At 38.6% G+C, this 53,285-nt stretch overlaps 3 protein-coding genes across 4 annotated transcripts; all 3 read right to left on the bottom strand.

Annotated features, from left to right (window-relative positions):
• Nucleotides 1–870: 870 nt before the first annotated feature.
• LOC306879756 (serine/threonine-protein phosphatase 2A 56 kDa regulatory subunit epsilon isoform-like) lies at nucleotides 871–14,881 on the bottom strand. Of its 2 annotated transcripts, none has more exons than XM_079432933.1 (14): nucleotides 14,303–14,881; nucleotides 9,189–9,349; nucleotides 7,799–7,995; nucleotides 7,585–7,686; nucleotides 7,286–7,378; nucleotides 6,806–6,936; nucleotides 6,643–6,702; nucleotides 6,294–6,402; nucleotides 6,075–6,128; nucleotides 5,929–5,979; nucleotides 5,580–5,699; nucleotides 5,028–5,155; nucleotides 2,581–2,682; nucleotides 871–2,499 (listed from the first exon to the last, which is right to left on the bottom strand). In XM_079432933.1, exons 2-14 carry the CDS (start codon nucleotides 9,343–9,345, stop codon nucleotides 2,397–2,399), a joined length of 1,407 nt encoding a protein of 468 aa, XP_079289059.1. In that variant the 5' UTR covers nucleotides 9,346–9,349; nucleotides 14,303–14,881; the 3' UTR covers nucleotides 871–2,396. The 2 variants fall into 2 exon arrangements, with proteins under 2 accessions (XP_079289059.1, XP_079289060.1); XM_079432934.1 differs by having other exon boundaries at nucleotides 14,637–14,767.
• A 1,404-nt stretch (nucleotides 14,882–16,285) lies between these two features.
• LOC306879757 (sphingosine-1-phosphate phosphatase 1-like) lies at nucleotides 16,286–30,418 on the bottom strand. The gene is made up of 3 exons (XM_079432935.1): nucleotides 28,089–30,418; nucleotides 23,247–23,336; nucleotides 16,286–19,129 (listed from the first exon to the last, which is right to left on the bottom strand). Exons 1-3 carry the CDS (start codon nucleotides 28,752–28,754, stop codon nucleotides 18,578–18,580), a joined length of 1,308 nt encoding a protein of 435 aa, XP_079289061.1. The 5' UTR covers nucleotides 28,755–30,418; the 3' UTR covers nucleotides 16,286–18,577.
• Nucleotides 30,419–32,590: 2,172 nt separating this feature from the next.
• LOC306880099 (hypoxia-inducible factor 1-alpha-like) lies at nucleotides 32,591–47,570 on the bottom strand. The gene is made up of 15 exons (XM_079433404.1): nucleotides 47,226–47,570; nucleotides 41,993–42,183; nucleotides 40,701–40,846; nucleotides 40,529–40,613; nucleotides 40,323–40,432; nucleotides 39,781–39,983; nucleotides 37,616–37,722; nucleotides 37,351–37,498; nucleotides 36,965–37,221; nucleotides 35,735–35,961; nucleotides 35,474–35,596; nucleotides 35,071–35,390; nucleotides 34,769–34,859; nucleotides 34,265–34,382; nucleotides 32,591–33,985 (listed from the first exon to the last, which is right to left on the bottom strand). The coding sequence occupies exons 1-15, from the start codon at nucleotides 47,255–47,257 to the stop codon at nucleotides 33,831–33,833; spliced, it is 2,313 nt and encodes a 770-aa protein (XP_079289530.1). The 5' UTR covers nucleotides 47,258–47,570; the 3' UTR covers nucleotides 32,591–33,830.
• Between the last annotated feature and the right edge of the window lie 5,715 nt (nucleotides 47,571–53,285).

Genomic DNA, 53,285 nt, shown 5'->3' on the forward strand with positions numbered 1-53,285 from the left:
TAGACTGAGCTTAGCCGCAAGTGCAGATGAAAGCATTAAAATTATAAATGGGTCCCCTCACATCTGACAAATCGAGGCCTATTAAGATTTTTTTTTTTTTTTTACGTATGCATTGTGTGCAGTTTCTGTAGTCAAGCTTGATTTTGTCTTTAACACCTAAAAATGAAAATTCGGTCATCGTTTACTCACCCTAAAATGTCGTTCCAAACCTGTATGAATTTCTTCTGTTTAACACGAAATAAGATGTTTTGGGTAATCAAAGAGTTGTTGGTAGCCATTGACTTTCATAGTATTTTTTTTCCCACACTATGGAAACCCGTGACTACCGTCAACTGTTTGATTACCCCAAAAATCTTCTTTTGTGTTCCAACAGAAAAAAGACATTTGGAATGACATGAGGGTGAGTAAATGACAACAGAAAATACATATTTTTAAGACCAATTATTACCCAGACTACCAACTACCATACTCTTATTTATTCACCATATTAAATAGATGAAATATGAATATATCAAGCCACTTTTTTGCAATAGAGTGAAACCTTATTTTGTATCATTTTCTTAAAACACTGTCCCTCTCATTGCTTTAATAAATTCATTCCCTTGTATCACACTCATCTGGGCAGTTGGAATGAGCCTTCTGCCACCTACTGGATCTAAACTGCACATTAATGCTCTTATTAAATCAACAGTTTCTCCGATCAAAATGTATTTTTTTATACTCTAATAATAATAATAGACGATGACTCAGGCTCATGGGTTAATCAGATCAAACTGATACATGTGTAGTTTTGAGAAAAAAAAAAAAAAAAAAAGATATTACACAAACTTACAAAAGCAATTAAGAAAAACAAAGCAGGCAAGCAAGTTTATCACAAAAAACAGGTTTATTTAATATCTCTTTCTTTTTAAAATAATTAGATTTATTCTATTCATCAAACCCTTTCTTTTGAATTTTTTTACATATCAAACTTGGGCAATCATAAAACACACAATGAGCTTGGGAGAGTTAAAACAAGGAAGAGAGAGAAAGAGAGACACGTGATTAAGCCAAAAAAATAAAATATCATAAAATACATCCTCCTCACATGAAAAATCCACAACCACGATTGTTGGGACTTCAAATAAAAGAAGAGAAGGGGCTGAAGTCCCACGAGAACAACTAATGAGCTATAACTCGAAGTGCTTTTTAGTTCTAACCTGCCCTGGTGGCTGGTATTTCAGAAGAGAGATTATGACCTACTGGATCAGAGTTTACCTACATAGGCCCTAAAAACCCCACCATAAGCAGGATTTCATTTCAAACACTCCATGAAAAGAAAGGAAAACCTCGTCTCGCTCAGCTCGGTGATGCAGATGACATTCACCCACCCTGAAATCAAAACGAACAAAGCAGAGCAGTGGAAATCTGGGTGGCCCATGAGAAGCTGTCCAGAATATTCTTCACGAAATATATATGTCACTGAACGGTTTTAAAAACACTGGATGAGCTCTGAACACTGTGTGCCACTGAAATTCCACGAGTCCTTGCTAGTGTCGGGAGAAACCGAGCTTGATGTACTCTTGGTAACTACTGAATTTCCACATTGGAATTCCCAAGAGTCTCCACAGCAGACAGCATGAAACTATGACCAGATCATTACCTGGTTCACAAGTTAAAAAAATAAAGGTCCTCAGAGAGGTTTCTCTTCTTTATTGAGCGAAGGTAACCACTGTAGCCGACTGCGGCCCATCTTACACATTAAGTTATGGACACCTGTCCATACTGTACAGTAAAGGACTGGGCCGATCATCCTGTAAAAGAAAAAAAAAAAAAAAAGCACACCACAGAGAGAATGTTCAATGTTTTTTTTTTCCTCTCCACTCCCGTTTTCCTTATATTCATGTCATGGGTTTCTGGTTTGTGTCTTGAGTCACATTATGTCTAGATGGAAAAGTCTCTCTTCATACGGGACAAAAAAAAAGATATGTGGTGGCGAAGGGATCCTCACATAAGACATCTTTAATCGCAGGGTGAGCACAGTTCCCAAAGTCCCAGGGCACCTCCTTGAGAATAATATACTGACAAGGAGACGCTGAACAATTTCTGAACTGAAAAGGTTTTTTAAAATATATCCTTTGACCATAGTTGATTATCATTTTACCATATTTTTTTACAACAAGGAGTGCACATTAAGTCTCTCTTCAAATTTTCATTTTTTTCTTCTTCCTTTCAGTGTAGTAGTATGATACAGGAAAGAGGGAGAGGATTATTTACAGTGCTGTTGAAAGGAAGGAAATGAACGAGGGAGTGTGCGGTAAAGTACGCAGCATGAGAAGCAAATAGGGGACGGTCCCTGTGGCAGAGTAAAAAGGGATTGGTTGAGGCCACACAGAAGGGCGGAGACAAGGTCCGTGTTAGGTGGGAATGACGCCATCACTGTTCTGGATGCCCCGTCTGAGCTCCAGCTCCTCCAGCTTCCTCCATAGGTCCTCTCGATCCTTGTCCTTCTTCCTTTCCCTAAAGGAAAGAGAGGTAGAGGTTATCTGAGCCGCTGTGTAAACTGCAGGAGTTTACAACAATACATTGTTTGTTTCTTACCTTTGCCTGTCTGATTTGTAATTGGCGGCAAGTTCGTCAAACAAGGCGCTGTTCATCTCCATGAATGCTTTGAGCACATTGTAGATCAAAGCTGATATTGCCCTGATGGTGGAGAAAAGACATGATGAACATCAAACCACTGTGTCAAAAATGCAGGAATGAGTGCAAAGCGTCAATACCAGTTAGATCATGCTTAGTATTGATCAGACCTTCTGATAAAAAGGTTAATAACAATATGCACTTTAAAAGTGATTTTTTTTCCAGTAGGGCTATATTCTATATATAAATTATCAAAAATGACAGTAAATACATTTATGTCTCAGAAGATTTCTATTTCAAATAATTGCTTTTCATTTGAACTTTCTATTCAAGGTATCCTGAAAAAAAAAAAAATCTATGGTTTCCATAAACTATACACAACTGTTTTAATTAGGGATGCATCGATCCGATACTCAGTATCGGCTCCGATACGGTCATTTTCTGCGGATCGGGTATCGGTCAGACGAGACCGGTCCAAATCCGATATTGTGCGTATATTATTCTGTGTTATTGTTAAGCCCCACGAAAGGCACAAAAACATTAGAAAGCACCATAAAGTTTTTGTGCACTATATTTCAAGTGTTCTGAAGCGGTTCCATAGTTTAATCTGAGGTACAGATGAATATTTAAATCTTTAAATTCAAGTTCAGGTAAACCCTTCTCTCCGCCTCGGCTGTCTGTCATCCTCCATTCAGCAATCAAACTGAGTGTCGCGTTCGGTTACTACAGTCAAACTCTCTTCAAGAGCACACAGTTACTGAGATTTAAAACGGTTAAAAGAAAAGTTTCTTTGAACGTTTCTATGCGGACTCAGAGGGCTGCGCGCTGTGACTCCGTGTCGCTTCAAGCGCATCATTCTGCGCACGGGATGCGCATAAGCGCTTTCTGCTGCTCTATATTGGAGCATTACATATTATAATACTTTTGCGTAATGAATGATTATTAACAGTCTTGTTCTGTCCTATCTATCATATGTTACTGCCTTCATTACTGTGCTATAGATTTAAAAGAAATGTCTTTTAATTTTATAGTAGCCTATATATTTATATATAAATGTATTTGCTTGTTTTTTCATGAATGTATTTTACAACAATTCAAAGAGCAATGTGTATAATTTCACCAGATTTAGTCCTACACTTATTCACTTTTATTTGTAAATAAAAATGTTTCACTAGGTTTTATAAAATTATTGTGCACCCATGATTTTTCTAGAGTATCTTTTTCTTTATTATAAACCAAGTTTATAATAGTATTTTTGTCAGATTATGATTATATATTTTTTCATTTGTTATTTTTCATTAAAATTAAGTTATCTATATGTAGTAGATTGTGTTTAACACACAAAAGAGTAACACACACCGACACACAGAAGTATAGAAATTCTACATCGATTTAAAAAAAACTGTGCTGGTATCGGATTGGCGGATACTCGGGATCGGATCGTTCTGAAAAAATGGTATCGTTGCATCCCTAGTTTTAATCATTGATAATGCTTTAACTTTTGTGTATGTGTGTATTGGTGAATTGTATGTGTATAATAATGATATATATGAAATAATTTTCTGCCAGGCTGACTTGCCTGGTTAAAGGTTAAATAGAAGAAACGCTGATCAAATCAGCATATTAGTATGATTTATTGAAGGACCATGTGACTGGAGTAATGATGCTGAAATTTCAGCACTGCATCACAGAAATAAAACACGCCGCTGTGATGTGACCCTGATCCCCTTACACACACACACACGACATGATACGTGCAAAACTCGGCATTTGAACAGTCAATAGCAAATACTTAAAATAATAACGCTGATTCAGAAGCACCAGATTGTCATAGCAAAGTCGGAATTGACCCTTTTTTCTTTTCTTTTTTTTTTAAATAGCCTTCGTGCATAGCCAGCCTTGTACTCTACTAGGTTCACAAAACTGTCGTCCATAAACTGCGTTGCACAAATTCAAACATTTGGGTTGTGCTGTTGTGTTGTAAACAAATCTTAACCAATGATTCCTAATTGCATCTACTTTCGGAAGGCCAAATAAAGTGCTATTGCTTTCGCATAAAAACACACAGCGTCTCCCTGACATGGCTGAATCAACACTACTGCAGTTACTGAAACCACACCTTCTTTCTTTGCATGAACATGTGGGCGGCATTACGCAAATATTTCCACATCGTGACGTAGACATGTGGGGGCATGTTTGAATGAGCCATTTTAGGGGGGCGTGGACGAGTCTTAACTTTTATAAAGAATATCTCTTTAGGTTTGAGACTTCAGTCTTTGCAACTTTAGGGATCTCATCTATGCACAAACAGCTTGTAACACTCCAAAGAGAAAGGAAAACTGGAAATCGCATCATATGACCTCCTTAAAATAAAAAAACACATAAATAAATGACAATATAAAACTCACGGGTTCCAGTGCTCTTTGGAGATCCTGTAGAGACTGGCAAACATGATAGGCAGGATGACACTAGAGTTCTCCTCAATCAGACTCATGATATACTCATTGTTCCAGTAGTACAAGGCTCGTTCTGCCACCTGAAATACATTATACAAGCTTCATTTTAAACCATTTAAAATATTGTAATATCAGTAGTGTTCTATATTGGGATTTTAGGCTGCAGAACCTGAAGCATTCTTTTGCACTGAAAATTGACCCTAAAACTTGCTAGTGGAAGCAGAGTTGATTTTGTTTGAGCAAAGTATGTCTTGTTTTAGATTTAATAGATCGTATGCCCAACATTTCGTGATATTAACGATCAAACATGCTTACTAATCTTTACAATAGACTAGCATATGTGAGCAAATACAGAGCACGGTTTCTCTCACTAGTAAACAGAAAATGGAGAAGCTATGACGCTGCAGAGAAGGGAACTTGCTTTCGAAAATCTTTGTTTAAGTTTCTGGCTATTACAAGACATTGCAAGGTTTGTGAGGAAGACTTAGGGTGGGGTGCGTTTACCTGAAAATGGGGGCTGGACACACATCTAGAAATCTGTTTGAAGAGAGGCTCTTGGATCTTAACAAACTGAGTGGGCTCAATCACATCTAAAATCTCCTCCAACTCTCCAAGAAACATAACCTACAAAAGAAAACAATGCAGTCAAGGGTACAAAAACATTTAGGAAAAGCATGTAAAGCATTTCTCTTGGGGAAAAAAAAGAAAGTAATTTAGTGGAAGAAATCATAGTATTTCTCACTTGCTACGATATATTATGTTTTGGTAGAAGTTGCTGAAGAGTTTAATTCTGAGATCAAGTCAAAAAATGGACAATGGATTAACTTAACTTTCCATAAAATTAAGACATTACCTCTTTTTGACTGCATGTTTTTGGCCAAAACTTCAACAAGCCTCTGATAACCTACAAAAAACCCAATGAAGCCAACCAGTGAAAATCCTTTAGAAACAAGATGGAACTTGATTAAGAATGAGGAAGATAATGGTGACAAGACTTACAGGTTCTGTCAACGTGGGATCTTTCTCTAGGAACTGTACAATACAATAGGCCAGCTAGAAGAAGAGATGACTTCAGATTAACAAATGCATTTCAAATGTTTAGATTCATAAACTGTCATAAACAAGCATGGAAACAAGGAATCTGTTTCTTCTGCCCTGAAATGTAAGCGAGCAAGCACAGACATGTGTACAAGTTATCAAAAAGCTGATTGTCTGTACCTGGGCATGGAAGAGAGACAAGCTCCTCACTGTGTGCAGAGGCAGCAGCACTTTCACCAGGAACTGTTTGTGCTCAGCTTTGAGAGGAAGCGCAAAACCATTGATGATGCTGTAAAACCAGAGACGTGTGAGACTTCTGATCTGACATTGATAACCATGAAAGAAACCGATCATACGCAGGAGACACAAACTTCTATATGCCTCAGAACTGAGGACAGGGTGGAGTAAAATAAAACAGAAATGTGACCTCTGTGGGTCACCCTTCATGTCTTTCCAAACTCTCTATTTCCTGATTTAAATTTCTCCACATCACTGCCAACCAAAGGAGGAGTCCTAAAATATGACACACCTTCCCAAAATCTCCAGCAGTTCAGCTACGCCATTGAAGTGCTCTGTCTCAAATACAAAACTGTCAGAGCAGGAGAGAGAAAAAAAAATAAATAAATAAAAATATCAGCATAACTTAATATTTCATCTAGTATATTCGCAACAAAAACACTTGAGTTACTTACCAAAGAAAAATGTTGTTGATTTGTTTGCGGATGAAGGCCCTGAGGCCGAGGAACTTTCCGTAGATTCTGTGCAGAACTGTCTTCAGGCAGTCCCTCTCTCGTGGGTCCTCACTATCAAACAGCTCCAAGAGCTAGAAGTTCGCAAGAGGAGTTTTATTGACTATATGAGCAATGTGTACGACTCATTAAAAAAAAAAAAAAAAAAAAAAAAGCATATTACCTTTCTTAATACACAGCTACTAAAAAAAATTAAAAATACAAATAAAAACTATTTGGAACTGGTTATCATTGACAAAAGTCAACTGTATAGTTTAGTGGTAAAAATGCAAAAAATATTTTGACAGAAAAATGCCACTAATGACCAATCAGAATCAAGTATTCAGGCAGCTATATCTGTGCTGTTTTACTGGCAATAATGGCTTCACTTGATTTAGACTAGGATGAGAAGTCAAAGTACATTTCACAGTCACAATCACTCACCTGTAATACAAATTTCTGGTCGATATATTTTTTGGCAACGCTGGGCTGAAATTCCTGACTTTCCAAGAAGCGAATGAAGAACTCGTAAACGAGCTTAAGCGAAAAAAGGAAGAGAGAGATCAGAAAACTTGTCCTTGAAATGAAACCTTGCAATTATTTCAACCTTAAGACTTTTTAAAGCCCATATTTTTAGATTTTTTTAAAAACATATTTGACGTTTGTCTGTTTTTAAATGCATTACTTTTTTTAAAAAAAGGTGATTATTTCCTGTTTATTTGATACTGGCTGTGGCTCTCTACCTGTAAGTGCGGCCATGAGGCCTCCAGCGTGGGCTCGTCTTCTTCTGGGTCAAACTCATTACTGTCACTAGGCGGAAGAGTACGAAAAATATTGTAGGACACCTGTGACAAATGAAAAAAAAATGGAACACTTGAAGTATCTCTGAATTATATAGGCATATAAATTAGACAACCACGGAAACTTTTCAGTCACATAGTGTGCTCTTAATCTCACCATTTTGACCACCTCGGGGTAGGTCTGCTCAGTCAGGTAGCCCCGGCTGAGGGTGACGTAGTCCACCAGCTCATTGAGGGTGGACCGCTTATACTCTTTCATTTTGAGGTCAGACAGTGTATCCATGAAGTCAAACAGAGTACAGCACTGCTGCAGTTTCTTGAGGAATAGCTCTGGTTGCTCCTGCGCAGAAACATCTAAACCGACAGAAAGAAAGACTTCATACAAAATAATCCATGGAGTACTAAAATTCCACAAATGGTTTACATCAACCGCCTTGACTTTCCTACTGTAATCTGCCTCACGTTTCAGGACTGTTGGTAGGAAGCCTAAAATACTTCACATATTAGCTTGGAGGTCCATCTGGCATTTGACCTCTAAATATTCAAGCTGATAGGGGCTTGATTTTGAAAAGCCATTCAAGACAGTAATATATGTGCCATAACCAACCACTTACAGTGGCAATGTTCATGTAGTATGTGGCTTTACTGACAATATTTAAACACTTCACAAAGACAGCATATGCTCACTTTTACAGCAAAACCTTAAAGAAGTTTGTTAAGTTTTACATGTTAAAACAACTGTTTCACTGTTCATAAATGTATACTGTTTGTAAAGTGTATACTGTGTGTGGATTTCAAAAGTTAGCGTAATATGAATATGTTCATCATTAATGTGATGAAACCTACTTTAGGATAGCTGACTTTTTAAAAATTAAAACAGTTAAAGTTATATAAATTTAAGAAATTGCTGTATAAAAGTAGTAAAGATGCATTAAATTGACCAAAAGTGATAATGATTATTACAATGTTTTCTATTACTCAAAGAATCCTGATGAAATGCATCACTGTTTCCACAAAATTATTAAGCAGCACAACTTTCATCACTGATAATCAACAAATCAGCATATTAGAATGATTTCTGATGGATCATGTGACACTGAAGACTTAAGAAATAATGCTGAAAAAGAACTATCACAATAATTCAATTGAATAATATATTCAGAATAAAATAAAGACTTTTATGTATAAATAGAAAACAGATTATATAAAAATAAAATAGATTTATTTAAAATGTTAATAATATTTCACAATATTACTGTTTTTACTGTGGTTATCTTCAAGTAAATAACAGCCTTGGTAAGCATGAGAGACATAAAAATGGGACAACATGACACAGACTTAACAGAACAATCCCATCTTGAAAATTTAAACATTTCTTCCACTTGGTCACACAGCGACAGCTTGTCTGCATTCAGTGTGTCGCTTTCCTTTTTTTCGTTATTAGAGTACAACCAACCTTATCAGCTCTATCAGACCAATAAAACTAGCTCAAAGCACTCTGACATCACCAACCATTATCTTCATCTGACCACGTAAACACAGCTTACCTTTCAGCAGAGGCAGTTGCACCAGCTCTATGGGCTTGTCCTGAGATCTGAACTGGGACGAGCTCTGCGATCGCTTCTGCCTGGCTTTCCTGACAGACTTCCTGGAGAAGCCGTCCACCTTATCCACCGACGGAGCTGTGGTGGCTGCTGAAGACATAGCCCTGTGCCAGAGAGAGTTTATGGGCAACAAAGAAAGGAAAACAGAACAGTCAGGGATAATGTGCAGAAAACCACTGAGATTTTGAAGTGTGCATCCAATGGACACTTTACTATCCCATGAGGCCACAGGAGAGGAGTTGTGAATGGCAGTGAAGACCTATTCAGATGCTTGGCTTTACTGAGCAGCAGAATATTCAATCTAAATGACAAAAGCAAATGAGCTTCCTATGGAGGAGGCATTTTAAGGCAGCATAGACACGCTCTAGATGAAAAGTCTGTTACGAATTAAAATCCTAACTCAGTCATGATCAGGACAGACATGCACTCGAGCTCTCAAACTCTACCTGCTCTGGCCTTTCAAATTCAATGTTAGTCAACAGCGGTGGGCCATTACAGGTTAAATTGAACTTAGGCTGGTGTCCCTGAGGCTTCTCAGCCTTACGTAAGGGCTCAAAACACACCCACAGGAATGCCATGCACTGGGATTACCTTGGGACGGATGGGACAGGAAGTGATCAAGCTTTAGTACTCCTCCCAGGCAGAGCAGGAAGTGGAGGAGTGGCAGAAGGAGGTGGGGACTTCACATTGTACACGTGTTTATAAAAGGCCATATCTCCACTAAAATGAGGAGTAGCAGTGTGTAACGTTGAACAAAATGAGCGGCAAAAATTAAAACAAACCCCCAACAAAACCAAACAACAACAACAACAACACACAAAATATGAAACCAAACAATGAAAAAATAAAAATAAAAAACACTAAATAAATATTAAAATAAATATCAAAAACAAAACAAAAAAGCAAAACAAAAAAAAAAAAACTCAAAACAAACAAATCATAAACGATAACAAAAATAAAACAAAAACAAGAATAAAATCCAAATCATAAAACAAGCAAAAATAACAAAAACACTAAATAAAACATTAAATAAAAAATAAATTTAAAACAAAAGAAAAAAACATAAAAAGAGGGGGGGGGGGGGGGGGGGGGATACCAAACTAAACTAAACAAAAACCAAAACAAAATGAATTGGATTACACTGGTTCTACCATGCCATGTTTTTAAATACTTAAAAAGATTGCAATGAAGAATGTAATGAAAATCATGCATCCTAAATAATAACGAGTTCTTGGTTCCCAACCCACCATCTTTTCAGCTAAAATGTTAACATCCTGACACTTTGCTATGGTAGGAGCCGGATGAGAGTAACAGACAGCTGATTAATTTCACAGCAGGCGCAGACACTTTGTTCTCCATAGAGTATCTTCAGGGGGTCTATGGATGTGACCTTCTGTTCTGCCCTGTGTCCTACATTTGGACACACATCAATTTCAGATCCAGCTTACCAAAAAAAGAAATCTAACTGGAGACCAGTAAAAAGGGGGGCCATTACTGTATCATCAGTTTATAAATACTCATAATGTATTAGATATTAAAACACGCATTCATTAATTAACATTAATAAGATTAAAATTAGCAACCAGTATAACACTTTTTTTAATCCACACTACAATGCAAACATATGCATTACAATGTAAAGGCTTTTCACTTATTTAAATGACTGTACAATATATTACTGTATTACTGACCCGAACCTTTACTGGCTCAAAGTTAATGATCTAGGGCCTTTCGCTTTCTTCTGGATTCCTGCAAGGGGTGTTGGCTAACAGAGAGACCTCACAGTTACAGTTACCCATGCAAACCCAAGTGCTGTCATTATGACAACTCGCATCATTATCACCAGAGTCCTCCAACAATGAGAAGCAAACATCATTTACCAATTAAAAACCTCTTATCTGCTGACAAGGAAGAAGTGGACTCGTCTGAAAGTTAGTGTAATGAAGACATAAAATATTCCCTTAAGTCTACTTATCTGGTAGGTTGAAAGTTCGCATTATTACATCTGCTCTGCCCTGGCCTGATATCGTTTGTGTTTCTTACCTACCTGAGTTGAATCTCCAGATTTGCCTTCTTTAAAAGTCAAAATAAAAGGACTAATTTGCACAAAAACATGTGTGTTGCATATCAAGTGGCTATGATAAGCAATTGCCACTGGGTATACATCGAATTTTTTGTTTTCATGGGTTTAATAGAACAATTGGTAGGGAATTAGATAAAGTGTACCTCAGTGAAAAATGTCCACTTAAAAACTATTAAATTTTTTTATGTACAATAACACGACAATACATTCATTTTATGTAGTCAAACACTATTCTCATGCGAGCCCAATATAGACTAAAGTCATTTTAAATAAAGCCAGAGACACCGCATGATTTTCAGCTGTCCCAGACGAAAGACTGGCATCGTGAAATAATCGCGGCGATTTCTGATTCGCCATGACTGCTTCACGATGCCAATCTTTCGTCTGGGACAGCCGAAAATCGTGCGGTGTGCCTCGAGCTTAAGACAAATGCCCTTGGCATCAAAAAATTATGGCTAATTGTGTAACATACAAAGCAAAAGGGAACAGCCAAACGATAGGCCATGACATACATTTAAGCAAGATCTTATGCCTAATAAACACTCTTTGCTAATAAATTTCAAAACTGAGTGTGTAACTGTCAGTTATCAGGCTGATAAATGTGACGCTGTCATAACACCAGTCATAAACCAAAAGGACTTTGGAGGCAAAGCCACGCAGGGAAGTGTTTCTGCCATCCTTATTGCTTGTGAATTGAAAAACAAGAGCAAGTCGTTTTAAGAAAAGTAAGTTACATTTAATATTGTCAACCCAAACTATAATATAGAAGGTCACCAATCTGAAATTATTCATAACATCAACTGAACTTTAGATACTGACAAGTTTTCAGTGATCTGTTTTTTCATATGGATGCCTTACCAAAACAGAGATGAACTTAAGATCACGAGACCCTTACGTAAAAGTGAGCTTTGAAGAACAGCCGAATGCTTTTCCATTCTGCAGATGTGTTTACATTATGGTGGCTCTAATATGGCCCTAGACGGCCTGCCAGTACGAGCCTAGGATTTGAAGTGCTGAGAAACAAAGCACTGCACACTTAACCACGGTCCAGGATTTATTCCCCATTCATCTAACAGTATTATAAATCAACGCTCAAGATACCAAGTTGTTTATTGGACGTTCAAGGTTTCATACACAAGGCCTTAGCATACATCAGTAAGAGAAGGACTGTGATAATGTTTAAGTCCATTAAATGAACATAAAATGTAAGCTCACCTTCTTCATAGACTGAACTATAAAACTTCTCACGCGAGGAAATAGAACCTGGACAGTCAGGACCTGGACTTGGCCGTTCTAAAGCGTGAAATGTCATCTGCTGAAGCGGTTTGGTTATACATTTACTTAAGAGCGTAGGATCATTGTTGTACAACATGACCCACATTCAGTTAAGCTTCGGCTCACAAACGGATACCTTGACTTCCTCACAACCTCCAGTAAAATACCCTAGCAAAATACAGAATTTGTTTTGTTGCGACTGTGCAAAGTTGTTTTCTTTCAATTGTATTGGGAATTTTAATGGATATATTCATGCAATGGTGAATAACCAGAGAGCAACAGTTGCTTTAAGAATAATTGAGAGCTCTGTGTAACTCTCTGTGAAGACAAAAACAATCACATGTGAAAGTCAGAGAAAGTGGAAAAGCAGCTTAAAACATGAGTTTTATAGCTCTCACTGGACTGATCAAATTTTGACATGCAAATTAACGATTAGCAATGTTTGACTTTTTTTTTTTTAAATCTAATAATCATGCAATTTCCTTATCCAAGATAGCCTATTTCGTTTCAAAATCAAACGGTTCAAAAATCTGCTGCCTGCGACACACCTGACTGTATCGTAATGCTTTTCCAACGCTTTCGTGAGTAGCAAAAATGTTTTTACCCCAAAGAAACCACTTTTAATAATACATCTCAAACTTCACAAGCTTCGAATTTAAAGAACATACTGGGAGACAACAGCTTGAATCTGTGTTTGTTTTATAAGGAAGGGCCCTGTAACATAAAATTGACTGCTCTCATTGATTTGAACGCCTGACTCAAATTACAACCATTATACTGATGGTTGTCCTTTACATTGACACAATGTTTTTGACAAAGCAAAATCTGATCGGAGTTTATAAAGACGGCAAATTTTCCTTCTACATACTCCAATATGCTTTATCCAAAACATTTTTATGCATAAGAGACGTTGCCCAAGGTTTAACTACATTTTTGTTTCCACACACAAAGTGGCTGGTATGATCTTGGTATGATCTTGCTTTCTGATGAAATGCATGTCCTTGACAGATAAAAGTATGTCCTGTCTCCATATAAACACTACCAGACAGAAAACCAGGAGATCGGAAGAGTTCGAATCAGTGTGCCTGAAAAGCCTCAATTGCCAGTCCGTGAAACGCATGACTGCAGCTGTGGAACAAAAACAGGTGGAGTATATTGCATTCCCAAGAGCCTGAAAGTCAAGGCCAATAAACAAGACTGTTGACTTGTTAAAGCCGGCAAAAGCCAAAGAAAACCTGAAGGTGACAAACTCAACACTAATTATTTGCTTTTGCTCAAATTTGGAAAGTAAGTTGATGTTCTCATCCCATCAAAGGCTGATTAGACTGTCTACACAGGTGAATATACCTCAACATTTATGAAGAAAATATAATAAACATCACTGCAGAGTGAACAACCGGTGTTCATTTCACAGCATTATCCCATACCGACATGAAGGCGGCCTTTCTGAATAACGTTACCTCAAATGAGCAAATATGTCAGAAACCGAATGACAAGATTGTAACTTAATCAAAGCACGATCGAGTTTAACTGCCTATAAACACAAACCGACCTAAGTGGTTTTGATCTTTTAGAGTGCATAGATCTCTAGTTTTAAATAAATGGCTGGTCAGTCTGCTTTAAATGACCGGACGCTTGTTAAATATCACTCTAAAATCACTATTAACTTAGTAACGCAGTGTTTAACTGTGTTTCTTACCTCTTTCGATGGTTCACGGGTCCAGGTAGCTCGTTTTAAGCAGCTAACCTTGCACTTGCAGGCTACCCAGCTAGCCAGCTAACGCAAACGCTTCACTATCGGACTATTTAAACCGGTCTTGGCTTTGGAATACAGTCCGCGTATGAATGGTGATGATGTTTCCGACTGAAGTCACACCAAAATCCCCGTCTATGAGATAATTAGCAAGCCGTCTGAAGGTATGTCAGCATTGCACTGCTAGCAGGAGCTCCCCGTACAGCTAATCCCTGTGTAGCTGCCGTCCCAGCCTGCACCAAAAGCCACATTCATACACATACACTGACCGACTACATACCCAGATATTGGTCACTAAGGTAAGAATGTCCTTCTTCTTACTGCTAAACTCACTCAAATGGCGTGTTATCACAAGTATATGTTAGCAGGCTGTGCTAGTGCTCTGTGCCAATTTTTTCCTGGCTCAAAACAGACCGTTAAACGGAGCGTGCTGAAACGTTGGTTTATGCTGTTAAGGCCAATGATTGGCTACTCGCTGCAAAACGAACGCGTGGATTGTTCGGCGGACTGTCAATCAAAAACTGTATAGGCACGCCTCGAAAGTCAAGCGTCATTGATGTCGAGGAGCTATGGAGGTAGGTTGCGGCGTAAATGTCTGAGATGCAGATTGGATGAAGACAAGGACCAGAAATGCCCGCACGGCGAGAAATGTCACCCGAGGCTCTTTCTACCTTGAATGAGTCGCATTACAACAAACTAATCACGTTTATAACGCCGTAGACTACTAGAAGAACGATTCCACAAACGTTTCCTATTTTTAGAAAAGGATTTGGGGGATTTTCCCCCCTCTTCAATTACTGAGTCCTGTCCTCACTTGGCGTTACATAACTTAAATGACACTGACCAGTGATGATGTTTCTCCTCGTTCATTTATTAATTCATCCTTACATCTATTCGTTCTCGTTTCTCTCAGCTGAGACCATTTAATGTTTCCGTTGCAATTACATGTTTTACTAACACGATTATATAGTTGGTTATACGGTTATATAATGGTTATATAGTTATAGTCTCTCGACCATTGAACATTTTGAGTTGCGCTGACTCTGAACTATTTGTAACTGGAGCATAAATAAATCCCAGCAGGTTTAGACATGGGAAGACAGTTTTAAGGATACAACTCTTGACTGTTCAGTGGCCTTCAGTGTTTAGTGATGATAGTGTTGTTGTTAGTAGTGTTTGGTATGAATGGGTGCTTTTGAATGAATCTTTTTTTAAGTGAAGGAAGGATTCCAGTTCCCTCATTAAACTCGCTTAAATCTTTCTTTTCACTTTTCTATTTTTTAAATTTGTAGATGGGCATTTTCTTCCTAAAGTATGTACAACCACAGGATGGCGATAGAGTACCTTAACTGTGTATCTGCCATTCTCAGTGAAGATTCTTTCTCAGTACAAGACGATCAAATATCAGTTCAAAACAGTTCAACATTATTCACAGGGAAATGACTAATAAAATGTTCATTATCTTTTATTCAGGTAGGCCTACTGGTTTAAAAGTATAAATGTTCCATTGTAGTCCATAAATTATTGTGAGGTCATAAAAGTGGATTCATTTTTTTACATTTGGGGAAAAAGTCATTTTAAAGTAGTATATACTGCAGTATACTGCAGTACATATAGCCTAAACATGTGTAATGTACAATTAGCTATAGTGTGGAAATATACGTGTGGTACGAAATAAGCAAGGTTCTCTAGCAGTTACACAGTGGGTTAAAATCAGTACATCGTGCAGAAAGTAGACCTTTGTCCAAAGAGCTGACAAATTGAGAAATGAGTATGTGTGCCTCTGAACCTTTCTAGAGAACACAAGCACACACACTTAACACTGATAAGAGGAAACACTGCACGTCAAGCATTTAGTTGGTTATAATCAAAAAGTAATTTTCACAAACATAATGCTGTAATACAAAATGTTCATACTCCCCAGTGACTGCTTTGTAATGGAATTTTTTAATTTAAAAAACTCATTTCAGATGACAAGAACACAACTACAGAGGTAATTCATACTGTTTTTTTTATTTACGGTAATAATAAGAACAGAAAAAAGGCAAGAACATTCCAGACGAGGAGCCATATTACAGATACAGTACGTCTGTGAGTTTAGATGACCATGAACGGCTCAAAGTTCAGCACAGGCAAGGTGTACAAGCTTCATTCATAATGTTTTTCCTTGCAGGAAACCCTAAAACACCATCCAGCCATCTGTGATGTGATTATATCCACTTCAGCTCAGTGCACTGTAAAATAAAACGGCTTATTCAGTTATGGTACATTTACTATATGCACAGCTGATCACAATTTAATATATGCACAACTGTTTCTTTTATTTATACTGGTGCACGGATAAATTTGTTACCTTCAAAATGTTACGAGAAACCCAGTAATAAATTCCACATACAGCACGGTAAACAAATCTGTAGATACACATATGTAAGAAAAGAAAAAAGTGAAAAGAAAAGCCTTCAATTACATAACCAACAATGAGTTTAGCAAATAAACATTATGGATGCGTGACAATATTTGCACCATCAAAACTGTTTACAGAAAGACAGCTGTGGTGTCTTGTGCCTAGTTGGAGGATAAAGTTGCCCTGAAAAATAAGGATGCAAGGCACTGGGGTTTCTGAGCAATGAATGTTTATCGTCTTCTATGACTGGCTTTACAACATTTCCTTTTGAAACTGAACAAAATATACTGCAAGAATAGAGTACTAGTTCAAAGACAGACAACATATCAACTATCTAGGTTAATACTGACAATCAGAAAATACATGTCGGATTTACTTTAGCCATGTTGTCATGCCCATAATCATATTTAAATAGTTAAAACTGCAGTGAATTCAGACAAGTGGACAAAGCAAGGAAGTCCAGTCATTCCACTAAATAAAGTCACACTGAGCGTATTCCTGGAGAAAGATGATTTCAGTGCATCTCCTCCAAACTAATGACGTATGGATGTCGAATGGAAACATGCAGAATACCTACAGCACTCGACTACTCTGAATTTTAGTATCTCAATTTGGCCAAAAAGTGATAGTAAACAAAAAAAAAAACTAAAACAATGTATTCACCCTCATGTCATTTTATTAGACAAACAGGTTTGAAACACAAAGGTAAATAAATTATGAATTTTGATTTTGAACTGTCCCTTTAAAAAAAAACTGCAAGGGAATGAGAAACACTAACAGAAATATTACAAAAATCCACTTGTAATAATTTGTTTAAATTAAAACTTTCCATTTTGCTCAGAGTACTGAGCTATTCACTCATTGCATAAATCTTACTCTCTGTAATCATTTTTAAAAACATATCTGACAAGTATAAATACATTGACAAAGACAATGCTAAAGATATGCCGCATTCATATTCAGAACGGCCTTTTCCTTAGCTTGGGTTTCAGAGTAACACATCCACAGGAAGTTAATGTATACAGCATTCATACCGACAGGAAGTTCCCTCCCCTCATTCTCTCAATGCATTACCGCTTATTGTGAGACGTGAACTCAACCAGTTTTTAGAGAAGAACAACTTTCTACACTTCTCAGATTTAGGAGCGTCTTTCCTGAACCACTGAATGAACCATTAGGGCCACAGCACTGATCTGGAAACGGACCCACTGAGAAGAAACAAGCCCTAGGAAGAACAGACAATTACAAAATGTTATGAGAACGAGCCCTTGAGAGAAAACCATGGCAAGGATACAAATGTCTGACAAGGGTGTTCATTCAGGTTAGTTTGCTTCAGAAGGATGAAAACAGAAAGGAAGGACCACAGACTGAGCCAAAATATGTACAGCGAGAAACAATCCAGCGTATTGAGTAAGAGCAAGCACAAGGGTCCAGGATGGGTGGGTGTCAGTCTGCTGAAGACAAATGCAGTAAACATTTGAAACCTTTTTGAGAATGGCTATAAACATTACTGTTCAAGAGTCAGAAGCTTTGAACAGGACCTCTGAAGATCATTACATCACACACACTCACTTTCAAGAAAAACAGCCCACCGATGGCATCAAATGCCAAAAATCCTTTTCAAATTTATCAGTTCGACAAAAACTGTAAACAAAACAAGTGAAATAATGGTGAAATGATCAAAATTATAAACATCATATGTGTTTGCAACCAAATGTTTGTTGGTTTTGACTACAACTGTGGACCTTCACAAGTCCAGGTCATGTATAGCTTGGATAAAAACCGGATAATAACAAGGTTAAACAGAGGGATTTTCTTCAGGATAAGCCAAGGACGGCAAAGAGAAGTGGCACCAGGAGAAAACAGCAGTAGGCCACTGTGCCGTAGACCATAAACCGGTACGCCAGTTCAACATTCGCATGTTGTCTAGCTTTCCGCACATCATCCGATGGCACGCCAAAGATCCTGCAGGCCAGCGGGATCGCCACTGCCTTCATGGCAGCCCTGACGGCTAGAAGCACAGCCACTCCAACCAGGAGCCGCATGACAGAGCGGGTCAGTAATGCCCCGTCGATCAGGGGCAGGGTGAGCGGGAGAGCTTCTTCGGAGGGATCTGGCTGCAGACCTAGTTGGTGGTTCAGGCGGGATGCTAACGCGGCTCCGGCAGCTGTGGCCAACGCTTGGGCGGTGTCACCACGGGAGGTGCTCCATGAGTCCAGCGAGAAGGCCACCAAGCTGAAGCCAACATGCACAAGCAGGACAACCAGAGGGGCGTAGCTGTGGGACAGGTAGAACGTGTCAATGTCATGCAGCATGGGGTGAAGGACCGCCAGGATGAGCACACTGTAGAGGAAGCCTGTGATCACCTCCTGTGAAGATCAAGGAACAAACTTATTAGATTGAAAAAGTTGGAATTCTGTCATCAGTCACCTTCGTGTCATTCCAAACCCATAAGACCTTCGAAACACAAATTAAGATATTTTTAATGACAGCTGGGAGGTTTCTGTCATGTAACTTCTTGTTTCACATTAATTTTAGAACACCTTCATAACCTTTGTGTTTCGTTTTTGGTTACATGGACTTTCAATGAACGGAAGGGAGAGAAACGTCTCAGGCTTCTTTAAAAATATCCTAATTTGTGTTTCAAGGATTAACTTTAAGGATTAAGTCTTAAAGGTTTGGAATGACATGAGAGTGAGCAGTTTTTAGACAAATTGCCATTTAAATTCTCATTGTTTATTCACTACTGGCCAGGCAAATAAGTGAAGGTTAGTGAAAACAGGTCCTGCGTGGCACGAGAAAGGTGGTGTTCAAGCATCAGTGATCTGTATAAAAAGTGTATGAGTCGTTATGGAAACAGGACCCAGTTGTGTATAGAATTAACAAAAACATTCACCCTGAAATAAAACGTTGCAATGTATTTATTAACTATACATTGAGTCCACTAATGTAAGGCCATGGTTACCATAACATGTCAAAACAGACCTGAGAACAGCCTGGAAGAATATGTAGATCTGATAAAGTGGTGTCATTTATGCAGGTTTTACATACACTTCAGCTGCCTTATTTTGTGCATGGCACAAAAATATTGTTTAGGGCATCTCTCCATTTTATGTGGGATTTCACAGACAGCAGATGTTCACTGAACTGAGCTTCCAGCTCACCTTTTCTGCAGCCTTAATGAACATTACCAACTGGTTTTGTAACATTCTTCCTTCAGACTTATTTATTTTACATTTTATGTTGATTTTGATGTCTTAATTTGTTAGCGAAGAATTTTGTGTAATAAATGTTTTCAAAAATTAAAAATGTAATTATTTATTTGCCCTCATGACCATTACCAACCCATATAATGTCCTTTTTTCAATGGAACACAGGTGAATTTTTTTTCAGCTCACTCTTTTCAATAAAAGTGAATGGTTTACAATCTTCAAACAGAACGCATTAAAAGCGGTCTATGTAGCTCATCTGTTGTATTCCAGGCTATTGTATCTTAAGTCATATGATAGCTTTGTGTGAGAAACAGACTGATCGTTCATTCATTATTTACAGAAAATCTTTAGATCTGCCCTAGCTTTCTGCATCACAATTAAGCAGCACAACTGTTTTCATTCAATACTGATAAAAATAAGAAATGTTTAAGGATCATGTGACACTGGAGAATTGAGTAATGTCTGCTAAAAATTCAGCTTAGCTATCACAGAAATTAATTTCATTTTAAAATACATTAAAATATATATATTTTTTTAACTAATATAACCTTTAGAGTGCTTTTACCTAATATTTGCTCGACAGCCTCAGTTTCATTATACGGAAATGATATCGAGTGGCTAGAATATTCTTCACATTTTTTTTGTTATTGTTCCACAGAAGAAAGTCAGTCACAAGCGTCTGGAGAGGCATGAGGCAGTTCAGTAAATGATCCATTTGCCTCTTGTCGTCTAATCTGACGTGAGGCACATTCAAGGTCAACAGAAGATTAGAGCCTGACTTTGGACACCTCTCGAGAACTCTACAATCTGATTGTCTGTATATGATACACTCATGCTGTTATGTACTTTAAAATGGGTAAAAGGTCAATGGGTATCCACAGTCACGACAAGAAGCTTCTCTCTTAGATCTGACAGACATGTAGCCTGTGCAACCTGTCCTTGTCTATTTTATACACACACACACGCTGCTCCATATACTGCAAGCCAAAGGTCTCTGATTCTTTCCAGCAGTGTCTCATTTACACATTCCCACTGCACTCCTGGTCTAGTCCTTCCCTCTATATATCAGTCTTTTTAAGTTAGAGGGTTGAATGGATGCTGGAAAGATCTAAGCCCTCCTTGAGACTTTTTTCATAATCTTCTCTACTAAAGCACTCTGATCACAAGCACTTCAGCCCTAAGCTGTCAAACAATAAGGATTTTTTGTATACTGGATTGGTTGGTCCACTAATTCAGATTTTTATTTGCCTTGCCAACATTTCACACAAATAAGAAATATTTTTAGTAACATTATGACAACTATTTTAGTTTTTTAGGTCCACTAGTTCCGCTTTTTACATGCCTTGCCAACATTTTCACACAAATAAGTAATATTTTTAGGACCATAAATTTCATGTTTCTAAAATACTAATGGTTTAGTATGTTAATAATAAAATATTTAATTGTTTAGGGTTAATTCAGGATAACAGGATAATTTTTTCCCAGTGTGTCCAAATTCACCTGTATTTGTAACATTTTAACCATAGACATAAAAAGGGATGGTTTAATAAACCTCTTGGTTCTCACGTATCAGGCAAACATATTTTTTAGCTTCCACAAGTACAGTTGAGCTTATCATATTTAATGAGTTCTATGAACCTTTTGAACTTATCAAAGTTCTGGTTGCACAGACTTTCAACAGAAGGACAGAAATCTCTCAGGTTTCATTAAAAATATCTCAATTTGTATTTTGAAGATTAACAAAAGTATTATTGGTTTGGAATGATATGAAAACAAGATGCTGAAAAAAAGTGAGATATAATGCAACCACCAAAGACTGCAACCTCATGCATGAGTACAACCAACAACTAAAAAAAGCTTTAAATACGTGATTAATTCTTATTGTGTTTATATATGTGATTATTGGAATTATTATTATGGTATTATTTAGGTATGCCAAGATAAAGTTATCCATCTAACTAAAATTAAAGAGAATGTCAAAATTGAGAGAGTAACTTGGAAACAGTACATCAACAGATCAGTCATTTTTACACCATTGTTTTTCAGCAAAAGTATGTTTATAAATTAAATTGATTTTTTTTAATTGACAGCTGTTTTTAAACATTTAGACATGAGCTATAATATAATTTTATGACAGCTTTTTATAAACATACTTTTTCTGAAAAATAATGGTGCAAAAATGACTGATTTGTTGATAATGTAGCTACTGTTTCCAAGTTAATCTCTCAATTTTGACTAATTCTCTTTCATTTTTGTTAAGCTAGATAACTTTACCTTGGCATACTTACAGAAGCACAGTTTGCAATAACATCCATTTAAATAAATATACATAAAATAAAAAATAAAATAGCATGTGGTCAATGAACCACATAAGATATAATGGCGAGAGCGGACTGGCCCGATAGGCCAAGTGACCATACAATTTTGAGCCCTGGTCCACAGACTCCCACAATATTCACACAGTGCACGATCTAGACTTCCTAAATTATTGGGTGTGCAGATTTCCACAAAGATGATTCAGCCACCTTCATCGAGAGCACAGCATTAAAATAACAAGGTTCCCATCACCTAGGCAACCAGCATCTGCTTTCTAAATCTGTCCGCTCCCACCAACAGCTTTTAAACAGATAAAGACACACTGCCTTTGCAACAAAAATAACAGGTGTAAGAAGTCAATGGTAATTGTTACTACATGTGCAACCTTCAGCACTGATGACTAACACACCACATGTCAATCTTGATGACTAATGCAAAGCTTGTTTCAAACCGTCTGTAGGCATCTGTCTGCTCAACACATAAAAATGTAAATGATCACCACTGGCTCATACAAGCCCAGGGGAAGCAATTATCCAATCAGAGATCTTCGGTGAGGAAAAGCAAAACAGATGAGCATTAGAAGATCAGAGGATACTGAGTCAGCCGTGATGACTCACTGATTTGTTTCGTTACTGACAGGAGAGGGAGCAGCATATAATAGGCTTCTTCTTGAACTGCTTCCAAAACCTTAGTCACGAAGCTGCAGAAATGTTTCTCAACTTTGAAAGCTGAAGATGCCTGAACTGCATAAAACATATTAATATGCTCTGAATAACCATTATACACAGCAACTAGTACAACGGACTGAAACAGGCATGGTTATTAAAGAGTTCATTCATCCAAAAATGAAAACTATCATTTATTTACTCACCTCACGTTAATCCAAAAACTTTGTTGATGATCCATTGGTTTAAGGCAATAAGAAATAATGATTAAATGTGATGAAAATGTTACTCACCAGGACAGAGTGCATGCCCATATAAATCCTGCTGATGCACACAAGGACACTCCAGAACAGAGCGATGCTCAGTCCAAACATGAACGGGTACTGTTGAACACAGAGAGGAAAGACTTGTGAGGAACTGCAGTTCAATAGGCAGTAAAGTCAAATCTTAAAATCAGTAAAAAAAAAAAAAAGAAAAAAAAAGGGGTTATAAACTAAAACCAACTCCAAAAAATAATAAAAAAATAAACTGTTGGTGAAATAAACCTTAACTGAAATAATATATATATATATACACACACACATACAAAAATATAGTAAATGTTTTTTTTTTATGCCTTATGTACTAAAATAACTGAAATACAATTAAATAAAATTATTAAATTCTATACAGACATATAGAAAAAAAACACTAAATGATACTAAATTAACGCTAGTTAAAACACATGATTTACATTTTTACAGACTACAAACCCAAAATATTATTTTAGAAATAAAATAAAAATAAATTATCCTATTCAAATCTCAAACAATGTACACTACCGTTTAAAACCTTGGGTCATTAAGTTTTTTTTAAAGACAGATACTTTAATTCAGCAAAGATGAAAGAGAAAATATTACGCAGCACATCTGTTCAATATGTTTAATATTTAATATTAGCATTTAATAGAAATATTTGAAAATATTACTGTTTCTAAACAAATAAATGCAGCCTTGGTGAGCATAAGAGAAATGTCAAAATCTTACTGAACCAAAACTTTTGAATGGTAGTGTATGTATATCATAATCCAATATTTAGTCAAGTGGTATCCAAGAATTTAATGTTTTTCATACCAAAGAGAAGGCTGAACCTCCTGCTTACTGCAGGACTAAAAACCGTAGAATATAACTTACGATACACAATGATCAACCACAAATTAAGAGTGGGCCAGAGTGCCTTACGAGTCCATCAAGGATTGAGACCACCAGGCACACTGTTAATGTAAGTTCATGTGTTTGATGAATTCCTGAACATACTCTAATCATTTAGAGGCACACCAAGTGCAGTTGCAGGAGACGTGGATCGAAGTAGCTGCTGATCTGCAGAAATGCCTCTGGATTTCTCATCATTCAGACAACACATCTATTCGTTTTTGGCATTCAGCTGAACTTTCCTTCTGTGCTCATGCATTTATTCACTCCAGTAGTCTGGGCAATATACCAGTACCTCCCACAATCCCATCAACATTGACTTCTCTGAGCTTACTTGACCTCACTGGTTCTCCAGCAACTTCCAAAATAAAGCGTCAATGCAAATTTTCAGTTTCCCTGAAAAATCTTCATATATGAATACAAAGCTGATAATTCTTCGTTCTCCAATCTGTAAACTTGTTTGAATAAATCATCTACAGAAAATCAAGAGGCCAGGACAATGGCGAAAGAAGAGGAAACATGATTGAGGCTATTGTTCCTAGTTTCCTGCTAAATTTAAGAGGATATGAAAGCAAGAAAATAAACTATAGGGACTGAGTTCCGTTTTTCTACATAAACAGCTGGATAAGACTTTCAATCTTCAGCAGGTACACAGCGCATTATCAGTCTGTTTCTGCTGACTTCAGAAAAACTGCCAGGGAAAAAATAAGAACGGATTATTCATTTTTCCCCAGCAGTTTTTCATGAGTATCTGTCAAAAGCTTTCTACAGAACTAGATCAGATCCCTGTCGTATATTATATCAAAAAGAGTTATCATAAGCAATAGCACAACTTCTTCTGACTAAATGGCAATTGTTGTTAAAAGTAATGATTTCTTTGATACCAACAAGCATATGAGTTGGATAACCCAGCAGAGAAATTCATATTTATGAATAATACAGTGCACTAGACATACCTTTAGTGGTTAAGTAACAAAGCCTGCATATTTTGCACACAAAAAAACCAAAAAAACTTGAGATTAATGTTCTGTCTGGAAATGCATTCACTGGGAACCTTGATTTCCAGATGAGTTAGTTCTACAATAATATGGAAAAGTACAACTATTTGCCAATGGATGCAACAGACTTAGGACAGATGACTTTTGAGATCTGAAAATCAATATTTGAGCACCAGTGGAATAATGCCCTTTTAAAGGAAGGGCAATCATTCTAGCATGTCAACATTGAACTGGATGGACTTCACTCAGAACTGGCAAATGAAGTGAATTAGTATAGAAACTAAAAACATATCACTTCCCCTCAAGAGAAACAGCTTATTAGGACTGCAAGTCCTAGTCATCCTTCAAGTAAGTTTGAGAACAAAGCATTAGGAATAAGCCTCAAATTTTATGCTTGATTATGACGCATACAAGTAGTCAGTGCTTCATAACTAAATAGCTAAATTAACTAACATATGTATACAGAGAATACAAAACCTTTACATTCTTGCCTGTTAAATGTTAGGGGTGTTTGCAGTCAATGAGATCCTGACTCAGACAAAGTATTCTGTTGTTTCTTTGGCAACAGAACTTTCGTCATTAGGACATTAAAACAAAGATAAACTAATTAAACAACAACAATTAATGAAAGCAGGAAATCTTTTGGAATGAGATCATTGCGCATATCTGATGGTATGAGCAGGTGAAGCATGATGCCAGAACACATCCTTATCCAAACCCCTGTACTGAAACTGACAGGCTCACAACTGAACTAATTAACACACAACATAATTAGTTAACCATCAGTGCATTTTGGAACATTTCATTATTTAATAACACTTTGAAAAGGAATTTGTTTTAGATAAATGACACATCTAGGTAAACAATGAAATCTTCTAAGGCTGGGCAGTTAGATATTATTAGCTTGCTTATGAATGAATGAATGAATGATGCATTTATATAGCGCTTTATTGTGTATTGCTGTACACCCAAAGCACTTTACAATCATGTGGGGGGGGGGGGGGTCTCTCCTCAACCACCACCAGTGTGCAGCATCCACTTGGATGATGTGACAGCAGCCACAGCACAACGGCGCCAGTGCACTCACCACACACCAGCTACAGGTGGAGAGGAGAGAGAGTCATAGAGCCAATCAAGTGGATGGGGATTATTAGGAGGCCATGATAGACAAGGGCCAGTAGAGGGAATTTGGCCAGGACACCGGGGTTACACCCCTACTCTTTACGAGAAGTGCCATGGAATTTTTAATGACCACAGAGAGTCAGGACCTCGGTTTAACATCTCATCATAATAACCCTTATGCATAATAACCAAAATGCTAAAGGTAGGTTGTTTTGGAAATGAGGACAGATGTTCAGAATGAATACAGCACACCTTAACATGTTAAACCTAACTTGTATCTTTTTATACAATACTAGCACTTATTTTATTATTAATACTGCAAAATTGAAAGCATCCAGTAGCCCTTTCCACTACTAACCATTCAGTTAGTTACTGGCACTGCTTCTTTTGCTACTACTTGTTGTCCCAATAGTGACAAGTAAGCATTGTTACTGGTAACAAAAAATGCTGACGTTTGCCTGACGAAGTTCTTGGACTGAAACTTTGCTACTTAAAAAAAAAATGAATAAAGGGAATATAACAGTGTGCAGATCTTTTTTCCATTTTTTGATGATACCCCTTGATCTTGAACCTGGCCAAGATATTTTCGGATGTGCGTACTTTTACCCTTATTTTATCAGGTATCATGTATTACAATTTTTGCTGTTATATTGCGACACCCCTGCACTATATCCAAAATCCTATAATTAGCAGGTTGTTACATACAATTATATTTTACATGTCATACGTAAAGACTAGTCAGAATGGCTATTTCAAAGGTCTTGTGGGTATGAATCCTGGCTCAAACACCTTTCCTGATCCTGTCCCCCTCTCTCTCTCTCCCACTTCGCTTCCTGTCTCATCTACACTGTCCTATAACAATAAAGGCAAAAAAAAATAACAGCTACTTCAGAATTTAATTAAATCATACTAGTTTGCTTACAAATATTACATTTGAATTTAACTATATACTAGTCTCTAATAAAGTGTCTATTCAGTTGCCACTGGAAAAACTGGAATAGATCTTATATCTAGAAGAAGTAGTACTACTACCTAAATGTAAAATTACTCGAACAGGAATAGGTAATAGCACTTGGAATACAGCTAGTGCATATCTACAGATCCACACAATTTAATAGCCAAGTTTGGTAACATTTTATAATAAGGTTCCACTTGTTAACTACATTAGTTAGCATGAACAACAATGGAATAATTTCTTTATTAATACATTATTAGTAGTTGTATTTGTTAATATAACCCTAATCCTAACCATAGTAAGTATATGTAGTTAATTAATATTACTCAGTACTTATATGTATAATTGCACTGTAACAAGGACATCTTAAAATAAACTGTAACCCAATAATTTTTTTTTTCTCCTTTTTTTCCTCATGTTGTGCTGTATTATTTTTCTCTATTGCATTTCGTTGCCTTGTACCTACATGTGCAATGACAATACATTGAATCCAGTCCATAAACAGTTGTATTCTTATTAAACAATTTTAAACAAATTTAACAAAGATTAATAAACACTGCAACAAATGTACATTTTAGGTCATGTAAGTTAATGCATCAACTAACGTTGTTACTTTCACTCTTTGGACAGTGGCTAATAGTTAAGGAATAAGTACTAGTATTTAATGACTTGAGTGCTACTGGCTAATTGAAGATACTAATCACTCTAGGAATAAGTGCTAATGCATAGCTTCTAATATAAAAATAATTGCTAGTTAGTTCAAGGGGGGGGGGGCGATTTCTAAGAATAGACCAATGGAATACTGTCAACTTGCCACACGTGGGTACGATTATCGATTGGTTCTGTGTGAAACAGCTGAAGAGTGCATACCTGCCACCGGCTGCACGTGAGCAGGAACAGACAGAAGGGCAGCGCGGTGCCGGTCATGGCGTGTGTGGAGGGCATGCTGTACTCCGTGTTGTAGAAAACCTCCACTTTGACCACAGGAGGAGAGGCGGGACGGGTCCAGCGGATCACATCTTTCGTGGACTGACCGAGGAACAGCACCCAGGCCCACACCACGATCAGCTGCCGGCTCACATAGGGGTCGACGTTCCACATCAAGAAGGGGAAGAACACGATGAAGAACATCTCGTTGCCCAGCTCGGTACCGACGGTGAAGAGATAGAAGAGAAGCCTGTTCTCGATGATGAACTCCTGGCCAACATCACCGGTCAATGAGTTCCTGCGTAACGGCTTCACTGTGCCTTTGGAGTCCCTCTCCGCGTCTTGCCCCGAGGGTGCATTAGTGGAACATTCGTCCTGTTCAACATTTTCAACAGCATTTAAACTTTTTCTCAACCTTTGGCCCGGAAGTTCGTGTGCTGAGTCTCCAGCCGCGCAAGCACCGTTGACCCCAAGCGTCTCGCCAGCCTCGGCCGATTTTTTAGGAAACGTCCCGCGGACGCCGCAGAGCTGCTGAAATCTGGCGACATGGCAGGGATCCTGTAGGTATCGACAAAGGCAAACGAATCTGTGGAGCGCGTCTCTTGCCATGGTGAAAGCGAAAGGGCTGGATCAGTATCCCAGGCGCTGCTCGCGAGAGGCTGCGTGCAAAGCTGCACTCAACAATGGCTGGTTATATTGTACAGCGCATAACTATACAATCCTCGAGTCTTCAAAGCACAGGAGACGGAGGTAAAATAGACTGGCTATTTGACTGGGAGCTAGGAAGTACCCTTCCGTTATTAAGCAGGGAGGGCGACAGATGAGCCATATACGTAGCTGAAGGCGGGGACACGCACTGGCAGTGACGCACAGTAGGTCCCGGTCTTTCTGTTATGGTCTGCAGGGGATTTGTTTTTTTTATATTCACTAATGAAATACAGTAACTAGCATGAAACAGGAGGATCCGAAACTAGGCGGCGTTTAGCGCTTTATCAAGAATGAGGAGTTCGAAAAATAAATCTTCCTCAGTTATTCACTATAGTAAATTCAATGGCTATTACCGTTTTTGTTTCATTTTCAAGCGTAAATGATCACACAGGACGCTTCTGAAGCAGCTCGTTGACCTGTAACTTTTCTCCGCGCTGGTGAGGCTTCACCAATCACAGTCATTTGTAAGTAGTGGATGAGATGTTATATAAAAAAAAGAATTGCTTTGTATTTCTGTTCGTGCGAATGCACAAATACTCGGAAATAACTCGGAGTTAAGTCATGCGTTTGATAATGTCTCCCAAGACAAAACCTCACGAGATGTATGCGTGTTTTCAGTGGAGTTAGCAGTCGAGCGCCACCTAAAGGTAAACTAAATATAATTTTAAAAAGAAAACGATTCATAAACGTGAGTAGATGGGATCCTTTGTCTCAAAATACACCTCATGACAAGATTGTTATATTCTTTTAACGTGTGTAGCAGCATAAAATTGAAATTTCACAACTACCTTAAAGCAAGAAACTGATGTATGGACAGAAAAGCAATATAAAGGGAAAATGACTTAAACCTGACAGTAAATTAGTTAAATGGGTTTATTCGGCTCATGAAATACCTCATTATGAAGACAAAAAAGGGACAGGAATATGTAGGGGGGGGGGACAACCAAATCCGATTATGTTTCTGTAAATTATAGCCAACTAAAAATATTAAATATGCAGAATTTGTCATTTAGGCCTAGTTATAACGTTTTTGTATACACAGTTTTTCTGTGTCGAGGATAGGATGACACTGGTACAACTGAATCTCATGGGTTTTAGACTTCAGCCCACAAAAATAAACACTATATGAAGACTGGAATCAGGGCTGTCTCGTGGTGATTACAACAGTGCTATGACAATGTGGAGCACACTGAAGGACACAGAGGGACCTTTGTGGTCGGGTGAATGGGATTCCCCTTACTACAGGATTTCATTTACACTGTGGGGCTATCATAGGTTATGTCCTACTTGTAGCTATTGTGGAAAAGAGTGGGGTCGGTGCTCTTAAAAAAAAAAAAAAGAAAAAAAAACCTCGCAGACATTGTAAATATGTCTCCACTAGAGGGAGACGTTGCATGGCTTTTAATTCTCTAGTGGCATTTATCATAGTTAAAAAAAATTGGCCAAAGCAATGTAACACCACTAATGCTTTCTGAAAACAAACACCCTTAATCTAAATTTGGTGAATTTCTTGACCTAAATCTAAAAATCTAAGCTTTCCCTATATGAAAAATGTAACAGCCTAAGCAAAGCAGAATCAAAGTAGAAACCCAACAGCAGGATGGTAGGATCTCATTTTATTATTTATTTCCAGTTATTCATTATTATGTCCAAACCAAAACATAACCAATGCTTTCACATTCAAGTATTCATATTATTAAAGCACTGTGGATTAATGTAAACTGACACAAATTAATGACTCTGTTCAGAGCTATAATTATTTCACCACTTGAATCTTCTAACGTCTTTACGTTTCACTGAAAGTTAAAAAAAAATGTTACTATTATTTTTTTTGATTAATGGAACTATACACTCACATGCAGGCTTGTCTTCCTCCATCACACTCAGAAGTCATTCCTGTGTTTGTTCTGGCTCGCCTTAAGACAAAAGTGAAAACAAAAATATCACACCAGCACCAACTTTTGACCCATATGTTCTCAAAAGTTGTTTTATGTCTAAAAAAGGGGTTTAGCCAATTCTGACTTGGTTTGCCGAAGTTTTGCCAGGTTCTGGTCCTGAGGGATGGGGGTCTCTTTTTCTGACTAAACAGGTCTTGATCGGTCCCAGGGCCTGATGTGACCATCTCAACCTGTCTGTGGCGCCTAGATTTTGTTCTCTTTACACCATGTCCCAAAGCCATGTGAAAGGAGAAACAAATCATTCTCGGCATGAGTTTTTCTTTAAAGCGGTAACTGTACATGGTTATAAATGTATGCAGATGATAAACATCTGTATCCTAAAAATGATCTTAAACGGAGCAATTACTTTGAGTACCATCCTCAATAAATACTGAACCCACTATGTAAACCATGTTTACAGAACTTAAGCAACAAACATAGCAGCATTTGTTGCAAGAAAATTTCAAACCTTTGACACATGACCATATGATTTGGACTTGATGGCAGCAAGCATGTCAGCTCTACTGGAGGACTGTGGAAACAACGCCAGTAGTCTTTATTAAATTCAGACACTACAACTTTAATAACCATATGAAATTTCTTTACTATGAAAGCTTGTTTCAAATGGAAAAAAATCTTAATTGTAACAAAGTCGTAGTTACCTTTTTTGTACCAGAAAAAAAAAAAAACCTGTGAGATGTTAACTTAGAATTTTGAGTGTGTGTGTTTGTGAGAGCTACTGGCCCCTGTTGTCATTATAGGAATAGAAAACAGTATATATATTATAATTTATATATAATAGTACAGGTGCATCTAAAAAATATAGAATAAAAAAGGTATTTTTTTTGTGTAACTTATTTCAAAAAGTGAAACATTCATATATTCTAGATTCATCGCGTGTAAAGTAAAACATTTCAAAAGTTTTTTTGTTTTAATTTTGATAAGTCAAGAATCCAGTATCTCAAAATATTAGAATATTTATATTTGAGTTTCATTAAATGACCATCCCTACAGTATAAATTCTGGGTATCTCTTGTTCTTTGAAACCACAATAATGGGGAAGACTGCTGACTTGGCAGTGATCCAGAAGACAATCATTGACACCCTCCACAAAGAGGGTAAGTCACAGAAGGTCATTACTGAAAGGAGTGGCTGTTCACAGAGTGCTGTATCAAAGCATATTAAATGCAAAGTTGACTGAAATTGGGTAGGAAAAGGTGTACAAGCAACAGGGATGACCGCAAGCTTGAGAATACTGTCAAGCAAAGCTGATTCAAACACTTGGGAGAGCTTCACAAGGAGTGGACTGAAGCTGGAGTCAGTGCATCAAGAGTCACCACGCTCAGACGTCTTCAGGAAAAGGGCTACCAAGCCACTTCTGAACCAGAGACAACGTCAGAAGCATCTTACCTGGGCTGTGGAGAAAAAGAACTGGACTGTTGCTCAGTGGTCCAAAGTCCTCTTTTCAGATAAAAGTAAATTTTGCATTTAATTTGGAAATCAAGGTCTGTAGTCTGGAGGACATCTGGAGAGGCACAGAATTCAAGCTGCTTGAAGTCCAGTGAGAAGTTTCCAAAGTCAGTAATGATTTGGGGTGCAGTGAAGTCTACATACATCAGGCTGTCAGGAAGCTGAACTCCCTCCTGTCCTTGCCCCCCCTCCCCTCTTTTACCCCATGCAACACTGAACTCTGATACTACGACCCCCCCAGCTCCCCCCATCCCCAGGACCTTCCACCCCCAGATCCAGATAAAAAACTAAATTAAGTGTCACGTCAATTGAAACATCCATCACAAAATTCTGGTCCACAATTGTCTTTTACTGATTATGCAATAAACAAAACATTTAGTGTTAAGAATAAAGGAGAAGACTGGAGATTGCAGAGATAAATGAAGATTACAATAACAAAAGAAAATGTCTTTCCTACTGAAAAACAAGATAAAAGGTCATAAAATACTTGCAAGACTTTGTCAACAGGCTTACATTCATCTGAAAGCATGATGAAAACAAATATTGTCTTACTTAAAACTAAGCATTCATGTTCTAATGCCATTATAAATACTCGTAAAACTGGGACATAAATCATTTATCAGCTCTGCATGATCTAAAACCGCTCATGAAGCAGAAAAAGAAAATGGTTACCAGCTATGACATCTCACGAGCATGAATTACCTTAAGCATCTACAACAAAGAACTAAACAGAAAAAATGAACACTAAAAATATAAAAATCTATTGCATAATTAAACTATAAATCTGTTTTAACCTCTTTGAGACAAAAACCATCATGAGAACACCACATGATTTTAAATTCCCTTTTTTGCACAATCTCCATCATTACTTTCAATGGATCTTTTACAATTCATCTGTGCTGTTCAAGAGAAAACTTAAAAGTGAAGTAAATAAGAAAGCAACACTCACAAACATCCAACAGCGTTTTACCATTGAGCCTATGAGTGCACACAAAGAACTCACGTAACCGCTACACAACAAAACTCAGAAGAGAAGAGAGAAGAGAAAAAATAAATAGTTCAATCTTTCATTAAAAGTACATATTCGTAAAAATGGTTTCGTATATTGCATGGACTGCTGGTATTCTGTCTTAAGAAAATAGATTATTGTGCGACTGTAGCTACAATACACACGCTTTGGGGAGGGGCATAAAACACAGGGTTTTTAGGTAAAATTAGGGAATCCAGAAGGAGTGTGGGAGATTGTACGCATCAGCATCTGTGCATCAGTGTGCATTTCACATTAAGGCTTTTGACTCTTGTCTGGTTGATGCCACTGTTAAGTTACATTACGCTCCTCTGTCTCCAAGCTCTCTACACACTGGGATGGATGGACTCCCTCTGGGCTCACTGGCGAGATCAATGGAAGGTGCAGGTCATCTAGTACATTTTTTAAAACTTAAAGGAGAATATTAGGGCTTGGAATAAAAGGAGACATGTGGAGACAGATTTCAGGGATCGGGTGGGCAGGCAGGGATCAAGGGGCGAGAGAGAGGGATGCAGTGTCCGGAATTGCTAAACACAACAAAGCTCAGTTGACTTGGTCCAGAGCACGCAGGAGCTCCTCTCCCTGCAGCAGATGATGGCGGTCCTGCACGGGAGCATTGACTTCGCAGTCGTAACGTGTTAGCTGAGGCAGCCCGCTGCTGTTCTCTAAAGAACTGCACAACAGACGACTGGCCACATCTGCAGATTCAGAGGAGAAAAACAGAAACTGAGTTACAGACAACTTGAACTATATACAAGCTTAGGAAAGAACTCAAAAAATGGCAAGTGGTGTTGCCATCAGGTGAAAAGTACTAAAATATTTTTCTTAACACTTCATATGTATATATTTTATATTTTGTATATATTAATATTTAAATAATTGAGTTTTTTTTGGGGCTTCCTGCATTTCTAACAATTTTGCATTTAAAAAATCTATAAAATGCATGGTATAGTGGTGATGATGGTCTTGTCACTCACCAGAGGGCAGTATGAGAATGGTTTTGTTTCCTCCAAGCAAACTCGATCCTTTAACCTCTAAAACCTTTGCCCTCTTTCCAGGCTCTATAACACTGTCCACACTCTGAAGCAAAGCACTCTGCAGGAAATTGGAGAGTGGCCATTAGTCTTAGAGTTACATGGAAAACAAATCTTAAAGAATCACTTAATATGTTTCTCAAGGTTTTTTTATTTATTTATTTATTTTTCAATTATTTATCAGCAATGTTTTCAAAACAAATTTATGCAAAAAAAAATATATTAAGTAATAAAAACAATTTTATATAATAATTTTTAAAACAATGACATTAATCTGAACAATATATATATTTTTTTAAATATAATAATTTTGATATTGTTGATTTATTTTATATTTATATATAGTATTTTTAAATATTTAGATTTTTTTTTTTAAATATGAACAAATTTGGTCATAGTTTTTGCACTTTTACTTAATCTTTGCATAAAATCTATTTTCATACTGACCAGTCCAACAGCCTCAGAAAGTGATGTCACTTCCTCCAGCTTCCTCTTACGTTGAGCATTCTGGATAGCTAACATCTTTGGAGATAGCTCTCTGGAAAATTGGAGCAACAAACACAAAATCAGATAATCTACTAGAAGTGACATCCAAAGGAAGTCCAAATCCCAGCTCTATGGTCATGATAGAACTGTTTTTGGCTCAACTCTTACTTGCAGTTTAATACTGATCAGCTATCCGATCCCGCTGCTGAAGAATTGATCTGACTGAGATTGCCAGCAGGAAGTCATGCCAGAGAGAGCTTTACCTGTTGCTGCTCTGTGGGTTGGGGGACCGAGCAGGGGAAACGTCCCGAGTGCCGCTGAAGGGTGAGACTGGGGCATTGCAGACCTCCTGAAGCAGGTGCAGGGGTGAAGGGGCCCGAGATGACGGCTCCGGCTTCACTGTGCTGCTGGAGGAAGAGGCTGGAGACGCAGGGGAGGGTAAGGGCTGGAACAAGGAGCTCATGGCTGACACAGAGTGAGGGCCAGAAGGGAGTGGATCCAGTGGAGAGGGGATGCGCAGCTGGAAGTCGTCATCCATGGGGATGTATGGGGCCAGCATCTCTAGGTCGAGATCCTCCATGGCCTAGAATTTGCAGATATATGTCTTGTGAAGTTTATGCAATGCAGTAATGACCACAGAGAGAGATCTTTCAGATGCAGGGTTACCTGAGAGCTAAAAGGGGTCTTTGCCTCAGTATCAATAGCAAACAGTTTCTCAACGAGGTCCAGTTTGAATTCAGAAATGATGTCTGAGTCTACTTGGAAACAGTAGTCCATTGGGCTGTTGGGCTAAGAAAAAAAAAAAAAAAAAAACACACTTGAACCAAGTCTTTGAGACGCACGGGATCTCATTAACCATTAAAAAGGAAAAATCCTTTTAAAATAACTAAGAACAGCAGCTAAAAAAGCAAGTGTTTGAGATTTTACCCCTGAGGAGCCCAGCCCAGATGTGGAAGGTGTGTTTGTGGAGTATGGCCCAAGATCAGAGGCAGAGCTGAAAGGGAAGTCCTCCACTCCGGTCTCTAGTTTGGTCAGAACTGGGGTGGAGTCGCTGGGCGTCAGAGGAGACAGACTGATAGGCAGCTTCTCGCTGCTAGAGGGCAGCATGACATCATTGTAGAGGGGCACCTCCTTCAGCAGCTGCATGTCAGAATCTGGAGGAAATTAAATACTGTTCAATTATTATTGGTAACACACCAAGGTATTGTGTATATTTATACATTTTATTTCTAAAACTAAGATTATGAATACATATTTCTCAGTCTCAGAGGATTGGTGAATGCCTTGAATATGTTTTAAGTCTACATAAGATTACAAAGTTGCAGAGCGATTGCATCATTATATTAAAAGGTACACTCAAAAGTTTTGGGGCCAGTAAGAATTTCTTTTTTGAGGAGTGGGGGAACCATTTCATATTTTTGTTTAGCAAGGGTGCATTATATTGATCAAAATTGACGGTAAAACTTTTACATTGTTACTAAAGATTTCTATTTCAAATAAACGCTGTTCATCTGAACTTACTATTCAAAGAATCCTAAATTCAAATCATTTCTGATCGACACCGAAGACTGGAGCAACAGCTTCTGAAAATTCAGCTTTGCTATCAAAGAAATAAATTACATTTTGAAATATATTAAAATATAAAGTAATTTGAAATTGAAAATATTTTGCAACATTACTGATTTTACTGTATTTTTTAATAAAAACACGCGACCTTGGTGAGCATAAGATACTTTTTTTTTTTTATAAGCATTACAAAAATCTTACCAACCCCAAACTTTTGAACAGAAGTGTATGAGCTGTCAGTCTCTAGTAGACGTTCTTCTTCAGCTTCTGGTTGCCTTATATTACTGGTGGGCTGCACAACGAGCCAAAGTTATGGAACTTTGCTGCTGTTAAAAATGTCATTTTATTTTGACAATTACACTTTTTCACCACTAAAAATGAACACCGTGGAGGGGAAGCATTCATGTAAGTAGCAGGAATATCATCTGTGATTAAACAAGATGAGAATAATGAGAATGAGAATAAATAATATGCTCTTTGCTCATGGAACCTCAGCCTCTCAGCTCTCATTTCATTTGCTGCAAGTCACGGTCAAAGTGAGCAAATCTTAATCTGTTCCATTTAGGCATGTAACCATCCTTTAGTAAGCACCTGAGTTGTTGAAGTCCAGAGAGATGATGGTGTCTCCTGCAGCAGGTGCCAACAAAGTGAGAGCCTCAGGCTCCTCTTTCAGCTTCTCATACAGGTCAGAGCTCTTCATGGGACACTTGAGGCTTTCTGGCTTGAAGAGTTTGAGTATGTCCGCCTCAGAGGCCTCATCTTCCATCTCCTGATTCTCTTTCTCCTCAGCCTTGGGCTCGGTCACGGTCTGCTGCAAGGACAGGACAACGTCCCCTTCCACAATGCCACTGGACGGGACAGAATGGTAAATTTAATTATGATCACAGACATATTTGTATACACACTTAAGCACTTTTCACAATATTTGCTTCTATAAATCCACTGGTCTACTGAAGATCCGCAAACTGCATCCGTACCTGAGAACATAGTTGACGCACACAATGCACTGTGGCTGAGAATTCTTGGGGTTGTAGATAACAGTGGCCTGAGTCTCCACCCACACAAAACCACCTTTCTTAGCCAGCATGCGGTACTGGCCTGTGGTGGCCTGGCCCTTTGCGAACACTGGGAAAAATAACACACTCCAATCAGACATATTCAACAAGACATCTTTGTAACAGTTTTGCATGTTAAAGTGAAACCTTTATCAAGGTAAGGCATGCATTCTGTCCAGGTACTCACAGTTGTGATGCGTCTTGGTAAGGTGATCTGAATCCAGGGCATGATAGTATTCGTACACAGACCTGTTCAGCAGGTCATCTGGCTCATATCCCATCAGCTCTGTGATCCTTTGGAAAAAGAGTGAGAGGATTGAGTTTGCAATTAAGTAGCTACATGTTGAAACAACTGCCACTTCAACATGATCTGGATATGAGATGTCTAATCTTCTGTGTTGAGTAACCCATTTTTATTTATCACAACACCATAGATTATATTTAACTTAGATCTGTATTTGGCATTTTTATTTTTAGTTTAAGGTTTTACTAATTCCGCTGTCTGCTTTTGCCATTTTTATTAGTTTCTATTTTTTATAGAATTATTATTATTAATTATTACTATATAGCTTTCAATTGCGTTTATTTCAGGGTTTTTTTTTATAGTTCAGCTCAGGGATAGTAACTAGGTATTGTAGTATGTACATACAACACACATGTACAGGGCCGCTGCTGGCCAAATGGGTGCCCTAAGCAGGATTGATTTTATAGTCTCAAGCATTCAGAAATCACGAAAAAGAAAATTAAGCAGTTTTATACGATAAAACCATGGTTAATTTTTGTAAGGGTTGTGATGTCCACATGTTTTGTTGTTGTTGCTGAAGAAATTATAGAGGCTGTAGCATCTATAGCAAAAAGGTGGCCAAAATTAAAGATTAAGTGGATATATGAATTAAATGTTTGGTCAAAATAGACTATTAAACAAGGATATGATTGTCATGTAAGTGTAACAGCAGCAATTACCAGGCCTTTGGCTCCCTTTGCAGGCATTTGTAATAACATGTAATGTACATAAATTGTTTATTTTGTATTAGCCTACATTATGTATTTTAACAGTGTTATTTGATGAAATCATATAATTAGCCAATCATTATTGCCTCCTTGATTTTATATAATGCATTTTAAGTCATTTTAAAGGCTATTGTAGGTTTAGGTCTGTTTTTATAACCACAAAAATTATTATCTTAATACTTCTTTGTAAATTATTATTTGAAGTAACAAAACCATGGTTAATTTGCTGTTACCATGGCTACAAGAACCATGATTATTGGTTTTATTCGTGTTAAAACCATGGCTAATTTTCATAAGGGAACATAGAAAGTCAGAGAGAATATTATATGCGTTGTTGGGGGTAAAATGATTACCAACGTTAAAACACATCATCAACGTCAACAAGTGATGCACGGGCCTTTTTTTTTTTTTCATTTCTCGGCACCGGATTGCTGATGTCTTTTCACGGGCATAGTTGTCTATCAATTATGATCATTTGCATTCAGCCGCAAATATGAGGTGCGAGCGGTTGCGGTCGTGGATGTTCAAGTGTTTTTTTTTTGAGCAACTGGGAGGGTGCCCCCCAGGGAGTTGGTGCCCTTGCGTATAGGGAGCGGCGGTACTGCACATGTACAACAGGGCAGTGAAAAAAAATCTCCTGCGATGTCGAAACTGAGCCTTCAGCAAAGGCTTAAAAATACTACTGGCTTCTGCCACTAGGTGGAGTTAATAACATTTGTAAAGGTACAGGACACGGGATTTTGTGATTTGGCCCACTAGACTCCTTCTGCAGCATTGCTTTTGTCAACTGGTCGGCACGCACAGTATTCATTGCTAGGCACAGATACCATCAAGGCAAACCCAAATATATAAAACAAAACAAAATAGGGAAATAAATTAGGGCAGGCCAAACCATTTACACGTCAACAAAACAAAAGGAAGAAAGAAAAGGAGCTGTGTGCCAATCTGTTTACATAATCCGGGGGAAATTGTTTTTTTCTGTTTGGTGTATGCATGCTATTTTTAACATTTAAAGCAGGAATGGTCATTTGTCATTTTAATGTGCAAGGCTTCCAGTTTATTTCGCTATCAGTTATTTTAATTTTTCAGTTACATTTTAAAAGTGTTACGCTGCTTTATACTGCAAACTTGTATTTTGTTTTGTTATTTTAATCTATTATGCCAATCATAAATGCACTGGGATATAGCACAAATAGTTTTATCTTTTATTGCACTTTGTTAATCTTTTATTTATTTACCTGTAGCAGTTAATGAATTGGGAGTCTTGCACATCACAGGAAATAGCTTTTTTGTACTTTGCAAAATAAGGTGGATATGAGGGCACTACATCTTCCTGCTAACCTTTCATCGCAGTACGAAAACTTCATGTCCAGAGTGTGGCGGCTGAGAAAGGTCTTGCTGTCCAGAGGCACCTCGATGTTCGAGGGATGAGGAATGGGCTCACAGATGAGCACAAGGTAGGTCAGAGGAGGCTCTTTAAAGCCAGAGTCTCCCGAGTCCTCAACACACTCCTGCACATGCACATGACCAGTGCAGTGAAGAACCTTTAGCAGGAGAGAGAAGGGGAAACGTCTGTTCAAAGTCTTTGTATAGCAAGTATGCCATAAAAAACTACTATACGAATGCTCTGTGCACAATAAGACTCTAGCCAGTTTATTTCCTTCTTCCTTGTTAAATTTCCTGTACACATGCAATGTCAACAAAATGAATGAACCATTTAAAATCAGCTTATCGGGGTAATACAAATGTTACCGTTCTAAAACAAAAAGCTAAAAATGTACCAGGAAAAGGTAATGATAGGGGGAAATTATATACAGGCTGTGGATACCAAAAGATTAGTGATAGTCTGAGAAAACTTTGTTAGCATTCAGACAGCATCTCACCTTCCATGTAGCAGACTTGATATTGACAGTGCGCCCTCTGCTAGTGAGTGTGCACTTCATACGCAGGAAGAAGCTGCGCTCTGTGTTTTGTTCTTTGGTCTTTTTGGATCCTTAACATGGACAAAAAAATTCAGTTAATGCATTCATTATTAATGGCTGGTGTATTTTTTGCAGAAAAATGTTGCAGTGTAGCTTGTGTGAATTACCTGTCCTGTGGACCAGCATCTCTCTCAGCTCCTCATGGTCACATGGATGTGAAAATTCAAAGATGCTGTGACCAGTCAAATCAAACTGAAAGAAAAGATGGCAGAGATAGTTAGCTATACCTTACGCTTTTGAATCTAAACAGCAAAGAACAAAACACCAACAATTAGCTACCTGTGTGAGGCCCATGCTCTTGCTGACATTCTCAGAAAGATAAACCATGTCTCCATCTTCAGACAGGACCATGAGGAAACCCTCCAGGGCCTTCAGATAAAAGCTGTTCAGCTGACTCTCCAGCTCATTCTCCTTCTCGGAGTCATCTGCAAAGCCAAACAACATCCTTTAGCAATCCATTAAAGGGGCCATATGATGCGATTTCATGTTTTCCTTTGTCTTTGGAGTGTTGCAAGCTGTTTGTGCATATATAAGATCTGTAAAGCTGCAAAGATTAAAGTCTCAAACCCAAAGAGATATTCTTTATAAAGGTTCAGACTAAAGACCCTAAAAATGCTCATTCAAACACGTCCCCCACATGTCTACGTCACAGTGTGGGAAGATTTGCATAACACCGCCCAAATGTAAACGCAAAGACAGAGGCCGTAACTATTATTCTCGCTGTAGTATTGTTGTTGCCGCCGCCATGTCGTGGAGATGCTGTGCGTTTCGTCATTTCACGTACGAAACACACAGCGTACGAAACAACAAGTACGTTTCAATATTTAAAGAATGTGGTACTGACTATTCAAACGTGAGTTTTGAGCAGTGTAGAGTAGTGCTTGTTTGTCGTTTCTCTGATTACAAATGCAGACATGGTAATGTTTACGCGGCGCAATGCGTAAAAAGACCGTATGAGTCATTATACTCAGTAATTATGTCCTCCCTGAATGCAGAAAATGCTTCGTTTATAATGGGTTTTATTGTTAGTCTCATCGCGCCGTGACACGGCATCACAACATGGTAAGGGGCATAACATTTCCATTAACAACAGCTGATTCATAAGTGTGTCTTATTTCAATTTCGGGAAAATGTGTTCTCAAATGCATGTTATAAGCATCCCAAAGTCAGAGCAGATGAAGAGATGAGTTCAAGTGGAGCAGCATTTACGGCAAACAGGGCTGTTCCAAGACACTGAAAACATTGGATCATGAGTTGCTTGCGTGTAAATGAACACACACTTAATCAAATTGCAGCCTTTGCAATCTGATAACCATACTAATTCATTGCAATTTCGGTTAATCATGCAGCCCTAGTACATAAAAGTATCTAAAAAGTACATATTAGTACTAATATGCATCCTTTGAGGATTCTGCCTCAGTGCAGACTGCACATTTTTGCCTCTGTTCATCAGCTCATGGTTTACAATATTTATTTACAATATCTACTGGTGGCAATGTTTAGATTCCCATTAGAATGTGGTTTAACTATTTTGTGTATGTAGATGCAAATATTCAAGTCAGCGTACTGACCAGAGCTGAGCAGCTTCCTCATGCGCAGGTAGCTGATGGTCAGCCTCATGATAGAGGCTTTGTCCAGGTGGGAGGTGACATTGTGTGGCAGGGGGAGCTGGTGTGCTAACTCGTAGAACACCTCGGACTCCTTTCCCCTGCGAGATCGTGCTGCATCCCTGGACTTCTCCTTCCTGCGCTCCGAGCTCACCCTGAAAAGAGAAGGACGGACAGTGTTTTGTTAGTTTGGCTAGGTGTTTGACAAGAGAGACCTCCTGTGCTAGTGCTTGAAGGCAGCAGGAAGGTCAACTTATTTTAAAATCTCTCATTTGAATGGCGTCAAAACCTGCAACGTCAGAGGCCAGAAAGATAGTTTCAATCTGACTGGCTGGTAAAAGGGGTGTGGACATGCTGTGACAGACTCAGTTACAACCCTTGGAACCCAGCCATGGGTGATAAATGTTGTAGTGTCGGACAGTTTTCAGATTTCCCAACAGAAACGTTTCGGCACACTACAAGGAACAAACGTTTACACACAAACAAGCCATAAAATAACTGGTCTTACAAACAAGCAAGGTCAGGATCTGAACAATTAACAGCTCTTGGCCAGAAAATAATCTCTTTCCTGACAAATAGGTCATAGAGACTAATTTTGGCAAAAAGCCTATATCTCATTATAATTTCTAAAGCAGCCTATCTTTTTTGGGACCTCTGCCTATACTGTCACTGCCGAGACCAACTCCCACACATTTAACAAATGTTTCAGTTCATTGCAATAATGGAGGTCTCTGAAAACAAACAAAGCTACAGGCAATAAAGAGCAACAAAGTAATGCACACTCTGTAAGAAAAACCACCATGTTCATTCACAGTTTACTGATTTAGAAAACTTAAATTTGTCTTTTCCTAATTCTAGGATTTCACAGAAGACAATCTTGAAGTGGCTTCAAGCAGAAAGTTAAAAACCTCAGATATCCTCAGCAAAAACCCATGATCTTTTATCTGTTTATATCAGGCCAGCTGACAAAATATGTTAAGCCTCAAACAAGCTTGAAATCAAATATGGAAACAACATTAAGGAACTGATTTAGCCAACGTTTGCAATAACAGCACAAACACGTCAATGTCTGAAAAACAGCAGACCGTGTGGAGTGAGTCAATGGTGTTCTTCTGTTTAATTCGATCAGAAGCATCTGAAAATTACTGTTGCATTGCACAGTTACATTGCAGCAATATGAAATTTCTTAAAGGATTGCGAGCAGCCGGAGGTCAAGATCCATCAACGCTTCATTGTAGTGTTAGTTCATCTGCATGCATTGTCATCAACAGGGGCAAAATAACTCCTTTCCATTTCTCAATTATAAACCATTAATGGCCAAGCAACAAATTACACAGTCTCAACACCACTCATCTCAAACCATTTATACAGTTAATGCTTTCACTGTATAGAAACTTTGCCGCTTTTCTCAAAGCTAAAACATTGCCATTTTTCTGGCATGCATACAACTATAATGTCATCTGGTTGGTACTTTATTTCCCTTTTCTTTATTTACATATGTGGCCTTGAGGTGATATAAAAGTTATAAAAAGCAGTCATTGTTAATTTTATTTCATGCTAGTTGGATTACGTTACTGGTTATGTATTTTACTGCAAGAAACAGCAGTGTCATTTTGCTTTTTCTAAAGCGCATTAGAAGCAGTTAAATACATTTATTTTATAATAAGCTTTTAAAACATTCCAAATCAAACTGAATTGTTTATTGAACTGTTCTGAATTTGCACGGGGTGATTCTGAAGTGATGCAGATTCTATTTAGGCCTGTACATAGATTTTGCCCTTTATAATTTAAATGACCAATGAGATCTCCATGAAACTGGCAATGAATCTACATATTCCCCATCTAGGAGCTCCAAGGTCAAAGCAGCAATGAGAAACAATGAGCAGGCATTGTTACAACCGTCAAAGCCACGCAACACAAAGAAGGGAAAACGCTTAAGACAGCCTAGTGCCCTAGCAGGAAAAAACAGCATCTTCAGACAGACGGCGTCCTAACTCCCATCCTCCCTATCAAAGTATTTTCTGAAGCAAAGCGGAAATGATTTGCCCAGAATGAGAGGAAAACCCTTGTGCACAGGGGATGTTAACACACGCATTTCATTGTGTTTTTCAGCCTGTTTGTGTCTGTGCGTGCCGGTACATTGTCGTCTTATGTAAGCTCCATATATGGACTGTTCAATAATATACATGTCTACATTACTGACTCTATGCAGGGTAGCTGGAAGGCCCCTTTAGCAAATGGGAGCTTTTTACTCAACTGCAAACGCTTAAGTATGAGGTTGCATTGTATGGTTTCAAAGCGCAATGAGTAGACAAAATACAAGAGCTTTCACTGAAGTGGATGTGCCTCATCATGATAACAAAATGGCTAATCAAGTAAGCTGATAATCTTACCAAGACGTCATGTTTTGCTACAGTATCTGTATTCTCTCGGTCCATTTGCCAAAGCAATCACCAGCTTCTCATGTCTACATTTACTGGCATTATTAGTCACCTATTTGATTTAAATTTTTGAACACTGTGATATAATAATCCATGCCTGTCCATTTCTAACCAATTTCTAGTAACAAATAGCAAGGATGGGCAGTAGGGATTGTCAACTAAGTGAAAATTGTTTCATAAAAAAAACATTCAGCGCATGTCTATAGTGAATTTGTGAGGTCATTAATTTATCTACATTTATTCTTATATAGATATGCTAGTGACATTTATAGTGGTGATGCATTTCATTTTTTTAATTATTTGTCTCTCACTGTTTTTGAGCATCTCACCACAAATGTTGCATTTTAGGACAGCATCACTAGTTACAAAATAGTCCAACTTTTAAAAACACTTCTGTTCTGTGCTGTTCCAATCGGTTACACTTAAATGCAAGAACGCATTTAACAAAAATAAATACATCTGATTGAGGTGAGGTGAAGCCGAAACCAACCAAACCCCTGACTATTCGATATGGAAGATATATAGTTTTGCATGCGCTGACTGCTCGATAGGCATATGATAAATAAAGCACAAAGGCAAAATGTAGCGAAATCTCTAAAGGTTGACATTTATATCTAAGTTAATACGTTTGCACATTATTTATACTTAGAAAATAAAATATTTTCCCAGCTAATTTCGAAAATAATTACAGTCAAACATTCCGATATACAGCTATGTTGGTTATTCAGGAGTATACTCATAATATATGATATTATATGATATAAGAGTTGTAATATCGCCTAATCCTTCCACCTAGGAACGCTTTTGAGCTCCTAAAAAAATTAGCTGCTTGAATATTGATAGCTAAATAATACTAACTAAAATCGATACAGGTCTAAAAGGTGGCCTGTTTTACAACATTATTCCCAATTGGATTCATATAGATCACATGCAAGACCTCGAAATACAATGACAGAATCAATAGCCCTCCTTTTGACCCAAGGCTTATGAAAACACCTCTAAAGAGGAAAACATAACAAGAGGGCCACATTTCTACATTCAAACTGATAAAGGTCTTGCCACAAGACTGGGCAGGAAGTTGCATTGACGTCAATTCTTAGAGTGATTAAGATTTGAAAGAAGAGATGCAAAACGCATGTAGCAGCTTGAACTTGGATGCCAACCAAAATAATGTCAGAGGAAAATACTGCTACTGAAAACAAGGTTTTATTCACTTTAAACAGGATATAAACTAAAGGCCTATCACACAGTATTGTTGTAACTACAAATAAAAAATGAGATTATCTTCAAAATCTAGGCGTGATTTTGTTTTTTTTGGTCGAGGGTCAAACTGACCTTGGATTCAATTCACCAAAGAGCACATTAAAAAAATCAGTTAAAACAGCAATACTTTAACATTAATATTTCTCATACATTAAAAAAAAAAAGTTAACTTTTACACTTTAAAAGTACAGAAAAGTACTACTTCTGCGTGCGTTCCTGAAGCTCAAACAGTAAAAATGAACAAGCAAAAACTAATAAAAATGTTTACACTTTCAAATGTAAGTTTCTTTGGATAAATGTGTCTACCAAATGCATGTAAATACCATCAGAGGGTTGTTAAGAAACTATGAAATATGTATCCAAAAATACTTTATTTCAAGTCTTTGTAGTTGGTTCTAACAATGAAATACACCAGGCAATTTGACCTGCAAACATCGTAATTGTAATAGAAATGTTTTAGACACGTTCCACAACACTTTGCATGCTTGTTCCCAACCCCAAATGAGAACTCACAAATTTTCAAGAAAAACATAATAGGTTAACCAGCAATTCCAACAACTCAAAAAACGAAATGTGCCAAATTGACCTGTAACTTCCATATAAATGGTGACACACTGGATCTTAGCTTATTTACAATGCCAGTGCCATCCTTCTTGTAAATTCACCAGTACCGAAAAACCAAGCAACATTTTCCAGTCTTAGCAATGCCAACACTTATTTCCATCTCATGTCATCTGAGCCCACACTGATGACAGGCCTGTCAAAGAATAAGACTGTCAGCAAAATTCAAGGACGAATTCCTGCTTCCAGTCCTTTCTCCACAAATATGCCAGACTGGCTGGCTGAACAAGGGCAACGAGTTCATGTAAACTATGGGGCCAAGTGGTCTGAGGGGTAAAGAAGAGATCCATCATATGACTAGCTCATGGCTCTCTTTAGCTTGAATACAGTGAATACAGTGCAAAATAACAGAACACAAAGTACACAAATAGTATGCACTGAGCAAAAATGACACCATTTACTTCCTCCTCTACTGTAACAGCTGTCTGTTCTAAGCATTCGACATTCATGCTCATATATGCCTCTGCCTATATAAGCAACGTGTTTACACATTCTCATGAGAGTCTATACTATTATAAACTGTTATAGCCGTTTAAGCAATAAATCAGTGTAAGTTTAAGTGAGCATGCAGCTAGTTTTGTTAACGTTAGCTTCCTTCCACAGACACTCTGTTACCTCAAAGAAGTCAAACAATGTGTTATAAAAGCAACAAATGAGTCTTTAAATTTTTTAGATTAACATTTAATGGTTGTTTAGAGGAAAATATGAGCGCTTTAAACTTGCTCTTAATTGTTTGGTTAGCTATCCAGCACAAAATGGCGACACTTTCTGCGTGACGGGGGAGGAATATCGTTTGGCCTGTTTACTATACAAAACACAACGAATTCCGCTCAGCAGACGACCTTCTTTGACATAGACACGGGGATCCCTACCTTTTCTTTTCAGTGACAACTCCAGTATCCATTCCTGGGTGAAACCACTCAGAATGTGTTAAGTTTTTCCAATCCGCGAGGCCAGAAAAATCAAGGACGTGGCCACCTCTCGCCAACAAATAAAAATGTGTTTACGAAAGAAAACGAGCAGACGCGGTAAAACGATCCGATACTGGTCCGGTGCTGTGTGTTGAAAACGTCTGAATGGTAGAGATCAAGCCTCCGGTTCGCTGAAGGTCAAATCATTTGTCCTGCAACCGTCGGTACAAAGAGTTAACTGTGACTGGGCTCCAGCTCCACTCTCTCTGTCCCGCGCGCTCACGAGGCGCTGACGGGAGCGAGCACAGTCATATGAATACAGACAAAAAAAAAAGACATTCACAGAACCGATGGGACATCAGTCCAAACAGCACTATCGATCTCACCACAGATGTAGTAAATTCAAATGACTTGCTTGTCCCACAACCATCTGTGGAAGTTTTTTATTTTTTTCTCATCCAGTGAATACCGTGTGCTGTTTTTAACCAGTAATTGGTGTTAAAAAGATAGAGTCTAATCTTTAATTATTTTTATTAATTTTTAATTATAATAAGGATTAGGTAATGGAGGACAATTATTTTACTAAATAATTACACCAGCCACCTTGTCAAACAAGAGCAACTCCTAACCAGCAAGAAGACCTTTAGCATTTACTAGCAACCTTCCAGAACACCCTGCCTAGAATCAACCAGCAAGCAGGTAGAGCACCCTAGCAATCAGTGGAAATAACCTAGCAACTCGCCAAAACCCCATATCAACCATCAAACAACCCTATTTGCTTAACCACATCCAAGTAACCAACCAGCACACTCTGCAATGGCCAGGCAATCTATCAGCTGACTGTACAGTCTGTAAAAACTTAACACTTTAAAATGACCTATTTAGTGAGATCAGACTCTGTCAAGCCAACATCAAAAACTGTCTCAATAAACCTTACTTATCTTATCTAGTCAAGTTGGCAATAGTTGAGACAGGTTGCATTCCCTCAACTCATGAAAACAGCTTTTAATTTTTAAATCACTTTCAGAACAACATTTTCAGCTGACAAATGATAAATGCATGGAAGAGCTTGAGCATTTAAAGTGGCAGTCGCATATAGAGCACACTTGTTAAAAAAAAACAGAATGTTATTGTGTGTTGGTGTGGGTGCTAATATATTTATCACTACAGTTGTAACTTATCATTTATTCATTCTGAGCCTGATTTTTGACAGTTCATAGGCATTATTTAATAAATAAATGCTATTTCCAGTGAAGGAAACTGCTTCAACTCAAACGAAACCAGAAAAGGTTTTTGATGTTTTGATGCTGTATTAGCAGGCCGTTGCAAGAGTGCTCTGGTTGGTTATCATGATGTGGTTAAACAAATAGTTATTGGTCTTAGTGGAACTTAACTTTGGCCAATTTTAAGGTTGTATAGGGAAGTAGCTGGTGTTGCTGACAAAATTTTCGGCAGAATTTCAGCAGTTTCCTCAAATGTGGTTTTCTGTTTCTTCCTGCTGGTACAACCTCATTTGCACTTTATAGATATTTCCTTCCAGCACCACCAACCTAAATTATATATTCAGGTTTCAATAGTTATTTCTAAGTAGTTATTTATATACATATGTAAATGCACATATTTAACCCACAATTCAGTCAAATTCTCTTCAAGATAACGAATTATCTTGCTCCAGTATTCCATGAAAATGACTGTAAATTGTAAGCTGTTGTTTATAAGCAGTGTGCCAATGGATACCGCATTATAAAGGTTAACGGTCAGATGCAGCCATATTTAAGGTTTCCAGTGATTGTCACTGACTAATGTTGATCACTGACAGACATAACTCTAATAGATGAACAAGGTTGGAACTAATGAAATTGAAGTGATTTAGTGAAAAGCACATGACTGGAAACAAATAGTTAATATCCATGGAGAAGTTCTATGAAAAAAATGGACTGATGAAACTAACAGCAAACAAAAGATTGAAAACAGTTCTTCACTGTCAGCCAGTTGACTTCCATAGAGGTTAGAATTTAAGGAAAAAATAGACTTGCACAATTCTGTGGTGTCATACACGAGTCTTACTGTATAAAGAACGATACATGTTCTTAATCCAGAAAGGAAAGATTTGAGCTTGTATGTCAGTTTGCTGATGTTGATGGTTGCCTTTTGCTGTTTCAAATGAGTTTCCGTCTTCCCGCACCTGACAGCTTTGATCAAACCTTCAAGTAAAGGAGTTGCTTTAGCAGGTGTTAAACTCTTTCACCTGTCAAAGTGGGTTGTGAAGGGCTGTAAGGCTCTAAAAAAATAAGCAGCTGCTTTCTCTCTGCCATTCAGAAAAGGCAAGATTTTACCAGGTTGCTGCTGGGAATGCTTCAGCAAAAGCAATCAGCTGCAAAATAACACAGTAAACATTGTGTTCCCAGTAACGTCATCTCTTGTAGCATGAAGCCCAAGACTCAAATGACAGAGTCCGAGTTAAATATGGCATGGGAGGAAACTGAGGAAATAATGATAACAGATAAATTGCCATACACGAACCGTCTTGCTATAGTTCTAAAAATATCATCACAGTATGTCCATCTCTGAGATCCAGCAAATCAAAAAGAATAATTTATTTTCCAGTTGGGACTGAAGAGTCAACAGCTGATATCATGCATCATCAGGAGAGTTTTTTCCATGGAGCACCTCAGAGCAGGACTTCTGCTAATTTCAACTTCAAACTCACATGTTCCCAACAAGCCAGTTGGACCAAAATATTTGTTTTCAATAGCTAATCACGTGAACATTATTTCTGATGGTGGAAAAGTGAACAGCCAAACTCTACTGGAACACTGTAGGATAAAAGGCACTGAAAAGAATTAGTAGAGACTCAGAAACACTTCAGTTCCAGTAAGAGCTTACTGTGCTTGCCAAGACCATTATTTTTTTATTTGATCCACTAAAATAAATGCAATACCTTTGGCACATTTTCACTGGAGGAACCCAATGAACTTCTCAGCAGTGTTGACTCAATGAATGGTTTGAGTCATGAAGACTTCTCCAAACCAGACATGGCTGGTTTTTGGCAGTTTTACACCACAAGCCTAACTGGGAAAATCACCAGAGCACCTGAGTCAAAACATTTCACACACCATCACTAAGAATTCATAATTGAGAGTATTTCATCATATCACCTGCATGAAACTGCTTCTGGAAACAATATAAAATATTCTGTAACAGTGAGAAACTTGTGAAGTGAAAGGGGCCAATTCGTAAATGTTAAAATAGTGACAATATGTCACAATTATAGCCACAAGAAGTAAATATTAGGCATGCTAACATGATTTTAGTGTTAAGAAATATTTTTTTCTGTGAAGTTATTTTTAGTTCATTTTTACAACTTTGTTGACGTGACAAAGTAGTCAAAACACTCATAAAACGATCATAAAATTGAAGAGAACAGCTTTTCAGCTCAAATAATACACAAGTTCTAAAAGAGAAATTAACGTGCTTTTATAAAACTATGAGTAACTGTTATTTTAAGTGCCTCAGATAAAATTTTCTTTCTGTTTTAAGACGGTGAGTAGAAAGTATTTTTTTCTGGTATTATGCTTCAAATTCTGTTGATTGATCCTAATCTGTATTAAACCCGCAATAGTCCCTGAATCAGGTAATACCAAAACTAAATTGCTTGACAATAAATAAGCAGATCATTCTTCACCATCTCTAAAACAGCTTTGTCATTATTTACCTCACTATCACTGCTATTGTCTGCCAAAAAAAGACAATGAAAATGTGTCAGCCACCGAGCTTCCAGTTACAACTGGTTTGGGGAAAGCTTGGAAAAACCCTTATTGGGTAATGTCACAAGAGAATGCTTGAATAGAAAACAATAATCACTACAGCCAAATTTCCAGACATGTAATTCAAGCACAAAACAAATCAATAGAAAAGAAAAAAGAATGGGGTCTTTAGTCCAGTTGCTACTTAATGAAATAGAAGTAAGTTGGCAGAGTAGAACAGACCTCAAGTTAAATATTTTATGCTCATAAAAGCATCTTAACCCCATTAACAGTGTGCTGAAGTAGTATTAGTGTATAAAGGCTGCTTCAAATACTGGGTAAGTTCGTGAGAACAACAAATGAACCAAAGGTAACAAATTATTCATGGAGGATTTCCACGTCTACAAAGAAATGTGACTTGACCGCAGCTCTGTTTGTTCTTTGAGGTGTAAGTGTCACGTATCCTGTGGGTGTGCCCTGGTTGGCCACCAGATGTCACTGTCTTGTCTGAGCACATGGGTTTGTGTTGTGATTGTTCCATGTGTTCCCCCGGCTGATTGTTTGACCCCGCCCTCCTTGTTATTCCCTAATTGTCTCAGCGTGTACACCTGGTGCCTCCTCGTTTGTCTCCTTTAAATGATCCCGGTGTTTGCAGTCCTGTTCGGCCACGTTGTCATATGTTCTTGGTGCAGTAAGTCTTGTGTGTTTCTAGTCCTTGTTTTTGCATTGCTCTGTCGGTCTGTTTTTCCCCTCGGGGTAATTTATGTTTCTGTTTTGTTTACTTTTATAATTAAAACCACCATTTCCCTGCACTTGAGTTCTCGCTTCATTTGCACTGCACGTATCATGACAGAACGTGGCCGACATCAGAGAACTCAGCGGGGAATGGATCCTTCCCATCCTCCAGCCCCTAACGTGAGGAACCCCACTTTTTTACGGATCCTCCAGGTCAGGACGCTGCACTCTCTCCGTCAGAGGGGCACTGACGTCAGGATGTTTGCCTGGACGTTTTGTGAGGCAGCAGAGGGTTTGGGATACAACGAGGTGGCTCTCAAGGACTTCTTTAACCTTGCCCTTGATGAGCCCCTCGATGAGGAGTGGATGAGGGAGCTAGACCACTTGACTTTTGGGGAATTGGTGGAGTTTTTGACGCTTCTCCAAGCGGCGGTGCCCGCTCACAGCGCTCCCGAGGCGGCGGTGCCCGCTCACAGCGCTCCCGAGGCGGCGGTGCCCGCTCACAGCGCTCCCGAGGCGGCGGTGCCCGCTCACAGCGCTCCCGAGGCGGCGTTGACCGCTCACAGCGCTCCCGAGGCGGCGGTGCCCGCTCACAGCGCTCCCGAGGCGGCGGTGCCCGCTCTCAATCCCCTAGTGGTGGCCGAGGATGCCGCAGCGGCGCCCCGCTCCCGGAGACGGAGGAAGAGGCGGAGGAAGGCCTTCTCCGTCCCACAAGGCCAGGAGGCTACCCAGGAGCTCACTGCTGGCCAGGAGGTCGTGCCAGAGCCACCCAAGCTCCTCACCCTGCCGGCGCCACCCGTGCTCCTCGCCCTGTCGGCGCCACCCGTGCGCCTCGCCCTGCCGGCGCCACCCAAGCGCCTCACCCTACCGGCGCCACCCAAGCGCCTTGCCCTGCCGGCGCCACCCAGACTCCTTGGCCTGCCGGCGCCACCCAAGCGCCTTGCCCTGCCGGCGCCACCCAGACTCCTTGCCCTGCCGGCGCCACCCGAGCGCCTTGCCCTGCCGGCGCCACCCGAGCTCCTCGCCTTGCCGGCTCTACCCGAACTTCTCGCCCTGCCGGCTCCACTCGAGCTCCTTACCCTGCCAGAGGCCGTTCCTGAACTCACTGTCTGCCCTGTTACGGCCACAGAGACCGTTCCTGAGCTCACTGCCTGCCCTGTCACGGCCACAGAGGCCGTTTCTGAACTGACTGTCTGCCCTGTCACGGCCACAGAGGCCGTTCGTAAACTCACTGCCTGGCTTGTCCCTCCGGCCCCACACTGGCAGTGCGCTGGGGTTCCTGTTGGGCCGGAAACCCCCTGGTCCGTCCCTCCGGATCTGTCCTGGTCTCCTGCTCGGCCTTGGTCTGCGGGCCCCCTGCCTCTGCACGGGCCTGGCCCACCATCCCTCCCCCTGATCTGTCTCTTGCCCACCTCCCTTCTTGACATTTTGTATTTTCATTTTTCATGTTTTTGTGTGTTCTTAGTGTTGCAGGTGGAGCATCTGGGAGCTGCTCCTTTGTTGGGGGGTAGTGTCACGTATCCTGTGGGTGTGCCCTGGT

This window comes from Barbus barbus, assembly GCF_936440315.1.
Source record: "Barbus barbus genome assembly, chromosome: 14".
NCBI lineage: Eukaryota > Metazoa > Chordata > Actinopteri > Cypriniformes > Cyprinidae > Barbus > Barbus barbus.

Bases quoted from the DNA above. Each gene is read 5' to 3' on its own strand.
- LOC306879756 (XM_079432933.1), bottom strand. From the start codon at position 9,345: ATGTCTTCAGCAGCCACCACAGCTCCGTCGGTGGATAAGGTGGACGGC. The intron at 7,687-7,798 runs GTGAGATTAAGA...CATTTGTCACAG, and splicing joins ACCCCGAGGTGGTCAAAATG to GTGTCCTACAATATTTTTCG. The intron at 6,703-6,805 runs GTAAGTAACTCA...CTGCTCTGACAG, and splicing joins ATCAACAACATTTTTCTTTG to TTTTGTATTTGAGACAGAGC.
- LOC306879757 (XM_079432935.1), bottom strand. From the start codon at position 28,754: ATGGCAAGAGACGCGCTCCACAGATTCGTTTGCCTTTGTCGATACCTA. The intron at 23,337-28,088 runs GTATGCACTCTT...TGTGTTCAACAG, and splicing joins TCACGTGCAGCCGGTGGCAG to TACCCGTTCATGTTTGGACT. The intron at 19,130-23,246 runs GTGAGTAACATT...TGATCTTCACAG, and splicing joins TGGGCATGCACTCTGTCCTG to GAGGTGATCACAGGCTTCCT.
- LOC306880099 (XM_079433404.1), bottom strand. From the start codon at position 47,257: ATGGATACTGGAGTTGTCACTGAAAAGAAAAG. The intron at 40,847-41,992 runs GTCAGTACGCTG...TTGGCTTTGCAG, and splicing joins GAGGAAGCTGCTCAGCTCTG to ATGACTCCGAGAAGGAGAAT. The intron at 33,986-34,264 runs GTGAGTGACAAG...CTGAATCTGCAG, and splicing joins CATTCTCATACTGCCCTCTG to ATGTGGCCAGTCGTCTGTTG.